We start from the raw sequence: 72,089 nt of genomic DNA on the forward strand, positions 1-72,089 counted from the left end.
CCAGTTGGGGCTAACACAGCAAATGGGTATCATATAATACTACTTATTACCATGCTCCACTGTTGGTTATGAACCAAAACAACAGTCAGGACAGGGGTTTATTCTGTAATACTGTTATTATACCATGACTCTTCCTGTTGGTACCAAAACCATGACAAACAGTTGGCAGGCATGGTTTATCTTGTTGTACTCATATTTACCTGGCTGGCCCCACTGTTGTGACTGAACCTCAGAAAGAAAAGAAACAGGCTGAACATGGTTATCGGTAATTATGGATTTATTATACATGCTCTCTACCGTGTGATACCAATCCGTGACAAACTTAGGGTTATGGTGTTTATCTTTAGTACATTTATATATTATGCTTCCACTGTTATTGAACACCAAACAACAGAAGAAATGGTTATCTGTAAGACTGATTTATACCTTGCTTTTTCCTGTTGTTATACCAAACCATGGACATCAGTTAGGGCCAGGGTTACTCTAGAGTTCCCATATTTACCTATATCCCACTGTGATCGAAACACAACAACAGTCCAGAACTTGGTGTCATCGTGAAAATATGATTATATACCATGCTTTTCCTGTTGTTACAACCATGACAACAGTGGGGGCGCATGCATGGTTATCTATATTTCTACTATTTACCATGCCCTCACACTGTTGTTATGAACCACAAACAACAGTTCAGAACATGGTTCATCTGGTAATACTGATTATATACCATGCTCTACATGTTGTTTACCAACACCATGGACACAGTTGGCGGCACATGGTTATCTATGTATATTACTATTTACCATGCCCCACTGTTGTTTACTGAACCACAACAACAGTCCAGACATGGTCATCTGTAATATACTGATATAGATCTTGCTTACCTGATTGTTACAAAACATGATCATCAGCAGTGCCATGATGGTTATCTATAGTGCACAGAGGACTATTGCTCCCACGGTTATCGAACCCCAATAAGAGTTAGAACTTGGTTATTCTGTATATACGGATTATACCATTCTTTTCCTGTTGTTCTCAATCCATGACAACAGTTGGGGCCTGGAAATTCCATAATACTATATTTTTACCATGGTCCCACTTTTGTTACTGAACCACAACACCAGTCAGTAAAATGGTCATACTGTAATACTGATATATACCAATGCTTATCCTGTTGTTACCAAACCATGGCCATCAGTTGGGGCTTGGTTATCTATAATTTCTAGATTACCCATGCTTCCCACGGTGGTTACGGAACCACAACAACAGTCAGGAACATTGGATCATCTGTAATTACTGATTAGACCATGCTCGTCTGTTGGTACCTAAACCATTGCGATATACAACTGTGGGGGCATGGTTATCTATAATACTACTATTTACATTGCTCCCACTGTTTGTTACTGAAACCACAACAACAGTCAGACCAGTGGGTCAGCTGGTAATTACGGATTTTTTTACCTGGCTTCTAACTGTGGTTACCAAAACCATGCAACAAAACTGTTGGGGCATTGGTTATCTATAGTGCTACTAATGACCATCTCCCCATGTTGTTCCGGAACCTAAAAACAGCCGTAACATGGTTAACTGTATACTGATATTATACCATGCTCTACTGTGTTACCAAAACATGACACAGTTTAGGGGCCTGGGTTATCTAGAGTACTCATATTCGACCAATTATCCAGCAGTTGTTATCGAACCACAACAACAGCCATGGAACCATGGTCCAAATGTGCTACCCATGTTTCGTCTGTTGCTTCTGGTTGCGATTATCTTACCATGCTTCCAGGTGGTTACTTAAACCAAAACAACCGACAACCAAGTCGAAATGGCTTATCTATAGTACCCCATACTCACAGCCCCAGAGCTACGCATTTGTAAGCATTAGTCTATGCCCACATCAAAAAGAAAGCTGTAATGGATAAATATTTCAGCCGGGTTCAAAACCAAGCTCAACTGTCATGGCCGATATTATCCAAAATACTCTATACAGTGACTGTTATGTAGAGGATTGTTGTTGTGGAGTGGTATATTTGATAGTATATTTCTTGTTAGCGGAAATTTTGATGTTGATGTTATATAGAGGGGTTTTTTTTGCTTAAGGGAGAGCCGCTTGTGGTGAGGTTTGTACTGTATATATTATGACAACACCTGGGGCGTGTGAACTATAATATTGGTCTTATACCAAGTTCAAGCTGTTGGTTACCGAATCATTATACAGTTTGGTAATGGACCATAAATTCTTTTTGGTAATTACCATTCTCCAGCCTGGGTTTACGGGGACAACAGTCAGAAACATGGATATATAATATTATAAACCATGCTCCAGTTCGCAAATGGCAACTATTTGGCACAGTATTAATATAGTACATGTACATGTTATTGTGCAGGACTCTAGCTGTTGTAACCTAACCACCGGCAAAGATTCAATGTTGGTTATCTAGATTAACTCCAGGATACCCGTTATACCCCTTGCTCCAGCGGGTATTACAGTGAATGAACTATACTAAATGAAACAAAACCATTGCTACAGTTGGTGATTCACTAAGCTGGGTTCTGATTTTTGCTCTCGAAACAATAGCAACCATTTGGGAAGGAAATTGTTAACTACAATGCATGTACGATATTTGCTGTTGTTTTATACAAATCCAGGCCTAGATGTTGGTGCATGATTATTTTTAAATTAATCATGTTACCATGTTCCAGCGGTTGCTACTGGAGCAGTACAACTGTCATGGTTAACTATAGTTACTCAAATATTACCGCGCTCCCGCTGGTGCGACCGACCACAACGGCTCCTCTCTCTCTTTCTCTAAAAACATGGTTTACAATAGTACTGATTTCCAATGCTCTACCTGTTTTGATTACCAAACCATGACAACAGTTGGGGCTGGTTATTCTATAGATGCTTACTATTTACCCATGTCCCACTGTTGGTTACTGAAACACAAAAACAGCCGACTTGTGGTTACCTTGTAATATGATATTATACCATGCTCCAGCTGTTGTTATCAAACCCTGACAACAGTTGGGGGCACATGAGTTATCTATAGTTATCTCATAATATCCCTAGCTCAAGCTGTTGCTAGCTATCACACTGCAGGGTCATGGTTAACTTTCAGTACTGATATATAACAATGCTCCAGCTGTTGTTACCAAACAATGACAACAGTTGGGCATGTTTATCTATTAGTATTCATTGTACCGTGTTCAGTCCTTGTTTCCGGAAAATGAGGAAGAAGTAAAATATTCAAGTCGTCAATGACGTTTTTGTCTGCCTCAATAGACCACATAATTAAACAGTGATTTAAAAGTCATTCTTCATAGTGAATTCCCTCAATACGATTTCCAGGATGTTGATATTTGAAAACAGGAACACGGGGCCCCCCGGCTAGTTATCTAAAAATAGATTGTTATGTGGGATGGCTATTTTTAGATGGCTATTTTTACACGATATTTGCACATGCGCTTAACCAATACCATGCGCGGCTGTTGTCGTTATCCTCTCCCCTACTTGGGTCTGGAGCATCAGTATAAGGTGCCTCTTCCAAATTTATATAGGAACGTGGGCCCTATTAGGAACCACTATTAGCTATAAGTTAGATTACCTTTCTTCGCCTATTAACAACGAAATGTAACGGGTTTTTTTATCAAACTCGAGTGTAACAATATCGTAAGGTTCTCCTGCTATTTTGTTACAAAATGAGGTATAGGGACAATTTTAGCTAAAAAATATAAACACGTATAATGGACTCTTCTCATGAACCGGCTTCATGAATCTTCATCAAACTTCGCTGTAATTATTTTGTCTTAGGGAATAAACCGAAACACAATTGCAACCCTACGTAACTTTGCGAAAAATTTAAAAGAGAACCATTTTTAAATTGTTAAAGAAAATGCGGTGATTTAGTTGCCCAATTTGAAAATGTTAGAGGAAAGATGAATGTTAGATGAAAAATTCATAAACTTATTCCTTATTACAATTCGCCGACAATCATTTTTAAAGATATTTCTTGTTTATAATTGTTTTAACAGGTCTTCCCATGTTTCCATTGTTATGACAATCGCGTAATAATACTGAAAAACTTAAAAAAAAAAACAAAAAAAACAAATACAACAGAAACGCTAAAAAATACTGTGCCAGTATAACGCCATCGACATCATAACCCTGTATGTCCGTTACTGTGAAAAGCCAAAGACTTTCCTCCTGAAAGTAGATAATTATGGAACATTCAATCTCTAAAGACGAACAAATGACGTCTTTATAGATCTTCAGTATGAGCAATGACCCAGAAATGGCGTGTGGATAAAAGAAAAATATTGAACAATTTTGTAGTAAGACAGACGAATGTACTGAACTGTTAGTATCTGATTTTTTATTTAAGAAATAATAAGTTCCCAAACGTGGTTTTTCGTAGAATAACCCGAGTTTTGAGTTCTTATACGTAAGAATATATTGGCCTAAATGATATATTATTTCACATGCGAACGAAACACTCGGGTTATTCTACGATAAATCACACTTCGGAACTTATTATTACGATTCTGACACGTTATACTAGTATCAGCAGTGTTAGAAAATATGGTAACTACTTTTACGACCGTGCTACGCACCTGAATCGGATGACGGCATTGCTCGCGAGTGGTTTATTGCAGAATAACCCGAGATAGATTTTGCTCTACATGTATGTAGGTTATTTACTGGTCATGTTAGAATTAAACATAATGAGCCACACCGTGAGGAAACCAACAGAGTGGCTTTGTGGTTCGCTAACGGTTTCTCAAATAGACGTCTGGATCCATGCTGGTCGCAAACACACTGTGTTGCCAGTTTTCTCATGACGCGGCTCATATTTTATTGCCTACTGTCGAACATGCTTACTAAACGTTGCTTAAGAAATAATATATTTCATTTAGTGATTTGTCGCTTAATAAATCATTGTTTGGAGTTCAGATGCGAAGGAATTATATCACGAGGGCGCAACCCGAGTGATATTATAATTTAAGTGTGAACGACAAACAATGACTTTATTCTAGAGCAAATCACTAAATGAGATATATCATTTCGATTCTAACACTTTACCAGCGACTTTAAAGTACATCCTTGACGACATTCATTAAGTATTTGCCCGTTTTCAATCGGTTTCTTTTCCAGCGCGTCACTAGGCCGTTTGACGCCATGACGTAATGAGTGTGACGTCAGAACAGTTATTATAATTCACAGTTTTCAGCCTTCTTTGAAAATACTGTTGTATACGGCGATTAACCCAAAACAAACAACGCCATCGTATTGCCAATTAATCATACAGTACAAATATTTCATACATATTTAATTGTCCATAATTATACCAAACGTTTTCAGTTAGACAAAGAGTCTAGAAAAAGTCCCCTTCTTCTACATATGTATTCCGTACTCCTTTAGGGTACATTAAGCCGATGTAAGGTGGCGTCTTTTGCTTCCAAAGTATCTTTTCATAGAACTCATGAACGTTCTTTGAACTTATTTGTATTTAAAAGTATTCTAGCTTAAATAAAACATTTTATTATATTATTTTTTTTAAATATTTTTACGCGTGGTAAACTTTTTTAAAAAGATCTGAATTTTGTTCTTAACACGCGAAGGATTATTTTTAGAACTCCGTGACAAACATGCGCCCCAATGGTTCTTTTATAATAATTCATAATTAAACTGACAAAATGTTAATTTTAGCCCGTCTTAAGAATAAAATAAACTAACCACTTCGTTACTGTTTGCTCGCTAAGTATGAAGAATAATTTAATTAAATCCCCCAAGATTCAAATTATTTTAGCACCTTCAGTTTAAACTCGATTAGGTATATAAAATAAACAGAACTGACGCACGCACCGTTTGGAAACGGGCGAGTTCGTCAACAAAGATTTCAAATCTGTCTGCAAACAAAAATCTAAAATTTTGATATTTAAGGAAAAAAAATCGGCCCCTTCTTTTCAGAATTCGTCGGAAGCGCAAGAGAAATTAAGTCTGAATTGAATATAAATTGATTGTAAGATGGTTACCAGGATCCGGACTTTATTGTTATCTGTTGCTATAGTTCTGTCTGTTGTATCCGGTATGTAATAGTGTTATAATATTTTAAAATTGTAGTTTAGTATATATCCTGTCTGACCCGCATATTTCGTAATTTCCTTGGACGATAATATTGATATTTTACCAGTATTCTAAACATTTCTAGGATTGGTTATATGTATACATTTTGCTTTTAAATTATCAGTAAAAATGTGGGGTATTTTACATTTCAGTCATTACAGTTTTTGTCGGACACCAAAATTTTTTAAAATTGAAAAATTCTCGCGAACTTTAACTCTCAGTCAAATAAATTATTGAATTCAAAATAAATCAATCGATCTCAGTGAGTTTCTTATTTTGCAAAACTCCCAAAAAATGCTCTAAAACATTCTAGCAGTACCAAGGATATAATTTTAACTGTTCCTCTCTAGACTACTTGTTTCAAGATTTTAAATATATCTTAGCAAAAAAATATTGTTTGTGTAGAATAGTTATCTGCCCGAGAGCTTTATTTGTCAAGTTTTAAGGTAAAGAAAACCGTGACGCTGATAAAATATGAGCCACGTCACAAGAAAACCAACATAGTGGCTTTTGCGCATCCGCGCCATCTGGTCAGGATCCATGCTGTTAACTTTCAAAGCCTATTACAATCAAAGAAACCATTAACGAACAGATCCTGATCCAGATGCGCAGTCTGGTCTGGATCCAAGCTGATCGCAAAACCACTATGTTGGTTTTTTCGTGGCGCGGCTCATTTTTTAAAATATAAAATTTTGCTCTATTGTCGTTAGAAGTTAAAACAGATCAGTCTATTTTGTTTTTTTTTCAACATGTTAAGGCCCATCATGACTTTATTTTTTTGGAATATTTTGGAATTTGTTCTTTCTTATTATTTTTTTTTACAAAATGCCTAGTTTATTTTCTTTTGAACTGTCAACGACGTCTTAATATTAACCTTAAGAGGTTAGGAACAGTGTACAAAACATTACAAATTACAGTCGAAACTCGGTATCTCAAACTCGCTTACGTCGAAATTCCGCTTAAGTCGAAGACATTTTCAAGTCCTGTCGAATTTCCTTCTTTATTATATGTAATTCAACTCCGGTTACGTCAAAATTTGACTGACCGAGACACCAGATGTGTCGAAAGGGATTTTCAGTCCCGTCAATACAATTCAAGTGCATTGTAAACTCGGTAAGTCGAAGTTAGAAAATTATGCGATAAAATTTCACACATTTCATTGTGAATGTGGTTGGTTTTTAACACATGTCCATGTTTATTACCTAACCAGTAACACGTGATGCCGACATATCAAAGGCGCGGTGATATTCAAAGTAAGATGATGTCATACTTGTTTGCATGTGCCATAATGATAATTGTATGCTGTAAACATTAGATTTCTTTAATCAGCGGTCATTTGTTTTTGAGACGTTCTGAAAATTGCTTTTGATTTAAACCGATGAATTAAATAGTTTGAAGAGTTGTGACTTTAATAAGGATTAATTAGAAGTAATCGCGATGGGACTGTTTAAAAATAACTTCTTGGGAGAAAGCATCATTCGTTCAAAATGTCAAATCGAATTGCTGTCAATCCTCCGGGAGAGGAAAATGGTACAGAAAGGAAACTTGACTCAAAAACATTTTTATTCTTCGAAAAACTGAAAACTTTGGTAAACACAAATTGTACGGAATCGTGACCGACAGCGCAGAGTATACACGGCATCAAGGAAACAGTTTTTATTTTTTATTAAATCTTTTCGTATTGTGTCGAAACCAGAGATCAATCTTCAGTTGTGGACAAATGTCTCGCTTATCAAAAGATTAATGGACTGAAATCAGTAAAGCTGGTGTTTCTTCCTCCGAATTCACATGTGGATCAAGGTGTTATAAGGAACTTAAAAGTCCATTACAGGAAACAAGTGATTACAAGAAAGATTCGCGCTTTGGATAATGGGACTGATGTGTGTATCAATGTCATATACGTCCCTCCTCATAACTCGAATTTCGGTTATCTCGAAATAAAAAGCATGGTCCCTTGAAATTCGAGATACCGAGTTTTGACTGTACATTGTTTACTGGGTCGAAATTCAGTCCTATTTCCCTCTCAAAATACAAACAAAAAAGTCCCCGAGCTTTTTTTAAAACTTTCAAACCAATACCCTTAAAAGATTGACATGATATTAAAGCATGTCGTTAAAACACGAAATAATATAATTTTAGTTAATTTTCGTTTCTATTGTAACTTATTTATGAAAAATATTGTATCATAACGACAAAATTTTTCCTCTGTTTTGATTTCCCCCATGTAACGGACACCGCCACAATTCGCCCACAACTGAAAAAATAACTATGTTGGTAATATCCGCATTAACATGAAAAAAATATTTGGTGGTCTTGAGTGCAACATTTTTCTCAAAGCGGCGGCAACTTCGCACACTTTTTATTGGTAAGAGGTTATTTTAAGTCCTCTCAAGATACATGGTTTAAAATTACAACTGGTATTGTTTTACTGATATTCTTTCTTTTGTTATACAATTATACAATATCTATTGAAAAGGGGAAAAAAAAAGAAAAAAGGTTTTAGCCTGAAAATTGAAACCGACATGCCTAGTGTCTTATGTTCACAGTGTATAGACTCTCTGTACGCCCAACCGGAAGTCGCCAAAAACTAGGCGTTCAGAAATCAAAACACAAATGTTTGCTGTCGCGGATGGCTTGGATTTTCATTGTTTATTCAGTTAATATCGATTAAAGTAAGCGTATTTTTTAATCTACGTATTGTGTAAGAGCTACTGTTTACGTAGATACCAAATACGCATATTAAAACTCTTAATATACTTAATTTCAAGTCAAATCACGTGTGGCTATTTGTTCGATTTTGTAATGAAACTATCATTTCTTTGAAATACATGTATCTTGAGCTTTTGCAAAGAATTGAAACCTTTGCTACTTCGTAGATAAATATCTTACGCATCGATAAATACTAGCATGGCTCTTTGGTAACGAATGCGTTTTTAGGAAAATGTGTTTTTCTGAGACATATATGCCGATTACACTGTCCCACTAGTCGATACATTACTGGCCCACTAATCGCAATTTCTAAAATCCGGACTGAACGCTTAGTCGAAAAACTGTACGCCTATTCAAAACTTCATTTCATTAATATATTTCAATAACTTGACTTTGTTTTATGATAACCAACAGTTATAAAGTAATAGTTATAATTTCTTTCGTTTTCGTAACAGTCACGGACCAGTTTATATGTTACTGCAGTTTCGAATCCACTTTTCGTAAAGGTTAGTGTTTATTAGTAAGTAATTATCAAATTAATTTAGTCTAGCGCGTTACAGCCCCGCGACTAATTCAATTTGGTAAATGCGTACTAATAAACTCTAACCTGCATAGTGTTTGAAATTATTTTTTGTAATAATGACTAGATTCTTTACACATAAATCACTAACGCTTCATTCACTTAATCGTTACGTGGCACAACTCAGTGTTTGATCCATTTCCGGCATCTCAGAGACTTGTTCGGACTTTACCTCGGGAACTTTATCATCATTCACAGAAGAAACAGCTGCCGTCGGCGCGCTTATTGGTAATTTCTGTTTATTTTAATATCCGTCTCCAAATCACCGCTGATATCAGTCAAAATCAAGCAGATTGAAGCTAATATCCAGTTATTTTTCTTTTGCATTAATAATTATTGCAGTAATCGCTACAAATCAAAATGAAAATGACCTGGCTCCTAATGTTTACATCAGTTGTTCTACATGTATAACTAACCACCGTCTTGGAAGACAGATGAGCGGAGTCGTTTTGGACACTTTGATTGTACAAAGTTTTCATGTAGACAGCGTGTTTGTCTGTTTGCGGAGCTTAAATTCAAAAATTAATTTCAAGTACAACACCTTGAGTGACCTTCGCCTTGGGTATTTGGGTATAATGGGCAGTCCCTGCATAAAAAGGCTTTGTTTGCACAATGTTTATGTGAAGTTACAATTAAGCAAAAGTTAAAAAAAAAAAAAGATGTGACAGAAAAAAGTTTGCCGAAAAACTTAACTTTAACCGAAGCCGGGGCTAGTAGAATAGCACCGCTATTCCCTGAATAATCGAGCTAAAATACAAAGAAAAACAAAAGCAAAACAAAGTGTCCTGTCAAGCTGAGCGGAATAAATATATTAGTGTATATCTAAATCCCCTTGATCAAAATTCCATCCACTGAAAAATGACTGGATGTTACAAAATTCCCTTTGCATATTTGCAGGGGGTATCATAATCCCCTCTGTGATTAACATTATAGATATATAGATATCAGTGCTCTAAATTACATTATGTTTGCTAAAGGCATTGTATTTACGTGCTTTATGCATTATAGACTTTAAAGTTGTATATAGTTGTATTTGAACTTCATGAAATAAGTAAAAATCACAAAAGAGATTATGATACCCCCTGCAAAAGTATGAAGGGGATTTTGTAACACCCTGTCATTTTCAGTGTAGGGGATTTTGATCAAGGGGATTTGGATTGTCTCCCTAAATATATATTTTTCTCGTATGTTAACGGAAACTCATATACAGATTCTATTTCTTTTCCAAGACAAGGACATCGTTGGTGAAACAGACCAATTTCACTGTCGCAAGTAAAATACAATACAAATCTTATATTTATAAATTCAGTAAGTACAGTGTATAGAGCCTACAAGCCCAAAAACTTCGTCATTTCTTTATTGAATAGACGTAGTGTTTTGGCGAATAGTGGGACAGTTTTTTTATAAAGTCTTGCGACTAGGCGGTCAGTGCATACTTCAGATGCATGTTGAATTAAACAATATTTAAACTTTTCATGATTGTAAATTCATATTTGTAGGTATAAACTCATTTGCATGGATTTATAATTTAACATTTAGAAGCGGTTCTGACATGTTCTTCACTCGCAGTTCCTAAATAATGGGCATTTTTAGCCTGAATGCATCGTCTTTTGCTTCGACCTGCTGGGTTTTGGATGAAAATACGTTTTAATTTCATGTGTTAATGTCTATTTAACGGCAGTTTGTTGTAGAGACATTTATCATACATTGAAAAATATACACAACAAGAATATTTATTGCAAATAGCCGCAGTAAAACATAAAAATACTCACTACCGACAGCTTCCAAAAAATTGAAAAACGAAAGTGAACGCCTAGTTATTGGCGACTTCCGTTTGGGCGTACAGAGAGTCTATACACTGTGATGTTCATTCCTTAATGTTTGTCATTCTTTCATTAGACGGATTTACGACAATGTTTACAGGATGTAATGATTTTAATGCGCATGCGCTGTTTACTTGTGGCAAAAGACCGCTCAACAATAATTCTAACATAGAATTACTGTTCTTATCACTTTTCGGGAGTGTTTTAACAGAAGAGAAAACGTGTGTTAACAGAGAGATTCTCGCGCTCACGTGCTGTTATAATATCTTTTTATGCACGTTTCGTAGTAAAGTGTAAACGCGTTACGGCCCCAAAACGGATAAATCAAAAGGAAATGACGTTAACTGAAAAAAACAACAACAGACATTCCCGCGTGTTTCGTGGAAATTTAGTGAGGTTGAGGGATTATTTTAAGAAATAATACATAATATTATCATCCAGTGATTTGTTGTTGAATAAAATCATTATTTGGAGTACAGATGCGAAGGAATTATATCACGAGGGCGCATCTGAACAACAAACAATGATTTTATTCAAGAGCAAATCACTAAATGAGATAAATTATTTCGATTCTAACACACTTCCAAGGATTTTAAGTACACCCTTGACGGCGTCCGTCAAATATTTTCCTGCTTTTTGTTGGTTTCTTTTTCAACGCGCCGTTATGCCGTTTGTCGATGTAATAATTGTGACGTGAGAACAGTAAAGTGTTGTCAAAATTAATAACACACATCTTTCAGCCTTATTTTAAAATGGATCAAGTCGTGTTAGAATCGTTTATTTAAGAAACAATATAAAATCTATCCCAAAGAGTGATTTGTCGTTGAAATAAATCATTTGCAAAGGAATTATATATCACGAGGGCGCAGCCCGTGTAATAGAGTTTGTATAATAAATATATATATTTCAAGATCTACGTCCTCGACGATATCCATCAAATTTTTGCCTGATTTCTGTCGATTTCTTTTCCAGCGCACCGCTATGCTGTCTAACATTATAGAACCTACTACTGACAAAATAAATAATCAAAATATGCTCTTTTTTAATAAAATGTCATTATCTGAGCCAAGAAAACCCGTAGATGATAAGCTTAAAGTCGCCCAGTTTTCGGATGACTAGCTTGGCGGTCAGGCGTACAGTAACCAGAAGACTAGCCACTGTCAGGTATTGCAAGGATTTACAGTGAAATTATAATCTTAATCGGGCAACATAACACATACCAGACTTAGCAGTTATAGCGTCCTTTCATTGATGATTGCGAATGAGTTCTAACCTTGGTCAGTATTTGACCCAAACTTTTATTGGACTAAAGCTTTCTCGAAAGCCGTCCATGCCTATAATCTATGTAATAAAAATTACAAATGTACTGCTGGTTTTAAACAATGTTCCCATTAATTGAGGTTTGAAATCTGGTTAAAGTTTAGTTTAATTGAAGTTTAACTTTATGTAGCATGTCGTATTAGTTAGAAAATGACCGCCTGCTTCTAAGGGTAGAGACCTATTAACCACTGGTCTAAGTGAATATTTAGCTCAGAAGCAAGATTTGAGATTTATTAGTTTTTCGAGAATATATCGTATGTTATGAAAACGGCATGATATTAACAATGGCATGTGATTTTTCCAAATAATTCCATAACAATTTCAAAAAGAGTAGATTTTAAAACGATGAACAAACTTAAGATACACATTTTATTACAATTACCTTTCTATCATATATGGACTCACCGTGGCCGAGTGGAAGGTCACTGACTACAATTCACTCGCACCTCATCTCTTTGAGTTCGAGTCTGTCTAGCCTATGTCGCCGCGCAAGGAAGCTCTGGTTACCGGACACTCCGTGTTTCTAATAAGGCAACATCTGATGAGATATAAATTGCATCAATGTGACTATACATGAAGTTTATATATAAAACTATATGTAAATGACGATATAACTTAAACAGTGGGCTAGTAACTTTGAACGATTGTCGAGACTGTTTTCGGTCTACATCGTTATATATATGCGGACGTTGTCAAACAGGTAATTTCTTCTTCGCCAATGTACCGTTACGCCAAACTGCTGTAACATTAGATATTTTATACACATTATATGTATTAAACATATATCATAAAGTCTAATTAAATTATTATCGGCCATTTACGGATTCACCGTATGTGATTTCGAGCCACGTGCGCGTTCAGTTACATTTACATACGAAGAATACCGAACAGCATAACGCAATCACACGGAAATTGCCGAGTAATATAACGGGGCAATTACTCCTCATGAAATTAACAAACGTGTTTGTAAACATGGATATTTCCAAACTGAAGGGTATCCATTCTAGAAAATAATGACAAAATACAATACATATCGCATATTCGTAGCCCTGACCAATCTATAAACTGGGTCAGTCTATTTAATAAGTACAATAACACTGTTGAACCATTTAAACGAGTACCTTTGCTTAGTCGTATTTGAACATTTGGTAAATTTTGTCTATTTCATGAGTAGCTCGTTGTCATACAAGGTACTAAATATCAGTGCTAGACCTGGCAGTTGTAAGGAATAGGAACGTCGCGAGATCTTTGATCATATTTAGATAATAAAATAAATATTTGTTAAAAGATCCAATTATAAGTTGGTCAATATCAAACAATAATAAACCGTACAAACAAGCTAAAAATCATTCTGAAGTACCACTTCACCATTAAAATCAAGTTGTACACCATAAACTTGGTAATGACTCTAATTAGAAATAACATCAAACAATGTGTAAAGATCATTTTGAAGTGCCACTTAGTTCATGTTTAAATTGAAATTTCTTCAAAGGAAAATATTTGGAGTAAATGATATAAAAAGTAAACTTTTACATAAGTAACCGCGAGATAATTAAGTCAGGAATACCCGCCCAGAGTATTAGGTTTAGATGAGAATAACATCCCGACTTAACCGTTGACGGCCACTTATATCACAGCAGACCGTTAAAAAAGCAAAATATTATTTACAGTATATAAGAAAAGTGGATAAAAATTTAATAGATCTACTAGACTGATATTCGTACACATTTTAGAAAAAGAATATATTCGTATGAAAGAATGGGTTATCTAACTTTGATTCGTTGCATTTATATCTGATTAATTTCTATACAAGCGACGGTCCATAATTGATATACGTCTAACAAGACCCGATTCATGTTCCTATTACACAAAGAAGGCTGAAAATTGTGTGTTATTATACAATAATTTATTTCTCTGACGTCACAATTATTACATCTTAGCGTCAAGCTGAAAAAGAAACCAACAGAAAACAGACACAGTTTAATATTCAATGGATGTTTAAAATCCTTGGTAACATGTTAGAATCGAACAGCAATAGGCCTATCAAATTTAGTGATTTCTTTCTTTTATAAGATAATTGTTTGTCGTTTAATTGTTTGTCGTTTAGATGCGTATATCTAGATCTATGATTATTTATAACTTCATGGATCCATCTAATTCCTTTGCATCTGAACTCCAAACAATGATTTGATCCAGCGACAGATGATCAAATGAGATAGAATCTATATTGTTTTTTAAATATTATATTCTGGTATGTTCTATTTTTCAAGCCCCCGTGTATGGCTACACACTTATCTATATGGCCTTGTAAACACTGTAAACTGAGACATAACGATTAATTATGTATCGTCATTTTTGTTTCTAGTTTAAATGTAAATCTTTTCATGGTATAATTAAGGCCTAAATATTCTAGATATTGAAAAAAATGTGTTTTTCCCCCCTAAAGCGGTCCCGGAGCAAGTATGGCTACGAGATCTAAACTCAGACCTCGAAAGACGCAACCTTGAGTCTGCAGGCTTACCCTCTACTTTGAGATTCGAACTTTTCCGCGGGAACAATGATCCAGGACTCGAACTCAATCTGGAAGAGAATCGCAGGCTCAATGCTAACGCACCAGTGTTTGACGTCGAACCAACCTCCAACGGTAAACAACGACTGGTTAGAAAAGAATCAGCTACTATCAAGGTTTGCATCTTATGAAATAAAGAGATTTTTTTTCATTTGTATGGCTTCTGGTGTTGATATAATATTCTGTACTATACTTTAGGCTATATTTGTGTTTATCACATGTTTGACGTCGCGGGAGTGTAATAAAGCCATTAAATAAAAATGATAATACACTAGTGTAATAAAGCTTTGACGTCGACGTAATTTATAGTGTAGGAAACGTCGGTCAAATTGACTTGTTTATATAGTAAAAGAAAGTAGAATTTTTGATGTTCCGACAGGAAAGGTTAAAATGTGGTAAAAAGAATATTACATTTGTGACTTTCCACATTGAATTTATTAAACGAGTTGAATAAAATAATAAAATGCGAGGCTAAAAAGACACTCATGTAATATCCTCTATATAATGTGTCTCTACTTATATGTGCTGTTCTTTAATATACCTAAATATGTAGCTCTTTAAACTGTACGAGGTGCTTTCCGTCGGTGTATGCGCTGTTTTAATCATTTTGTGCGGTCTTTTCAGGTGTATATGCACTGTTCTAATTTGACTGCGTGGTGTATATAGCACATACATACTGCATGAAGTGCTATATCAACATCAGAAGACTGTTACGGCGTTTCATACATTTGGCTGGCGATATTGTGATTTCAATGTCCGATTTATTCCAGAAAGTTGCTAAGAAATTTGAAAAACTTGCTCTATTTGAATATCATTTTAATAATTGGAAAGGCTTTTGAAGTAGACCCTTATGACAATCGGCATTTCTCGTATGTTATCATATTCTCCGTCTGCGAATTCGGCGTTCCTCGGTTATTACCAAAAATGTTGTACGTGTAACAATCTGATCACCTCGGCCTTTATGCTACTCAATACGGAAATCGTACGGAAATTGTCGATTGTCGTTACGCGTCCACTATACTTAATCAGAAGACCTTCTAGCCGTGTGTCAGGCGTCTAAAAGACAAGATTTCTTCAAAGTTAGAACGCTGAGTTTTTAATGCTAGCTAGTCAGATCTTTTTTTTTCTGATACAGTTGAATTGGAGTATATTGTAAGGAAACTCTGCGTGACTGCGGTTTCTGTTGCAACGGACGACTCAGCAGAATCTAAACTGTTAGTGGTGTTCAGCCTATACGAAAGATACGGCTAGCAGAATATATGATGTTTCTAATTTTCAAACATTGATGTATACGATCCTTATTTTCATTCTGTTATGGTGAAACATTGTATCATTTATTATAAACAAATAGAATAATTTTCCACTTTTACAGACGACAAAGTTTTACCAAGACAAGAAGAATGGTGGCGCTTTCCAGGTCACATGCGAGAATCAACCAGGTGGCGCTTGTCAAAGAAAATTGGTATGTTAGTAGCTATTAAAACTTCGTGTCGAAAGATTATCACTTTTTTCAAGTCATTGTTTTCAAGAATCAAATATTTTCTGAAAAATTAAATAAGATTATAACACCAAATCTGAATAGTGTTTTGGATTTAGATAAATGTTATGATTTAATGTTGCGGTAACGCTAGATTTAAATATTTTCAAATTACCTCGTAACAGTATGGAAATTTCAACATGTCGGGTCGCAGTTACGAGTTAAAACCTGTACCGGATGCACCCAGTGTTCCTTCTCTGCATGGCAAGCGTCGTCAGAACTCCGAGGATGTTCCGCATGTACTGGTTCCCAGCGGAGAGGATGAAGACAGACCCCGCCTCAATCCTTCTGGCGCTAAAGTTGCAGATTTCTTAGAAATTCCAGGTTGGTATTTTTAGTTCTGTCACAATTATTATGTAAAGCATGATCTTATCCAAAAGAATATTTATAAAAGTGAGTAACAGATTTATTTTAGAACAAAAAATACGCGATTTATAAGTTTACGAATGCCATACATGGGACAGCCAGAAATTTTTCTTTACATGTATTTGCAGGCTGAAATATACTGAAAATGGGTTTAATGGAAATAAAGCAGCTGACCTTAAGAGACATATGAGCCGTGCCATGGAAAAACCAACATAGTGGCTTTGCAACCAGCATTGATCCAGACCAGCCTGCGCATCCGCGCAGTCTGGTCAGGCTCCATGCTGTTCGCTTTTAAAGCCTATTGGAATTGGAGAAACTGTTAGCGAACAGCATGGATCCTGACCAGACTGCGCGGATGCGCAGGCTGGTCTGGATCCATGCTGGTCGCAAAGCCACTATGTTGATTTTCCCATGGCACGGCTCATATGGGTTCTGTTCAAAAATGGTTTAAGCGTAGTTTTGTCTGTACCACTGGGTAATTTTATGTGAGCAAGTTCATTTCAAAAGTACTTCTGTTTTGTAGACCGCCATCGGCAACTGCGAAAGGAGTTCCTGGAAGAACTGAAGTCTTTTCTTAGCAAGAAACAGCGAGAAGTTATTGCCAAGGTAACATTATACTTGTAATTTATTTAATGCAAGTTTTAACACGATTTTGTGCGAGCGACAAGCCAAGGTTATGACTTTGCTGGCTAACATATCATGGACGAGTATAAATGCTCTACATGTTCGTGAAAACCTGTCCTTTCCCGCGAATATCTTTAGTAATTGTTTTATATATGGACTGAAAGATAACTTAGGACCCTTGCTAATAGTTATAAATGATACTGATTAACAAAAGTAAAGAGAGGTACGAAATATTTTCTTAAAAAACATATCTTTTTAGACAGAGATCAGTGTAACAATAAATATGCAAACCGTACCACAAACAAATAAAAAAAGCGACAGGATGCCATATGTAATGTTCAGGTTATAGTGCAGTAATTCGGTCAAAAAGAAAGAAGTCCCTAATAAACAGCTCCTAATTTTCCATTTTTCGAGCATTTGCGCGTAAATTGGGGTCCAAATGGGCATTATATTCAATGCATATATTTTCGCATTTGAAAAAAATGTTTACTTTTTTTGTATTATAGTATGAATATTTCGATTTAAATTCACCAGGAAAACATAAACATTACTTTCCTTGAACGCTTTTGGAGAAGTCTGCATAGACCTGTATTACCTTAAAATTTTAACATTTATTATTCAACTGTCTCATTTTCGCAAATTATTTTCTTTTTTCAACGCATGAAGAGGCTCTTTCAGTTTACATTTTTTTTAAATGTTGACGAATCCCTTTAAAACTGGTTTTTATTATATTGAAATTCTATATTCACTCTGCAGAAACTGCGAAGATCTAGCAGACGAAAGAGAGCAAACGAGCTGTATGCCATGGAGATCGTAGTTGCGGCCGATCCAGCTTTGTGGAAAAAGTAGAATATTTCACTTGTTAAAACATGTCAGGAATGATCTTACATTGATTTAAAAAAATTCCAACCATTTTTAAATTCAGGAACGTAACAATCCCCAATGTATATATACCGGCTTTAATTAAATGGGACCTAAGATTAAACGAATTGTAGGACGGCAATGGTGCTTTCAATTAGGAACGGAAAGTAAAAAAAAAAAAAACAAAAAAAATAAAAAATAAAAAAAAAAAAAACTGTAGACCAATTTGGTGGCGTTGAATTCATCATGTGAAGAGGCCAACCAGCTGGCTTACGGAAGGTCGGCTGTTCTACCGTACAGTCTACCCAGGTACCCGCTCGTGCTGAAAAAAATGCACTGAGGGACACCCGGGGTCTTCCTCCGCCATAAAAGCTGAAAAGTCGCCATTTGACCTATAATTGTGTCGGCGATTCGTTAAATCCATCCAAATAAATAGATAAATAAATAAATAAATGAAGTAGACCAGTTTGCTGTTAACAGTTTGAATCGTTAACTGTCAATTCCGTACCAGCTTAACAGATGTTAAATAAACCAGGCTTCAACTATTACTGTAGTGAGATTTACAGATGTAACTCTTATACATATATTATATAGTCTTTGCGCAAACCATGATAAAAAGTATTCCAATTTTAGCAAACTTAAACAAGTATAAAATTAAAGACAAACCAACAAAAGGTTTTTTGAACTATACAATACTATAACTGTATCGTTATGGTAATTATTAAGAACAGTTTTAATTGATTTTATCTATTTTCTAAACTTGAAATCATATTCATTTTCTTTAAAGTTGCTCAACTATAAGGCGAGACTAATTTAAGGGTCAGCAATTTTAGATAAAGTATAAGCAATGCTGCATCTATTCGGCGTGCGGATATTTATCTCTAGTATAAGATGTTACTGGATAGCTTTCCTTGAATATACCTTGTTAGAATATATTATATACTAGCACCACTAAAATGACTAGAGAATTGTCAGCAGTTGACAAATCATCCTTTACGGTTTTGCTATATAACTCTGGTCCCTGTGACAGACTGTAGGGCTTAGTATATGTAGGATGTGGAGAGCACATTAGATAGGCAGCACGTTAACTGCAGAGCGCCTTAGCTACCAGACATAGCTGTAAGATGATGGATGTCTCTCAGTTTTGGCATTTAAGATACTAAATCATATTATTATTAAATTTATTCAATTTTGAAATACTATTTCCGACCTATGGATAAATTAATTTATAAAAGATAGATTATTCACTTTCAGTGAATTGTGCATCTAGATATATGTATATGTATTGATTAATTAAGAAATAATATATCTCATCCCGTGATTTGTCGTTGAATAAATCATTGCTTGGAGTTCAGATGCGAAGGAATTATATCACGAGGGCGTAGCCCGAGTGATATAATAATACGCATCTGAACGACAAGCAATGATTTACTCAAGAGCAAATCATTAAATGAGATATATTATTTCGATTCTAACACGTTATAAAGGATTTTAAAGTACATCCTTGATGACATGCATTAAATATTTGCTCGTTTTCAATCGGTTTCTTTTCCAGCGCGCCGCTATGCCGCTTGACGCCATGACGTTATAATTGTGACGTCAGGACAGTGATTTGTTGTATGATAATTCACTGCTCTCTTCCTTCTTTGTTTAATAGGAAAATGAATCGGATCGTATTAGAATTCAGGATAATTTCGGGCTTTGAATGAACTATGTACCTTATTATATGTTTTATGCACTAAATAAAGTCCACTATACGATCGACTAAAGAACTTGTAAAACGACTGACAGGGGTTCAACTACAGATAGTTGACCGTATTGACAATCGGCAAATTACGTATTCTCCGTAAGCTATATCGGTACTCTTCGGTCTTTACGGAAAGCCCCGTGTACGCGTTGAACTTTATTTACGTCCGAAGAATGCCGAAGTGCCATACGAGAATACGTATTCACACGGAAATTGCCGAGTGTTATTACGGGTTAACAATCCTTAAAGGCTGATCACTACCAAATGGAAAGTAAGCCTCCGCAGGTCTAGCCAAATGGAAAGTAAGCCTCCGCAGGTCTAGTCACAAGTAGTCCAAATATAAATAGTACTAATCTTTATTCCTTTCATAGTGCATTTTCTCGGCAGCAACGTGCTTACTTTTACCCTACCGTGTTTCAATATGTATCACACTGCACTCTATTGCATGTTCCTATCGCATGCTGGGTAAAAATGGCGGCGTAAGAATTTAATGTATCGAAAACAGAAATTGAAAGAAGCGAAAAGGAGTAAATTCAGCGGGTTGTATTTACCGAACTGTAGTTTTCTTATATAAAAGTTAACACCCCCTTTTCTTTTTGTTTTTTTAAATTAGAGATGTAGTTCTTTATGGGAATATAAGTCTCTGAAAATCTGATATGGTAGAAAATGTCGAAAAACTGTTATGAAGTAAGTGGATTTTATATAAAATATAGAAGAGCTGGATTTAGTGGTGTTCAGCCTAAAATTAAATTTCCTAAAATGGGCTCAGTGAAGTATCAATGTAGGAATTTTTATAACTGACAGTGTTATTAGCAACAACTGAAATCTATTTTAAAAATCTATAGATATTACGACACGACATCAGCAAGCGGTGGACTGAACCGGAACGATGCTACTGAACTTCGTCTGAGACAACATTTTGCTCATATCATAAATGGGGTACGTAAATCTCATTATTTTCATTATCGTTATTTACATTATTATTATTATTATTATTGTTGTTGTTGTTGTTGTTGTTGTTATATTATTATTATTATTATTATTATTATTAACAACGCAGCATCTTGACTCAGTTGGTATCAGTAAGCCACATTGCACTTGGGACTTTACTGTATACCTTTCAATTGTATTCTATGAACAGATACTGAAAACATATACCATATCCTGATGTAGAATTGCTAAAAACTAAAAACTAGCTCTTTGAATCATGATCGAGTTAGTATGGCTTTACTATTTTATATCATTTACAGGTTATGGCTGCCTAGTTGTGCAGCATCTAATAGTCTATAAGGTGTTTTTTTTTCAAAATGCATGATCGCTAAAAAATTTTTTTATATTACATTGATTTTGAACAATAGGTTGAGTTTATTCTATTATAATTTTCTAATTGTACATATTTTGTCTCCTCATAGATAAGTCTGCGCTATGAATCCATAGAGGATCCTGGGATGGACATATACGTCACTTTATCGGGATTCATTTTCTACAAGGTGATGTTTATATTCACGTATAGCCCATTTCACGGGAACTTCTGAATCTATCGGAAACTTTCGTAAAGTCATATCACGTGGAGGCTTATCAGCCTCTAAGAAAGTATGGTGAGCGATTTATGCCATGATGCCGTGATGGCGCAATAAAATGACGTCAACATGTCAGAACAAGTTGACAGAAATCAGTCACCATAAGAACAGGTTTTATACAGTCAGACTGCGTATACATCTAATAAATAAAAAATTGTAAATGTCGGTAGAAAAGACGAAAGAAAATACATTATTTATTCTTCGCATACAAGCGTTATCAATCCTCTAATATTATAATTACTATTGATAATGACTTATATATTTCAAAAAGAAAGAAAACGTTTGCTACCCCATAGAGAATAAAAACACTTTATGAGATCAGTTTCTTTTCTGGTTTAAGTGCACAAGTTGCGTCCATGCGCGCTGAATTTCAAAATCGTCAATATCAGCTGAGAAAATATGCAATAGCTGTAGATTTACTAGTTTAAACTAATTTGAATCATTTTATTTTCAGACAATAAATAGCTCCAATCCACTGCCACCGTCGACACAAATTCCTAACGTTAACGATGTAGAATACGCGGACGCTGACGTCTACATCAACAGTTTGACGCCATGGGCAAGCAGTCTTGAGAACCTTCCACATAACGATCACATCGCTGTATTTACTGGGTAAACATTTAACCTTTACCCTGCAGGCAAGAGGTGGCTTTGTCTTTGCGGCGCGCAGGCTAATCATGGTCTTCACTGTTTGCTAATTAGTCAGTAAATATTCAATGAGCACCCCTTTGAATAAGAAGTTTGTTTGTCGTGGGTTTAACGCCACTTTCAACAGTTTTTCGGTTATATAACGACAGACATTAACCTTACCAGTGTTCTTGGACTCTGTACCAGTACAAACCTGTTCTCCACAAGTAGATGCCAACTTCCCCACATAAATCACAGGTGGAAGACAAAATGATTTCAGACATAATGTCTTTTATCAAATCGTTACGGAGACCATACGATCCCGTGATCAGTAGATCTGCGCACTCCCTATTGAGCTAATCGGGCAGGTCCTTTGAATAAGAAGTGGTACTGCCGAAATTGAATGGTGACCAGTCCATTTTAGAAATTTAGCATGGTAAAGGTTAATGACACTCGGCAATGTCCGTATGATTACGTTATCTCGTTGGGAAATTCGGCATATATAGCTCAACCTGCTCGTGACTTTCCGTAAAAGAATGGAAGATGCCGAAATGACATTTGGATGACAGGTAACATTAAAAGCGAGCACTGAGTAAAACAAAATGAAAATGTGTAGATGTTTTTCTTTTCCCATAACTAAAGAATCATTCAGACTGTGCCTAGTTTTGAGTCACATTTGTAGAGGCACTACAACGAGTTCTGTTGATAGGTAAACTGTATAGGATTCTTTTCGGAGCTTTCGGCGCATACAGAGAATGTTTCAAAGAAGTGCGCCAACTGAGGTTACTCCTATTTCAAGTCTTGTGCTAGGTTGATTTTAGCTTTATTAATGAAATTTCGTAATTTTTCGTAATATGTACTCTCCGTTAAGAATGGAAAGGGCTGTATACTAACGTTTAAACAAGTCGTAGACAAAACAAACAAAAAAAAACAAACAATGGGTGACCCTGAAATTTGCATCTAAGGCTTCGGGTAAACTTCACTAATTATATTCCATCTGTGTGCAGTGTATTTACTTGTGTACCAGAGAATATCAGAGTGAAGTTGGATAACGGATACATAATGAAAAATTCTAATACGCTTTACTCTGTTAAAACACTCCTACGCTAGTATGACTTCACGTAAACGTGCTGTGACGTCAATGTTTTTGTTGCTACCAAGAAAGAGCGCTATTATACTTTATCTACTGTTTTAGATTAAGTACATATTAGAATCGAAATAACTTAAACCAAAACCGTATTTTAACACTATTTATACACTTGGGCGGTAACACGTCGTACAAATATTTTCACTCGGACTGCGCCGTCGGGAAATTATTACGCCGACGTATAACCTCCCATCGTGCATGAATAAGTGTTAAACACTCTTTTGCTATAAATTATTTCTAAATTTTAATGCGCCTACAGAGTAACAATTTATAATTCAGGTACGAGTTGTATTCAGGGGGAAGTACCTCTAACGACGGTGTTGCAGGGAAAGCCTGGGTTGGCGGTGTATGTAACAATTACAGAACGTCCATTAACGAAGATGGTTCCTACTTTGTCACTGTTTCTGTAGCTGCGCACGAGATTGGACACAAGTATGTTACACGTGCTTAAATCTATACGTGTCTTTATTTTCTGTTGTGAAGATCTAGGTCACTTATAACAAACGGCAATTCTAGATAGTATTTCCGCTGTTGAGTGAGATAGGTAATTTATCTTGAATATTACTACGGGTACATATGTCGTTTTCAAATAAGGTCCATTAATGTGTCTTTTTACGCTAAAAGGGAAAAAAGTTTCGTAATAGTCCGAGCCCTGCTGACTAGGTGGTCACGTGACGAATCCTCCACCTGGCCTGCCGAAGATAGGTCGCTCTACTGCCATAATTTCCGGAAAGAAACATGAGCCGTGGGAAGTTGGAATGGCTACAAGTGACCAGAATTGCGTCAGTGTGACTTTGATCATGTACAAAATGAACGAAAACAAGAGAAATAATCCAAACAAGGAAAGATAGTGGTAATGACGGACATATTTTTACAGGTAAATGGTACAACTGTTGATTTTTAGACAGTTGTCACACAGTGGTGAAATAAAAATTCTTTTCAATTGTTGTAAAATATATGAATCAGATTTGCAGTCTCGAAATAAAAATGTAACATTTATCAATTGAAAATAGTATGGGTGCCAGCCATGACGGAAGTGGGACGTCAGCAAGTTGTGGTAGCGATGATAAATACCTGATGGCTCCCATGGTAACAAGTTTCTATCCAGGACAAGCTTATACCGTAAACCCATGGAGATTCTCTCAGTGTTCTATAGACGCTTTTAAAAGCTACGTCAGCAGTATGGGCTCGTAAGTAGCAGGGGTCTTGTAATTAAATTATTTTCTAACACTAAAATTATTTTAAGTCCTAGATTTCGTTTACAAAGTTATTAGATTTAAGATTTGCAAAAGTTTTAAGAGGATTTTTTTTTTCACAACTGTAAAATGCTAGTAAAACTGATTTGAAAAGGAAATGAACATCGTAAAACCTTTGTCATTTGTTTTATGATGTTTATAATGTTACAACAATTTCTGAAATTTTCTCAAGCTTGAATTTGATACGTAATTACATGGTTACTGGTGAAAAATGGATGGTCATTGAATTGAATCTTTAAAAATAATGACTGTTTATTAAGACCATTGCGATGTAGATAGCATATTCTTAAGTGATTTGCGATTTCTTATTTCATTTGAGACACTCATTGTTTACAAATTTGTTCTGAAAGCCTGAAAATTTTATTTGGTCCACTTGCTAGAACTGTTCACCGTGCTTGCAATTGTGCCGGAGCTGAAAAAGTTTAGATCTCGAATTACCGGCCGTCAGTCAGAGTATCAGCGCAATATATCTTGCTGCCCTGTTGTGAAATCTTGTATATGATATACATGATGTATTTTATTTCATTCAGCGAGAACTGTTTGTTAGATCATGGCGACTACTACAGTGCTTCCGAGTATAGCAGTCACGTGTCACTGTTGCCTGGGCAACTGCATACCCCGGATGAACAATGTCAGCTTGTGAGAGGAGACAGTTCCAGTCTGTGTTCGGTAGGACCTTTGACTTTTGCTGCAAAACTAGCGGCTAACGTTAATTCTGCACCTATTGGATGTACGCATGCACCGAGTATAATAATAACGTTCGATGTGTAAAAATTAATGCCTCCAGGGTCTCTTTCTTGTCATTCTATCAGGGAAATAAATACAAAAGAAAAATTGAAAGTTAGGAACATAAATAACACCAAAACATATCTGGTATACTAGCTGAGGTATCAGCATTTACAATAAGCTGTTGAAATGTGTCTGTAAAATCACTTATTATCAAGAAATGACGAAAGTCTTATCAAGCCGAGAATTGACACCGTGACATTGACCAGTTTGTTTCATTATATTCATGTCAAATATTTAAGCTATAGTATGTTACTTATAAGAAATAGGTGATTTTTCCTAATGTCAGTCGGAACCTAAAATAAGATGAAGTGCACATATGCAGAAGTGTACGGTAAATATTTCAGCAGTTATGTTTTAACTGGTTAACATGCCTGGCAATCTTATTAAATCCAAACAAAATTTTGCCTTTTTAAGGCAGTGGTCCTGAAATGACAATTACAGTGCAACCTCTGCAGAGCAACACCCTTTGGGAGACGCAGCTATTGACCTCTGTTGAGAGGTTGTTGCTCTATAGAGGTTAAATTGATAGTAAATTTCAGCTACGGGAAATTTCGATGATGCTGTTATGGAGAAGTTTTTGCTTTAGGGAGGGCCGCTCTTTAGAGGTTGCACTGTACGTCATTTCCGTTTTGGTTCTATTACATTTTATCCGTATGTGTTTTCGTAATTTTACGTATGTTTTTGTACGCTTATATATTCGTACAAACAACGTTGGTGTAACGATATCAAGGATGGCCCTTTCCGCGAAATTGCACGTGCAATCTAACTTGAAAACACATTGAGGTCAATAATTGGTGTCAATCAAACAATTCTTTCAAACTTTGACGCAATATTTAAAATATAACAGTACAGTAAATTATAGTTAAAACTATTTTTTCTGACGGTAAAGATCAGACTGAATCTGGATTTAACGATATTTTAGATTAAAAACCTGGAAATGTATTTTAATTTGAAGGCGTGTTCAAACTGAACGTGGGCGGGTATTTTTTACTGTTCTTTCTAGATGACAAAATTATCGATATCACATACTAGTGTAGAAAATGTAAATAAAACCTGAATGCTATTTTTTGTACGTTTATACGGGTATAATATATATTATTATATATATTATTATACAGCGTAAAATTATAGACGACTTTTTAAAAATTTGATTTATTTTTCTTATACTTTGAAGGATGCGGAATCCGAGGACATTTGTACAACAATGTTGTGTAAAGGTGACGACAATAGATGTTGGTATTATGCCGCTGCACGTGGCACACCGTGTGGACCTGTCTCCCACAATAAGGTAATTACCTCCCTTAGTCTTGGTCTTCTTCATTTGTAAAGATTCGAATACAGGTCATACATGATTTCAGATGTGTTATTGAACAGTTTTACAGTTTTTTTGAATGTTAAAGCAAGTACTGAACTCCAGATTTTGGCGTAAAATGATCTTTTCTTTGAAAAGTTTGGTCATATATGTCATATGAACATTAAAACATGATATTTTGTGTTAAAACTATCTTAAAAATAAAAGATTCACTAGTCAGAAATCGCACCTGTACCTCCGCGGCAATAAAAAAAATATAACTGCGGTTTTGTTTTTTGTTGTTACCAATGCACCACGGAGGAGTATTAAGTTAACGGTCGTTCAATATAAAACTTTATAATTGAGGCAGCTTATCCTCTGGTACCCAGTTACAAACCTTTGAAAAGGTTAGTAAAAATAATTCTGTGCTTCCATAACACATAATCTGTCAGTAACTAAGATTCTATGTTTTCCTAGAAATATAGCAATATTTTTCTGATATCTAAAAAAATCTTTTTTTTTTTTCTTGTTTTAGTACGATCTGGATGATTGTGCACATTTAGTTAATGTATAGCTTCATACAGTATTAATTTTGTATACTTCCGTTATAAACTGGGCCTTTAAATGTACAAATATAGATCTTAATGCATGTGCTTCGTTTGAAATTTTAGTGAAAGTTCTTTCATCTGATGAGGACATTCTGCATTTTAAGTAACTATCTAAAAGTTAAATGTATTAGTGAAAGACTGTCACTTGATATATATCCTCAAATTAAATTCCATAATGCTTTAATTTTTTATCTTACAAACAGATGGAACGGCTTCCAAATATATGTTATGCGTATTTACATGGTCAGAAAAGCACTACTTTTATTATTGCTCATGAACTATAATAATGATTATAGTTTAGGCCATAAATGGAGGTAATAAACACGAAAGATTATATAAAACACCCTAGTATATACAGTAATACTGAAGTCTTTGACAAATGTTACAGAAAGTAATTATCACAGACAGGATTTAACAAAGAATTAATGTATTTTATGTTCACAACGGAAAATGTGGCAGCCTCATTAAAAATAAAGGCATTATGAGCCCTTCAAAAGTATCCAACCATTGAAATAAACAATATACCAATAACTAAATATTTATATTCATCCTTCATCTACTATACCCAGTTAAACTATACCCAGTCAAACTATACCCAGTCAAGCTATACCCAGTCAAAGCACACCCAGTCAAGCTATACTCAGTCAAAATGTACCCAGTTAAACTATACCCAGTCAAACTATACCCAGTCAAGCTATACCTAGTCAAAGCATACCCAGTCAAGCTATACTCAGTCAAAATGTACCCAGTCAAACTATACCCAGTCAAAACATTAGCTCAGTGGTTTTCAATCTGAATGTCGTTTTTGGTTCCATTATATTACAGTGGTGCATTGACGGACAGTGTGTAGCCAAGTCGGACAGTCACACTGGTGGAGACTACGGTAAGTGTCATGTAAAATAGGAAGTATCCAATTTATCAACAAACACTTCCTACACATACTGTGAAATCATTAGGTTTTGTGGGCAAAAATTTGGTTCTTTTGACCATTACGGCTATTTCACATGGTTATGAATTTGTGGACTTTTTTTGAGATTTTAATGTAAAATGCAGATAGTACTGGTTCATACTGAGAATTATTTTTGTGGATTCGCTCATAAAAAATCACGAAAATTAGGAAACCACAAATATCAATGATTTTACTGCAGAAGATAGATCAAACCTATAATTATTAAGCAGCCAGTACAAGGAAGTGCAGGCAAAAGTCAGTTGAAATAACTAAAAAGTCAAGTTAGGAAGTCAGCAGACTCAGGTTGCTTATGGTAAGTGGCTGTTTAACGCAGGTGGCCCTATTGCATGTTCGACTGTTTACATATCAATCCCACCTTGCGAATAAAACACGAACAAACGATCCAGATGAAACAGTGTGCGAATAACACCTAAATAAAGCAGTTACTATATGCGTCCAGAAACTGGTCCAGTACGGATACTGTTTGTCAACCATCACTAGATAACATTTTATTATATCAATCTTTTCCTGATACGAGTCCATAATCATAAAGGCTCTATCTTAAATTCAGAAATTCCTATTTTAAATGTTAAAATGTATATATTCTTTTTTGTTCAAATCATGTAGATCTATGGTAACCGTTTTAAATGAAACTTACGACTGATAAAATAAAGGTTACAAATATCAGTAATCTTATTAACCACATTACACATTACATTTTGTAATCACAAATTATAGATTAATAACATGTATTTTACATATAAATCTACCAACTTTTAAGACATACATTATCAGTCTTGTGACAATATTTCGTATTCTAAATGGAAAATGGGCACATTTCTAACATTTGCCTTTTAATTTTAGGCAGTGGTTCCAGCAACACTGGCGGAACCCAGGTCGAGACCGAAACCGAAAATACTGATCAAACCACTAGCGGAAGTACAGGATGTATAGATCGTGGATGGGAGGACTGGAGTTGTCAAATGGTATCGGACTATTTTCTGAGCACGTATGGAGCAACCCCATCACAGTGGTGCATGGATCCAACTTGGAATTATAACTGCTGTGCATACTGCTCAGGTAGGAACTGACCGAAGCTATAGAATTTTGCTGTAGAATTGAGCGAAGCTGTAGAATTGAATGAAACTGTACAGTAGAATTGAGTAAAGCTGTATAGAATTGAGCGAAGCTGTAGAATTGAGTGAAGCTGTAAATTTGAGTGAAGCTGTAGCAGAATTGAGTAAAGATGTAGAACTGAGCGAAGCTGTAGAGCTGAGTGAAGTGTAGAACTGAGTGAATATGCCAGATAGAAATTGCCTTTTTTTTGTTTGTGCTGTAATTTATGAATGGATACGTATTTTTTTTTATTCTACTATACTTATGTAAAAAGTAGTGATGAAAAGAAAAGCATTTGTTTTTAATTTTATTTCTTTTATTAATTGAAGAATACCATGTGAAAGAAAAAGAATCTACCACTATTATTGAAGGTATAGATGGAAATATCTATCTCCCTGGTTACTGTTTTGCGTAACCTCCTAATCATGCAGTTGCCAGATATTTCCATCTGCACTGTTAACCTAAATGAAAGATTATAATCTTTGTTTACTACTTTCTTGGCATTCACTAGGAATACATTCTGACACGGTTTTGATTAGTATGCGGTATTGACCTTTTTATTTCTGTAACAACACATCATCATTGAACATGTTGAAAAAAAGTTTCACTGTTTTAAGGTAGTGGACAGGAAGCTGTCACCACAACAACGACGACAACAACAACAGAAGCCCCTGTCCCGCCCTCTAGTGGTGATGACTGTGTAGATATTGGCTGGAGCTGTGCTAGTGGTACATGGTCGTGTCAGAAGGTTTCCGATTATTTTCTGTCTACGTACAACTACACCCCTTCAAGTTGGTGTCTTGACCCAAACTGGAAGTACCGCTGCTGTCAGTTTTGTGCAGGTAAACATGGTTTCTTGCTAGAATTATGGCTATACTCAACTGATAATTATATAAGCCGCGCCATGAGAAAACCAACATAGTGTGTTTGCAACCAGCATAGATCCAGACCAGCCTGCACATCCACGCAGACTGGTCAGGATCCATGCTGTTCACTTTTAAAGCCTATTGCAAACAAAGCAAACAGCATGCATCCTGACCAGACTGTGCGAATGGGCAGGCTGGTCTGGATCCATCCTGGTTGCAAACGCACTATGTTGGTTTTCTCATGGTGCAGCTCATATACATGTACTAGTCATTTCAGCCTCTTATCCATTGTAAAATTCCCAGTGTTTGCATGTAATTTTTAGCTCCATTGTGGTTTGAATCACATTCTGTCCAGTCTTTAAAATCACAGGGGACAAATTTTCGCAGTTGAGTCAATGCATGAAGAACTTATAAAATTCCCATTCATTTTCTATTCAAATATTCATTTATCCTTATTTATCCGCGATAAATGACCATTTTGACTTAACAAAAATCACCAAATTTCGACCCTACAAAATTTTCTTTTATAGATACGACCTTTTATAGATACGAATAGCTTTCTTTTACACCAAAAACCAAGAAGACGACATTTTCCTAGGAAAAAGTACCCGATTTATTTATGGCTTGTGCCGCAGCGATTAAATCCACAAGAAGATCGCAATTTCTTACTTCTGAACAATATTGTCTTTAAGAATGTATGCCTTTTATTTAAAACTAAATACATCTTAATAAAATGTACAATATATTTATGAAATATTAATTTCAGGTTATGGAATATAAAGTACTTTTGGATTGTCGGCATTGGATTTTGGACACAAACGTTTTGAGCAGGATTCTGTCTATACTGTATTAAAAAGAAAATTTCATACCGAGGAAATATTTTTGAATAACTAAAACTTGCAAGTAAATTTCAACGTTTCACTGTTAAGTCACTGCTGTCAAGTAAAGATAAACAAAATTAGATCTCAATTGTCAATTCAGTTTTTGCCAAATCACAACTATTTTCACTATATCAAAATGTTTGAAATTAGCAATTTGGGAAGATTTTGAACCACGAATATATCTACTTATGAAGTAAGGCTTCTCTTCCTTCTGTATATTCTTCATTTTTTTCTCATTTCGGAAGATTCTGTTCGCTTTTCTTAACTTATCCTTTCTGTGGCTTTGAATAAAAGTCCATAAACTTCCGTGATAAAAAGCAGGACATAGTTTTGTATGAATTATTAAGCATCTAACTGCTTTACCAGAACAGCTTATTTAATGGCCTGATTATTTAGAATTGCAATAGGAAGAGAAACATTTATGCTAAATTGCACTTTTTTTTACATGCTTTAAACTAGTTGAATATCTTCTTTTATTTTCACACTCATGAAGTACCGGTATGTAGTATAACAAGATTACTCCTCACTTCAAATGGCACGCATTTGTGTCTGTATAACTCCAATGAGAAGTGCAAATGATAGTTTGATAGTTTGAATACAGACTTAGAGAATTCCTGTCACTGCTGTATGTAGAATAATTATAGAATAAAGCATTCATCATATCACAGTGTTTACATTTTCTTTCAAGTACAGTATGGCAGTGTTGTATGCAAGCGAGATCTGGGTAATGTGTTACAATGTACCAGGCTCATTTGGCTTTAGCACAATTACTGTATGCCAGACTGTTTTAGGTAAACGACAAAACTACGGTATGGGAGTTTGACTACAATGATCACTGTATGCAAAAGTGATTTTGGATCAACACAATTACTGTATGCAAGCATGATCTGGGTGTAACATAATAACAGTATGTCAGACTGATTTGGGCTTATCACATATTCGGTATAATACCAGATTGATCTAGATAATTGACATAACTACAGCCTGGGAGATCTGGGTTTCAAAAAATCACAGTGACAGACAATTTTGGGTTTAAAACCAGTAACTGTTTCAAAAGCACTGTAGCCAGTTAACCTTCTGAAGTATTCTACAAATAGTGTATCAAATCAAAGCATAAATGAAACCTATTTATGGCTGACAGTGCCAAAATGTTTGATTTTGCCCCTGCTAGAACCTATAACGAATCTTAGGTTTTCAAAAGGAAACCAGATCATATTTTGATTGTGTGTATTGTCCAATTTAATTGACCTGTCAAAATATGTTCCTGGCTTTCATGTTAATCTTCATATAGGCTCGAACAGAATATAATAAAAGCCGGGTCCATTTTTGACAGGTTAAATAAATTGGACAATAAGTGTTGTTTAAATCGAATGTAAATTGTCACTTTTACTGTGTTCACAAGGTAAAAATAAACAAAACTGGCTTTTAGGGGTCAATCTTGGGCCGAAACTCTGGAACCTAAGATAAGATATGACAGATTCATCAAGATCTATGGTTGTTAAAGATATTGTAAAATTAAACAATAAATAAAGTCTCTGTATAGCTGCAAAAGCCATAATAGCAATTTTTGCCACTTTAATAGGCGGAAACTCTGTACCCCATGATGGGTTCTGGCCAGTTTTCGAAAAGAATTGACATATTTTGCCAACAGAAGTTGTGTGAAAGCTAGTTTGATTAAAATCCATTGCAAAATGTGGTCTCTATTATGTTCAGAGTCCAAAATAGCAAATTTTGGACCTTTAAACGGCCACAACTCTGGAAACCATGATGGGATTTAGTTAGTTTTTGGAGGGAGATATATATAAGACTTTATGACAACAAAAGTTGTGTGCAAGTTTTTAATAAAATTGCTTGAAAAATGTTTTCTCCATCTATTTTACAAGAAATTAACAGATGATGGACGGACGAAAGGTGATTACAAAAGCTCACCTATGTGACAAGTGAGCTAAAAAGAGAGAATTTTTCAATGCAATTCTAAACCTGCCTCAGACAATATTTACCATTTTGTTGTTATATTCGTAAGTCAAAATCTTCCATATTGCAAGTGTAACGTATGTATTCATGACACAGCTTTGTCGAAAATTATTGTGAAAGAATGCTCTACAGTTGTCTTCAAATTTCACGCTCACAAAATACTTTTCCCCGTAAGACAAAGATCCATTTTCTAACATTTACGAAACAGTGCTTTTGTTTGGATTTGGGGTAAGTGTCATTTTTCAACAGTATTTCAGTTATGTAATGGCGGGAAGTTAATCTTACCAGTGCTCCTGGATTCTGTACCAGTACAAATCTGTTCTTCGCAAGTAACAGTTACTGTTAACTTCCTAACATGAATCAGAGGTGGAACACGATTAATTTCAGACACAATTTCTTTTATCTTTTTGTCCCTGAAAAGATACGGCCTGCCCAGGATCGAACTTGCGACCCTATGTGTACAATCTGAATATTTGCGCTCTCCTTATTACAACTTTTGTACCGTATAATTTTGCATAAATGCAAAGTTATCCTGAATAGCCTTTATATTTAATATCGAAAAATAATGCTGAAACTGAAAGTTTAAAAAGAAAAAAATGAATTCCTCCAAAAATTTTGAAATTACATTTAAACAAAACAAGGAAATCTCTTGTTAAACGGAAGGTTAACACTTAAGCCCTAGAACCACAAAGTGTTGAACTGTTTAACATCTTTAAACTGCAAAATTCTTCTCCTTAAATGGGGAAAGAAGGAAGCGCATTAAAAATTCAAATATCTGAGAAAAAAAAACTCCTAAAAGTTTCTCTGCATTTAAACAATCTATTTCATCTAGTAACTGGAAACTATTGACATTTATCCTATCCTCATACAAGATATAACACAAAATCGGCCTGCCTAAAAAACTTTGCTTTATCTAGTCAGTGTCAAGATATCACTTTTGCGGGAACTTTTGAAATCACATATTTTATCAAAATTTTGCATTGAAACCGTCACCATTGTATTGGGAATGCTTGAACTTGGGAAATGAGTGGTCAAATTATAGGTTTTTATCCAGAAACAAGAATGTTATTGCTATTTTTCACTTTTACAGCACTTCAGCCGGAATTTTTTGAAAACACCATTTTTTTCTGAATTTTTCATAGAATCCGTTATCATTGTATTGGAAATGTTCTAACAAAAAATAAGTGGTAATACTAGTATCAAGTTTTTATCCAGAAACAAAAAAGTTGCAAACGTCATATATGACGTCAAGTCTGCATGCTGTTGCTCTTTCCAACGACTTTTTCACTATTTTCTGAACAGGTAGGACAAATAGAATATTAGATTACTGTCTGAATTTTTTTTAATTTATTAGGCTTGTCTACGAAAAAATATAAGGCTCGGCACAGCCTCGCCTAATATATTTTCTTCAACTCGCTTAATAAATTTAATTTTATCAGACAGTAACCTAATATTCTCTATTTACCTGGAGTTTTACGGTACTTATGTATGCAAAATGATGAATGATAAAAATTTGCTGGTAATTTAAGAATTTACAAGCTAATTAAACTGTTAGTTGTGTATAGAGGTGTCTTATCAATGTGCACATTTGTCATTCTGAACCTTGACATTAACCCCTACAGTGTTAATTTCTATAATGAACTTGTCCAGCTTCCAATTTGGACAGTACCATAAATGGTTAAAAGGGGTGCATACCAAAACTGAATGGTGAACAGTGCAGATCATGATCAGGCTGCATGGATGTGAAGGCTGATCATGATCTACAATGGTCATAAAGGCAGGATCAATCTTGTCTAGCATAGTAAGGGTTAATATTGCTATCAACCATGGACTCTGTTTCGGTGCTGAAAGATACAAACTTCATTTTTTTTTTCAAAATGAGGCAAACAGAAGAAACTACAATTTTGTCTTAAATTTCAACTATCACATGTTGTTAGACATGTTCTCACACCTTCTTATTATAAATCGTGTCTGTTTAGATTTGTGATACATGATTCATGATGATGGTAATATTACAGAAATCTGTTCCCACATTTACCTATACACATGGCTTTCCCCCTCAAATTTAGAATTATTTGGCTACCTTGGCTTGTGTAATATATAAGAGTCCATATCACTGACCTAAAGAGTCTGTAAAATACAATTATTTTTTAAGCAAATACAGCACCACGTCTTATAGTCAAATCATCTTATAGATGGGTAAATATGGTAGATGGTAAATAAACACTCAGCAAAAAACACCAAAATTACTGATAAGCTTTGATAATGTGGCAGTTGAGTCTATTAAGTCCAGTGGTGTTCAAAGATAATCCGTCATAGATCCATTGTAAAGCAAATATTGGATTTGCCTGTACTGGAAAATAAACAGTGTCGATTGTATTGAGGTCAACTGCCGCATTATCAAAGTTTATTAATACAATAACATTAAATGGAAGGCATATTTAACATATGAATGCCTATTTCATACAGAATGTAACATTTAGATGGTATAATCAGCATCGTGTTTGACAATCAAGGCATTTTCTTCAGTGTGTTCAAGAAGGCTTCAGGCAGCCTCGTTTCATAAACAGAAAATATTCTGGTAAAAGGTGCTGACACATGCTCAGACACGACCATTTTCTTATCCTCTGTGAAATCAGCACTCTTCAGGACAGTCACTTTTTGCAGATATACTTCGAAATGCCAAAGGCAATGAGTTCCATTGATAGTGACAGTGTTTGGAAACGTCTTTGTATTACAGCTGTCGTACAGTCGTTCACCAGGGACATACCCAGTCTTATAGCTGATCTGTTCAGACAGGAATACATACTCGCACAAAACTCTTATCTTCTTATTATCTTCTCCAACAATTAAAAACCTATCATCCGTTTCAACTATATGGCATTCCCTCAACAACTTCTTCTCATCTTTGGTGTTTAACAGCACTTTCACGGTGCTATTTCTTGCTCTCAGCTTAGCTAAATAAACTACAGTAGAAGCGGGACTGATGCAGTCAAATGTAGAATGAATGATCAGCACCTCATCCGTCTTTGAACTGATTTTTATTTGTGTATCTCTAACAGGACCACAGTCTTTGTCATATTCAAAGCCACCAGTAACCGACAACGGTTCTGTTTCAAACACCTTCACAAACTTCATTTTATCATTTAAACGATACCCAATTAAATGGACCCTTTCTTGCTGTTCATTCAAATCTGACGCACTACACGATTCATATTCCAAAAACCTGTTTATCATGTAAAGAGTATCATTATGAACGGTGAAAAAACTGTCCAACAATGATCCCTGCCCTCGAGAATCAACCAATGTCTGTTTTGTTACAGTGGAACCTGACTTTTTCTTATGGTTAAAGAAAAGCAAAGAATGGTCATTGTAACTATAGGTTACAATATCCCCATTGATCAGGCAAAAATCAACAATCTTCTTATCTTCATAAAAGTCACTGGTAAACGCAATACTTTCGACAGGAACTGTACAGTAGTGAAACCAACACTGTGAACTAGGCACATAGACACAAACATCTAACGGTTTATCATCACTGCACCAATCAAAGTCTGAGTTCTCATCATCATCATCATTATCATTTTCATCTCTGATCTTTCCAATAGTTACAAGCGCGATTTTGTTTTGGCTTTTGTCTGCAGGTTCCGTCTTCCGTCTCTTCACTTTACTTGTTGAGGTACTGCCGTCACTTCGATTTTCAATTTCACGCTTTGCCACACTTCCAAAACCTTCAACTAAAGCTCTTTGTAAAGTGTCTACAAAATCAGCTACTTTCCTGTTGTTGTCAGGCTTTAGACCAGCATCTGTTTGGCTTGTAAGCATCTTTTTAAATGATTTTTCTACTTGTTTCTTGGTGAGTGAAGACTTCCCAAAGTCGCTATTACTTACCATAACGGCTTTAAGAACACGACATGCCACAGTAGCATGTTTCTCAGAATGGTGTGTTCCCACCCATTTAGCTATGAAATCCACCAACTGCGAAATTTCACAGAAGTTCAGAAATCCTTTCACTTGAAAATCTTCCAAGTCTTCAGGTGTTACATCTAATGTTTTGTCCATATTGATGAGGTAATTATGAAACCCAGCTTTCACCATCAAGGATGCCATTCCTTCAACATTAGAAAATCCTACTTCTTTTGCACACAAATAGTACTGCAAACATGTATCTCTTGATAACTTATTCATCATATAATCTTTAACTTTCACACGCATATTATTCATCAAAAAGAAAGAAGCGAGTCTAGCAAGATCCGCTAGATTTTGGGCAGTAATTTCAATATTACAGGTATAGATGAAGTTTACGACCTTCTCCAGGTCATCAGCATTTTTCACAGCTGATGTCAAATCAATCTCGCTTTGATTGGAGTCGGAGAACTGGCCATGAAACAGTGTTCTGAAGTACTCACTTTCTGCAGCTAGAACACTTTTATGTGCATGTACAACTTCTCCACTTACAACTAATTTGACATCACACAAGCTTTGTTTCTTTCTCTCCTCATTCATGTACTCCAGGATGTTTCTATGGTGATCATAGAGGGAATTTAAGATTGGCATTGTAGCTCTCCAAGCCTGAAAAACATAAACAGATTATTCACTGTGATGTTTAAACAAGAGCTGTCTGATGACAGCGCACTCGACTATTCGAAGAATTGATTGAAGAATGGGGTCAAAATATTTCCACAGATATTCAGACAAAAGAAATAAATAGATTAGACAAACAATGTTCCTGTATTTCTTTGATTTCGATAACTCTTGCACTAAATGGCAATGTATGAACCAATTTCTAAGTCCAAAAAGGGCCATAATTCAGTCAAAATAGTTATGTACTCTTGCCTACAGATGGAAATCATAATGATAAACATGTGTTCAAAGTTTAAAAGCCATATGTCAAATAGTTTTGACAAAACGTGGACTTGTATGAAAACAGAACCAATTTCAAAGTCCAAAAAGGGCCATAATTCAGCCGAAGTATATGACAGAGTTATGTACTCTTTCCTACAGATAGAGACTATTACTGTGAAATCATTAACATTCGCGGGGGGCTAATTTTCGTGGATTTCGTGATAAAGTCAATCCACGAAATTTAATCCCAATGAACAAGTAAAATTCCCATTCAGTTTATGTTCAAAAGTTGAAATCCACGAATTCATATCCCCACGAAATTGCCATGTTGACCAAAACCACGAAATTCCATGCCCACGAAATTAAATGATTTTACAGTATACTAAACAAGTGATAAAAGTTTCAAAGCCATATGTCAAACACTTTACAAAAAATATGAACTGGTATGGAAAACTTAACCAAGATTTCTAAGTCAAAAGGGGCCATAATTCAGCCAAAATCCTTGATGGAGTTATGTACTCTTGCCTATAACTGGATATGGTGATGGTAAACAGGTGTTGAAAGTTTCAAAGCTTTATCTCAAAAGACTTTGTCAAAATATGAACTGGTACGAAATATTAACCCAGATTTCTAAGTCAAAAGGGGCCATAATTCAGCCAAAACCCCTGATGGAGTTTTGTACTCTTGCCTATAACTGGACATGGTGATGGTAAACAAGTGTTGAAAGTTTAAAAGCTTTGTCTTAAAAGACTTTGTCAAAATATGAACTGGTACGAAAAACTTAACCATGATTTCTAAGTCAAAAGGGGCCATAATTCAGCCAAAATCATTGATGGAGTTATGTGCTCTTGCCTATAACTGGCCATGATGATGGTAAACAAGTGTTGAAAGTTTCAAAGCTTTATCTCAAAAGACTTTGTCAAAATGTGGACTGGTATGAAAAACTTAACCAAGGTGTGACGCCGACACCGTGGTGAGTAGGATAGCTCTACTTATTCTTCGAATAGTCGAGCTAAAAATTTCAGATCTGTCATGTAGTGTACCCCCAAATTTTCAAGTGTATCCCTATTTTGCAAAAGCAGGGGGTACATGTACCCTTAACTTGAAAAATGAGTGGGCATGCTGGGTGGGCAGACACCGAGTGTCCATGTTTTTTTGTATAAACAGCACTATAGTGATGTTTTTCTAACGGCTTTAACTTTAAATTCTTAAAACATAAATGATATCAATGATTTTTTTATCAATGGAAAGGATATAAAACACGCAGTTTATTTATTATTTTTAATTATTATTTTGAAATAAAATGGATTAATTATGAATGCTTAACTTACAGTGTTTTTCTAAAACTCTGAAGCATTGTTATGCCGCTGTTAAAATCATTATATGTCATTTAAAATGGTTTTCCATTTTCAAAAGATATTTAAATAAGATAATCTGAAAATCGTGTTTCAAAATTTTCTGAATTTTTAAAATCCATAAATTAGCGAAAAAGTCATTAAAAATTCCGATCTCATACACAAACGATGTAAAAACATTTGTTTTGCCCACCACCAGATAAACAGGTGTTAAGGTACTTCCACCATCTTGAATATAGAGTGACCTTCATTTGAGGTGTGAAAATATAGTGAATCAAAGCTTTCAAATGCAGCTGTTCCGTAGCACAAAAACAGCTCAGTTTGCAAGACCCGAACTAAAAGTAGCTGTATAAAAAGTGATACTAAAATTTGGAAATAAACAAAGCAGATATTTTACCTGTATTTTTCCAAATTTTTGGTTAGATTTATAAATCCTTTCAAAATACTTTATTAAAAAGTCATGAATGGCAAAAGTTAGTTCAAAGTTTCAATTAGTGCGTAGGAGAATTGTCTTACTAAATAGAACTAAACTTATTACAAAATCTGTTTTCAAATCTGACCACTTCATATATTAAAACGAAAATACATTTGTACATATTGCTATTTTCAACATACATAAAAGTAGTGCAATGTGCGCACAATGATTTTTCTATGTATGGTGTACCAAACTGCCTAAAATTGTAAGAAAAGTCTCCGACTTAATGCGACCAAGATTTGGCAATGATCAAAAATTCGTTTAAAGGATTGTGCAAGTATAAGAAAGGTTTAATTTATTACAGTGGAATTTATGTACTAACACGCTGCTTATCTCAAGGAAAATTTGGAGCAAATGGAATTTTCGAAACTTCCTGCGGTAACTACCGAAATTACTTAACGTAACTTTCTCACACATACGTGATTTTATATTTATTAATTATAACAAGAGGGCCATGATGGCCCTATATCGCTCACCTGTTATCATTGCACTTGAGGACAAGAAGGTCCTCAGAAAAAATATCTAAGTCCAAAGGACAGGAACAACAAAGGAAAGAAAAACCAAAAAGAAAAACAAAAGTCTTACAAGGTACAGATATGTCAAAATACACCTAAAAATTGGAGGTACCATCCATGTTGTACCACAGAAAAGTGGTCTTGGTTTTTCCCTACGGCCAATAATAAAAAAGTTACTAAAAATATGCTATTTATAGTAACGTAAAAGGGAAGTAATTCAAAAGAAAATTATTGTAAGTTAACAAAAGAAGAATCTGCCAAATAAATATGTTGACATAAATGAAATTTCAGATCAGTAGCTTCATTAGTTACGGAGATATACCCATTTTAATTTGAAATAAAGGGAGGTAATTTGACATAAAATCAGTCCATAGTTATCTACCCTGATTGGCTCGGTCCAACTAATGACAATAATGAAATTTCAAATAAGTCATGTAAGTACTTACGGATATAAATCCATTTTGACTACAATTAGGGGAGGTAATCAGATATAAAATAACTCTGGAAACTACGATTGGATCTGATTTGTCATGGAATCCAAGATTTATTGTTGTTGAAGATATTTTGGAAGTTTATATCAAATAAAACCATAAATGAAGTCTCTATATGGCTGCAAAAGCCAAAATAGCCAATTTTGGACATTTAAGGGGCCATAACTCTGGAATCCATGAAGGAATCTGGCCAGTTTAAGAAAGGAACCAAGATCTTGTGGTGATACAAGTTGTGTGCAAGTTTGGTTAAAGTCAAATCATAAATGAAGTTGCTATTGTGCAGACAAGGTCAAAATAGCTAATTTTGGCCCTTTCAGGGGCCATAACTCTGGAACCCATTAGGGGATCTGGCCGGTTCAACAAAGGAACTGAGATCTTATGGCAACACAAGTTTTGTGCAAGTTTGATTAAATTCAAATCATAAATGAAGCTGCTATTGTGCAGACAAGGGCAAAATAGCTAATTCTGGTCCATTCAGGGGCCATAACTCTGGAACCCATAAGGAATCTGGCCAGTTAAAGAAAGGAACCAAGATCTTATGGTGATACAAGTTGTATGTAAGTTTGGTAAAAATTAAATCATAAATAAAGCTGCTATTGTGCAGACAAGGTCAAAATAGCTGATTTTGGCCCTTTCAGGGGCCATAACTCTGGAACACATAATGGGATCTGGCCAGTTCAAGAAAGGAACCGAGATCTTATGGTGATACAAGTTGTGTGCAAGTTTGGTTAAAATAAAATCATAAATGAAACCACTATCATGCAGACAAGAAATTGTTTACGGACGGACGGACGGACGGACGAAGGGTGATCACAAAAGCTCACCTTGTCACTATGTGACAGGTGAGCTAAAAACAATCGAAATATTTGCTTTATCACAATATATGCAAACATTTTAGATAATCTTGAAACGTTTGGCCGCAGTATTTCCGCATACTGGTCCGGGACAAGTTCGATGTGTATAGAGATTCCTTATTAGATGTTTCATGCATCGTAAACTTACCAGTTTTGATCTATCGACTTTTTATACACTATGAGAATTTATCGCATAGTGCGGCAGTTTTCCTTTGATCTTTGCAGTATGTTAAACATGGTAACACACATTAAAGGTCCAATACTAAGGAAAATGAACATTTTAATTTCTTTTAAAAAGCACAGAAACTATTTCATTTTATTGGATAATGAAAGTTGGTATGTAGAAATTCGAAATAAATCGCAGTATATGTACAATTATTTTTCTATGAAGTATGAAGAAAGTTAAAAAGACCTGGGGGGTCATTCTGTCGATTCATTGAAATTTCAACATAATACACATACATTTCTTTGAGTTCCAAAGACCTTCTGTAAATTTTGACCTGCCAATCTTCATTATTTAGTGTCTTGCAGAAGTCTATGCACTGGCTATGAAAAAAAATGCCAACTCACTTTCCCTTAGTAATGGACCTTTAATACTACAAAATCTGTGCTGATATTTTACAAAACTGTTACGATATATATCAACACAGAAATCTCTATAGAGTTTCATTAGAAAAAAAAGTGTTGTGATATATATCAGCACAGTAAAACTGTTCCGATATATATCGCAACACTTTTTCTCTATTGAGGTCCTATCAAGGGAGTATAATTTTTTCCTTTCAAAGAAAAGATGATTTTAGCTCCAATTTACAGTTCACAGAGAAAGAATTATCACAAACACCTACATGTATAAAGTAAAAGAATAAATAAACTAGAATATTTCAAAAACTCAATAGTTATCGCCAAATTCAGAAATACATGAAATATATGAATTTCTGAGATTTCTCAATTTGATTTTTTTTTACAAACAAAACAACAATTTTACAATATGTTAGGCCAATGAAATGCAAAGATTTAAAACCAATGCAGAAATCTGTTGGATACTTTTATCTGGGGAACACATTTTTTTAAAACAGAAGTTTTAGTGTTTTAGTCAGCGAGGTGCAGAAAGGGAATCAAAAGAGTAAAAATAATAATAAACAAATTTAAATGAAAATAATATATAAATTTTAATGATAAAACTATGCGATAAAACAGTTATAATATGTAATGCTCGTGTGTTACGAGGATATATCAGAGCTAGGGGTATATCTCGGTATTTTTCTCTGCACATATCTGTCTCGGCCTACCGGCCTCGACGATATGTGCAGAGAAAAATACCCTCGATGTACCCCTAGCTCTGATATATCCTGGTAACACACTCTCACACATACTATAACTATTACTTATGCAGCATGTTTTTAAAAACGCAGTGAGAATAAATCGCAGACAAAAATATACAGCCAAATATGTTATGAGGTAATACAATTTGTATACAATTGTAGATAGCTACAAAACAAACAAAATGCAATCAGTTGAACTTTTCAGGCGAAAACCTGATGATTAAAATCAGAAATATCTCAAAAGTTACTGTTCTTCGTTAAACAATAATATTTTTTCACACTTTCATAGATATAAACTGATAATAAATGTGTATTGAAATTCCGGCATAGAAATGGACACTGACTTTATATTACTGCGGTGTTGACAGCGGAAGCAGCGGTCCAGTACTAAGACTGTCTACGAAACCAAGGATAATGAGTACAAACATAAGGTACACCTGAAAATAATAGACTTGCTATTTGCCGAGTGCACACTTGTTTTCTATAGTCGTTAATATAAAGTAGACTTTGAAATATGCGCACACATGCATAATCTCATAAGCACTTCTTTAATATATGAACCGCCTCGGTAGCCTAGTGGTATCTAGCGTCCGCTTCGAGAGCGGGAGGTCGTGGGTTCGATCCCCGGCCGCGTCATACCAAAGACGTAAAAAATGGTACTAGTAGCTTCCTCGCTTGGCGCTCAGCATTAAGAGGATAGTGCTAGGACTGGTCAGTCTGGTGTCAGTATAATGGGACTAGGTGGGGTATCATGCCACGTGTCTACGGCATGATATTCCAGTGAGGCAGCACTATAAAGTTGGGCATTGTGCTCACTGCTACAAGTAGACACCGTCGTTTATATGACTGAAAAATTGTTGAAAAAGACGTTAAACCCGATCACACACACACACACACACTCTCTTTAATGTATGTTCTCTGAAATTAATAAATAACTGGCTCAACTGAGACACCATACTTTAAAGTAAATTCAGTTTATTCACCACGAGGTTCAAAATGCACGGGAGTCTCGTGATAGTACATGCCTTTAATTTCACATGGTTAAAGTGTAAACAAATAGTTAAATTTGCTTCGTTTTATTTCTCACGGAAAAGATCTGACGGTTTTTGATATTGGAATAATTTTAGAACATATATGCATTTAAAGTTGAAAGTTGATCGTTTTCTACAGGATGTAAAACTGAAACAAGTAAGCACTTTTACTTTTTCAGCAATGTCCCTCAGGTGAACTTTAAGACTGTTTACAAAGAGAAACCAGTTTTGTGTCATCCTGAAATGCGTTGTTCGGCTGAAACTTATAGTTCCCGGAAAAGTTCTAAAATGGTTTATTTTGGGGATTTTTGTTTTATTTATGTATTCAACACAATGTGCAATATTTCCAGATTTTGAAAATGATTGAAATTGAACTTTATTTTAGAAAAAGTTCCGATCTTTCAATAATATTTTGCCAGCGGATGCTTACAAATTTTAAGTGAAACGCCTTTCTTGTCCAAGACAGGTGTGTAAAGCGAAAAACTATCATTACACATTGCGTTTATTCTTTAAATGTAAAGGATCGGTAACAGATTAAGGAGATCGGACAGGGCAAAACTATACTAAATGGATATCTCTAACCATGAATAAGGAGGCATATATATTTCAGTAAGGAAATCTGAGGTAAAAGAACAATCATATATTTAATTTCTTGAAATAAACATGGCGACGAAATATTTTAGAAAAACTGTGCACGTGTTTTGCGCATTAGAATGTTTAACCTGCATTTTCTTGAAAAAGTAACGCTCGTGTGCACTATTTTGGCATTTCTTTGATTTGAAAATAAATATTTTATAGCAATTTACATACATGTCAAGTTTCCCGGATTGTCCGGGAATCTCACGGATTTTTTGGCCATTTCCCGGACATACGGAAATCAATCATTTCTCTCGGAAATCCAAAATTCCAAGCTAATGCTTTCCTGTATCAAACAAAATCCCTAATTACACACTGTGCCTGACGTAATTTATCACTCTACTGGTATACTGGTTGAGGACCACCAAATCCGGACGACCACCAAACCGGAGTTTCGTAGTTGCTAAAGTTTGCTGTATTTTTAGCAATCTTTTATAAGTCAAACACACATTTGATTTTTTAACAATGATGTGGAATTATATCTGACAAAAATAACTTATTGAGGAGGAAATTTCATTTTTTGATTTCGTCATTCATACTGAAGCATGAAACTATCATGGGGGATTTGGAAATCCGCACTGTATTTCTTACTATCATATAGCAGTTTTCCAAACCAAAAAATCTGAATAAAATTTATATCTTTCAGGCCAATAATGAATACTTTGACTCGTTTTTACATTACATAGCAAAATGTCATCAGTACAGAGGTTCCCATAAGTTGTAAAAAAAACTGTCCAGATATACGGTACTGCGAAGCAGTGAAAGTAAGTAGTTTAGTTGACCCTACATTCGGCCCTGGAAAGGGCATTAATCATTCGTTAGGGGTAAACAAATTAAGTTTGCTTCTTGAGGGTGCACCTAACTATGTTCATGTGAAATTTCACAGTTGTAATGAAGGAAATAAAAGAGAAAATGGCGAAAAACCTCTAAAAGTGTCCGGTTGGTGGCCCCCGACCAGTATTGATAAGAGTTTAACAAGGTCACGCACTGATGACATTCTGCAAACAGGTGTGTACTGTGCTATTTTTAGATTGTGTTAATTGGCGAGTGGTGATACTGACATAATATGATGATAAGACAGGAACTTGTTTATAGAAGATTTAGTGTGAAAAGATACATTTGAATAGATAAAGAGCCAGCCTTTATTGGAATGATGGCAATCATTACCAATGATGGCATAATTGAGAAAACAACTAGAGATAGGTTTTAACATTCTTTTTACACTGCTATCATGGTTTTGTATTTCATTTTGATGAGTAAAAAGCATTTTTCAATGTAGATTAAAAACGGTGAAATAGATTTATTTCCAATCTATTTTAGCTTCTGCTCATTTGCAAAAAATCAAGGAATGTAAAAAAAACAAAAAAACCCTACAGATTATTCACATAAAAGAAGTCGCCAGTATAAAACTTTAAATTTCTCTGCTCAGAGAATACTGTAATAACTAAATAAAGTTACTACAAACCTGTATGGTTTTTTTTTTTTTGTTTACATTGCAGAATTTCTAAAATTTTCGTTTTGGACAGTACCAGTAACCATGGTAACTGTTAAAAGGGGTGCTTACAAAAAAGATACTGGCTGATAAATGGCAAACAGTGCAGATCATGATCAGACTGCATGGACAATTTACATTGGTCGCAAAGGCAGAATCAATTGTATTCACATGATAAAGGTTAAAATGCTTTATAAAGCAACTTGAGCAACTAAAAACATTGCCCAGATCCGACCTTATCTGTTACATAGTACAGTCGAATACCGTTACCTCAATATTCAAGGGACTGTAAAAACTGCATCGACGTATCCGAAGTTCGACGTAACGATATCGACTATCTGGGACTACCTTGTACTTGTGTGGGACGTCTATATTGTCATTATATCCAATGCTTTTTTCAGAGGATTTGAAAGGGGAAAGAAATAATATAAAACGTAAATACAATTTTAATTTTATTGACAAATGAAACATCTTACATACATACATACATACAACCTTTTAATTTTTCAAAATATACGTGTAAACATTAGCATTTTTATTCCTTCCTTAAACAAGTCTGAATGCAGCGGTAATGTTCCCAGCTGAGTAGTCATTTTGACTGTGCTTCGATAACGAAAATTTGCCAGTTAAATACGCATGTTGTTACTCAATTCTAGATGGTAGATTTTTACACCGTCAAACAGAAAAATATTTCATCCAAATTGTTATATTGGAAAACAGCTTGCCCGCTTGCACACTGTTTTATAAGACTAATTATTGGGAATTAAATGCAAACTTCCTGACATTTAAATTGGATTAAAGATTAAATTACAAACAAAACAAACACATAAACTAACTCGATTATGATTAATACATCGCCGGACAACAATAGGTTGATTTTCACACCTTACAAATAACATGGACATTTTTTTGACAAGCTGTGATATCGACGAAACCAGGTGTAAAAACAGTACAGGTAAGTTGACGGGACTGAAAATTCTCATTGAGCTAAACAAAATATCAAGCTAATCATATCGAGGTAATGATAAATAATTACATTAAAATATATAGGGAAAAATCGGGACCGACTAAAACACATCTTGCTAACCGGAGTATCGAGCTAACCGATATCGAGGTAACGATATTCAACTGTATTATATTTGACCAAAAATTTCCTAAGAAACGTTTGTCGAAAAAATCTCCTGGATTTTCATCAAATATCCTGGATTTTGAACTGAAATACCCTGGAAAATTGTCCACGGAACTTGACATGTATGAATTTAGGTTGCATACGATACCAATTTTGCACCAAAAATGTTCACTCATTTTGTTCCAAAGCACTGTGGAGATAGGGTTCAGCGTAGCTTTCATGCTCGCAAGTTTACCTACAGATATATCTTTTCAACATTTATCATATATTTTTTGTGTCCTTGCATTTCGAAAGCTGTTTCGAGGATTCTGATTTTTCACATGAATTTCTAATTTCAATTTGCGGAAGTACCTTAATGCGCCAGTGACATCACCATAATCACCGTGATCTCTTCTATAATATTACTTTCTATAGGCATTCCTGTATTCATGAAATTATCAAATATATACACAGTAGTACCTTAATGCGCCAGTGACATCACCATAATCACGGTGATCTCTTCTATATTACTTTCTATAGGCATTCCTGTATTCATGAAATTATCAAATATATACACAGTAGGAACTTTGGGAACAATAGGTGTAGAAAACCTGTTACACCTGCCTATCCGAAATATAGTTAACTGTCAAGTTACGAACACTTTTAAAACATAGAGATGTACAACGTTAGGTTCTCAAAAAATATCAACACATTCATTCTTACCAAAGTAGTAATCTGCTATATATGTAAGTTACCGTTTAATAACACTGCTTGTTAGACAGTGAAAAAAAATCTGCATGGGCGGTTAGCTCGCGATAAATCCTGTATACGCCGGTATTTTGCCGGTCGGTGTACCCCGGGACACCCAGAGATATCACGGGGCACCCCGGATACCTGTATTTTGCCGGTATGACATCTACCATACCCCCACTTCGTGAAAATGGCTTACTAAAAGCAGATGCAACTATAAAGGCTAATATCTTAAATGATAAATCCAAAAAGCTTCTACTCCAGTAACAACACAGGAAATACAAGACCAAGGTCCTAGTCCTCATCAAAAAATGCCAGCCATAATCATCTCTAGAAAGGAATTTCTAAATTATTCACAAACATAAAGCTTCAAGTCCTGACAATATTACATGCTAAAATTTTGAAAGAATTTCAAGAAATTATATCATCAATTCTCACTATAATTTATTATAATAAGCCTCTTGCTGAAGGTTTACAAAATGTATGTTAACATGGTTAATGGCTAAAGGCAAATAACTTGCCGATTTGCTTAATAAATAAAACTGAAACTGGATATATAAAAAAAACCGTTCTGAATATTTGTTAAACTGATTAATTATTCTGACATGAAATACCCAATATCTATAAACTTGTTACCCTTAAAATATGTTAGCACCCTTGATTAAGTGTTGATTAATCACCGTCCATCAGACTGAGCAACTGTCGGCACGTGTTTAGTTGATTGGATTATCTCATCATAATCCAGTCACGTAATAGTAGCTGCGTATAATGAAACGATTTGATTAAAAATAAGTTCTTCCTTTTTTAATTAGTGATAAAATAAATATGTTATATCGCAGACGTTACCTGTCCTTGTTTAAAGGTCATGTACTTTGAATACATATATATGAGGAAATCGCAAATATTAATTAAATTTATAGGACAGAACAAAACTGCATAATTTATGCAACTATTGGTAAATTAAGATTTTGCCGTCTTTTGAAGGTTGCTCGTAGAATATTAAAGGTAAAAAAGGTAAAGGTCTTGTTTATTATAGTGTCACCCCTGTTGAAAGGGCCGACCAATTTGGCTCATGAGACACCTTTATTGTGCGTACCAATTACCTCCCAACTCCTGCCGCTATACCAGGCACCAGGCGGATAGAAGTCGGTAACCATTCATTTAACTAGCTCGCAGCTCACGAACCGGCCTTTTCGGAAGGAGTCCCATGACAAACATCCTACAGACAAACGCTCCCCATGGGGGGCCCGAAGCTTCGACCCCCCGATCTAGAGGCGGACGCCTTAACCAATGGGCCACGGTGACCGGTAGATATATGCTACATCTGACATAAGATATTTTCCTTTAGTCATACAATAATATGGACATAAGACTCCTGTAACTACCTTTCGAGGTCTCTGACTTTAAACGTAAGTTTATAACTCAATTAAGTAAAATTGTTGAAAAAAAAACTACCAGTTTAAAAGATACACAGAACGAAAATTTTAAGTGTACCAGTATGAAAATGCCGCTAATTAGTAATCTTTTGTTGGGAATAAAGTTGCACGTGTGGCTATACGTCTACAGTGTGTACGAGAAAGCAGTACGATTCTGCTCAAAGAACTTAATATGTGATATATTAAACTATTTTTTTTCTATCAATTTGTGAATCTGTTTGTACACAGTATTTATCTATTTATTAAACTGCTTAAGAAAATAATTATAAGATAGTTTATATGCTTGAAAGTTATATGATAATCGCAGTTGCAAAAATATGCATAGCCGTGAGAAATTGATACTGTCATTCCGATTCATTTGTGAAATCAAAGCCTTGAAATGTCTGAAGGTTGTGGGTTTTTGGTAGATTTATGTTCTGTTTAAATGCCAATCTATGAATATACATGAATGAGAAACAAATACAAATTTAATGTGCCTCACATCTAAGATGAACTCTGTATGACCCAGCTTGTGATGTAACCACGGGCTGGAATACCTTATCATTAATAGATCTTATATAATCTATAAATGGTCAGTGTGAGTGGATACAGGTTAAATAAGAACTCAAGCGGCTTGTTCATTGATAATTCATCTACATCTACATCTACGGGGTTACTCCCAACAATCAATTTCTGATCATAACTGGGAGGTCGGGGCAGTTATTAAAAACATGTTGCTATGTTACATGATACATGATATGCATGTGTTAAGAGAGTAAAAGCAGTAATATGTACAGCTTTGTTAAAAATAAAAACAGGATGATGACATTAGTACATATGCGAGTCTAGGTCAGATGTGAAGCACTGAAGGTTCACACTGTCCTTGATGTTATAAGGCAAGGCGTTCCAGTATCTGATCGTGCGGGGGAAAAAGGAGTTCATATGATATTGTGTTCTTGAAGATGGAATGATAAAGTTTAAATTTCTAGAGGCTGTTAGGTGGTTATGATCTACAGAGACGAGGTTGTGTGATATTTTATACAACATAATTAAAGATGCATGTATTCTTCTCTGTTCTAATGTCTGCCATTTAAGAATTTCAAGCATTGATGTTACGCTGCTTTGGTATGAGTAATCATTCATAACATATCTGGCTGCAGCTCTTTGCACCTTCTCTATCTCATATGCTAAGTTTTTCTGCCATGGATGCCATATGGTGTTACAGTATTCTAATTGTGGGCGGACGTATGTTTTATAGGCAGTTTCTTTGATATTACGGTTATTACATTGTACATTTCTTTTTATGAATCTGAGAGTGTTATTAGCTTTTGAAGATGTAGTTTCAATATGTTTTTTCCAACTAAAGTCATCACTAATAGTAATCCCAAGATATTTAGCATTTTCTGTGGTTTTTAGTTCTTGATTATGTAGTTTATATGGAAAAATGATATTTTTTCTTTTTTTGGAGATTCTTATGATTTCGCATTTATCGGGATTGAATTCCATAGACCATTTACGTTCCCATTCTTCTAGTTTTGTCAAATCATCTTGAAGTTTGTTAGAGTCTACTAATGAGTCGATGGTGAGGTATATGATGGTATCATCAGCAAATAAGCGTATTCTACTTTTAACAGAGTCGGGAAGGTCATTAATGAAACAGAGGAAGAGACAAGGACCCAACACTGAACCTTGGGGAACCCCTGATAGAACTGGTAGAGAATCAGAGTGTGAGCCTTCAACTACTACAGATTGAGAGCGATTACTAAGAAAAGATTGAATCCAAGATAGAGATGTTTTGTTGACACCAAGTTTCATGAGTTTATAGAGAAGAAGTTGATGATCGACCTTGTCGAAAGCTATCGAGAAATCCATTACAATGAGATCTGTTTGTTTTCCAGATTGGAGATTGTCAAAAATTTCTTGTGTAAAGGATAATAGTTGAGTCTCACAGCTATGTTTGGAACGGAAGCCATGTTGGAAAGGTGTGAGAAGATTCATCCGCATTGTTCATGAATGGGACTATTTTGTGTAGCACATGAACATCCTTTGGATGTGATTCGGAATAAAATAAAGATGCTATGATTGCCAGAAATACACTTTAACTTTGATAGCGGGATAAACCCGCAACCAAAAATCAAATAAGTATTACAAAGGCGCTAGAAATATGATCGATCATATCTTACAGAATTCAATCTTTAAAATTATAAATAGATAATTGTCAAATTTAAAGGTATAAGGAAAAAAATAACAAGGATGGCCGTGTTTTTCGACCAATGGAAACTGATGGTGACAACGGGGAAAAATCAGCTATTTTCAAATCGGTATTTACAAGTCATTTGATATCGGATTCTACAAATCTTTACATATTTGTAATCTGCATAATGTCAACTTCCAACAAACATATATTTCATAGCAAAATATTAAGTACTTAGAAACAAGAGGACCATGATGGTCCTGAATCGCTCACCTATCCCCACATGACCCAGTGTTGAACTGAGTATGACGTCGTTATTTCTATTATTTGACATAGTGACCTAGTTTTTGAGCACATGTGACCTAGATATCATCAAGATAAAAAATTCTGATCAATTTTCATGAAGATCCATTGAAAAATATGACCTCTAGAGAGGTCACAAGGTTTTTCTATTATTTGACCTAATGACCTAGTTTAAGAAGGCACGTGACCCACTTCTGAATTTGACCTAGATATCTTCAAGGTGAACATTCTCACCAATTTTCATGAAGATCTCATGAAAAATATGGCCTCTAGAGAGGTCACAAGGTTTTTCTATTTTTCGACCTACTGACCTAGTTTTTGACCGCACATGACCCAGTTACGAATTTGACCTAGATATCATCAAGCTGAACACTCTCACCAATTTTCATGAAGATCCATTGAGAAATATGGCCTACAGAGACGTCACAAGGCTTTTCGATTTTTAGACCTACTGACCTAGTTTTTGACCATATGTGACCCAGTTTCAAACTTGCCCTAGATATCATCAAGGTGAACATTCTGATCAATTTTCATGCAGATCTCTTGAAAAATATGGCCTCTAGAGAGGTCACAAGGTTTTTCTATTTTTAGATCTACTGACCTAGTTATTGACCGCATGTGACCCAGTTTCGAAACAGACCTAGATATCATCAAGGTGAACATTCTGACTAATTTTCATAAAGATCCCATGAAAAATATGGCCTCTAGAGAGGTCACAAAGTTTTTCTATTTTCAGACCTACTGACCTAGTTTTTGACCGCACGTGACCCAGTTTCAAATTTGACCTAGGTATCATCAAGGTGAACATTCTAACCAATTTTCATGAAGATCCATTGAGAAATATGGCCTCTAGAGAGGTCACAAAGTTTTTCTATTTTTAGACCTACTGACCTAGTTTTTGACCCCACGTGACCCAGTTTAGAACCTGACCTAGATATCATCAAGATGAACACTCTGACCAATTTTCATGAAGATCCATTGAGAAATATGGCCTCTAGAGAGGTCACAAGGTTTTTCTATTTTTAGACCTACTGACCTAGTTTTTGATCCCACGTGACCCAGTTTCGAACTTGACCTAGATATCATCAAGGTGAACATTCTGACCTATTTTCATGAAGATCTCATGAAAAATATGGCCTCTAGAGAGGTCACAAGGTTTTTCTATTTTTAGACCTACTGATCTAGTTTTTGACCGCATGTGACCCAGTTTCGAACTTGGCCTAGATATCATCAAGGTGAACATTCTGACCAATTTTCATGAAGATCCATTGAGAAATATGGCCTCTAGAGAGGTCACAAGGTTTTTCTATTTTTAGATCTACTGACCTAGTTTTTGACCGCACGTGACCCAGTTTCGAACTTGACCTAGATATTATCAAGGAGAACATTCTGACCAATTTTCATGAAGATCCATTGAGAAATATGGCCTCTAGAGAGGTCACAAAGTTTTTCTATTTTCAGACCTACTGACCTAGTTTTTGACCGCACGTGACCCAGTTTCGAATTTGACCTAGGTATCATCAAGGTGAACATTCTAACCAATTTTCATGAAGATCCATTGAGAAATATGGCCTCTAGAGAGGTCACAAAGTTTTTCTATTTTTAGACCTACTGACCTAGTTTTTGACCCCACGTGACCCAGTTTAGAACCTGACCTAGATATCATCAAGATGAACACTCTGACCAATTTTCATGAAGATCCATTGAGAAATATGGCCTCTAGAGAGGTCACAAGGTTTTTCTATTTTTAGAACTACTGACCTAGTTTTTGACCGCACGTGGCCCAGTTTCGAACTTGCCCTAGATATCATCAAGTTGAACATTTTGACCAATCTTCATGAAGATCTCATGAAAAATATGGCCTCTAGAGAGGTCACAAGGTTTTTCTATTTTTAGACCTACTGACCTAGTTTTTGACCGCACGTGACCCAGTTTCAAACTTGACCTAGACATCATCAAGATGAACATTCTGACCAATTTTCATAAAGATCCCATGAAAAATGTGACCTCTAGAGTGGTCACAAGCAAAAGTTTACGCACGCACGCACGCACGCACGCACGGACGGACGACGGACGACGGACGCCACGCGATCACAAAAGCTCACCTTGTCACTTTGTGACAGGTGAGCTAAAAATAGGGATGGCTGTATTTTATCACCTTCTGAAATCGATTTAGATCACAGTAAAAAAAAACAAAAACAAAAAAAACACTAAATTTCAAAATAATTTTACAAATTCGTTTAATGTCGGATTATTAAGTTCTTTACATATTCATAAACTGCGTAACGTCAGCTTTACAACGATGTATAAATTATTGTTATATGTAAAGAAATGAAGACATAAAAAGGGACGGCCGCATTTTCCGTCAAAGTCTATCCGGATGGCCGGGTATAGCCGAATTATACACATTCCCAAATCCCACTTGATTGGAAACATGCAAATGCGTGTCCCGTTTTTAAAAAGGGAGATAAATATGACGTCATTAACTACTGACCGATTTCACTAACTTGTATCAGTAATAAAATATTTGAGCATGTTATTTCCAGCGATGTTATGTCTTTTTTCTGGAAAGTAACAACATTTTATTTTATTTGCAACATATGGCTTTACGCTATTGTGAAACTCAGCTCATTTCTTTCATCCAAAACTTTAGTAATATTCATAACAGCAACGTCCAGACGGGTATATTATTATAATGGATTTTACCAAAACATTTGACAAGGTGCCACATAAACATTTACTGTATAAATTAACATATTATGGTGTATCTTGCATTACTCTCAATTGGATTTCTTTGAAGGAGAAATGTCAAAGAAGGTGTCTGTAACCTAGCTTTGGTGTACCCCAGGGCACAGTTCTGGGTCTTATCCCCTTCTTCTGATGTAGATGTGTTTTGTCGACAAATCCATGCCCTGTTTGTAAAGAAATATGTAATATATTGTTAAACAAAAACATCAAAACTGGTTGAAAAATGAAAAAAAAGTTATGACAGTTTTTGTGCTCCAATGCTGCTTTTCATATCTTGCTTTGAACTAAGCATCAAGAATTGTTACAAATGAAAATGTTTAGTAATTGAATATTTTTATTTTAGGAGAAAATAATTCCATACCGATACAGAATGACGTGATTTTCTCAACTGGAAGGGACCTGACCCCATTCCCAAACAAGAGGGCCATGATGGCCCTAGGTCGCTCACCTGAGAAACCCATCATAACTTAACATATTAAACAGTGTAAACATGTTTGACCTAGTGATTTCATGGAAAAAAATATCCTGATCAATTATCATTAAAATTGGAGCAAACATCTTGAGTATAAGTAAGTACTTTCTTTGATCTGACCTAATGACCTAGTTTTTGACCCCAGATGACCCATATTTGAACCTGACTTAGACTTAATTAAGGCTATCATTCTGACCAAATTTCATGAAGACCAATTGAAAAATACAGCCTCTATCGCATACACAAGGTTTTTCTTTGATTTGACCTAGTGACCTACATTTTGACCCAAGATTGTCCATATTCAAACTTGACCTAGATTATATCAAGGGAACCATTCTGACTTAATTTCAGGAAGATCAACTGAAAAATATAGCCTCTATCGCATACACAAAGTTTTTCTTTGATTTGACCTAGTGACCTAATTTTTGAGCCCAGATGACCCATATTCAAACGGAATCTAGATTCCATCAATGCAATCATTCGGACAAAATTTCATGAAGATCAATTGAAAAATACAGCCTTTATCGCGTACACAAGGTTTTTCTTTGATTTGACCCAGTGAACTACTTTTTGAACCAAGATGACCCGTTTTCAAATTCGGCCTAGATTTCATTAAGGTTATCATTTTGACTTAATTTCAGGAAAATCAATTGAAAAAAAGCCTCTATCACATATACAAGCTTTTCCTTCGATTTGACCTAGTGACCTAGTTTTTGACCCCAGATAACACATATTCTAACCTGACCTAGATTTTATCAAGGCAATCATTCTGACCATAATTCATGAAGATCAATTGAAAAATACAATCTCCATTGCATACACAAGGTTTTTCTTTGATTTGACCTAATGACCTAGTTTTTGACCCCAGATGACCCATATTTGAACCTGACTTAGACTTAATTAAGGCTATCATTCTGACCAAATTTCATGAAGACCAATTGAAAAATACAGCCTCTATCGCATACACAAGGTTTTTCTTTGATTTGACCTAGTGACCTACATTTTGACCCAAGATTGCCCATATTCAAACTTGACCTAGATTATATCAAGGAAACCATTCTGACTTAATTTCAGGAAGATCAACTGAAAAATATAGCCTCTATCGCATACACAAAGTTTTTCTTTGATTTGACCTAATGACCTAGTTTTTGATCCAAGACGACCAATATTCAAACTTGACTTAGATATCGTCAAGGTAATCATTCTGGTAAAAACTCATGAAGAGTAATTGAAAAATACAGCTTCTATCGAATACACAAGGTTGTTCTTTTATTTGACCTAGTGACCTAGTTTTTGACCTCAGATGACCCACTTTCAAACTCGGCCTAGATTTTATCAAGGTTTTCATTCTGACCAAAATTTATGAATATTAATGGAAAAATACAGCCTCTATCACATACACAAGGTTATTTTTTTATTTGACCTAGTGACATAGTTTTTGATCCCAGATAACCCATTTTCAAACTCGGCCTAGAATCCATCAAGTTAATCATTCTGACCAAATTTCATGAAGATCAGTTGAAAAATACAGCCTCTATCGCATACACAAGCTAAATGTTGTCAGACGACAGACAGACGACGAACGCCGGACATCGAGCGATCAGAAAAACTCACCAGAGCATTGCTCAGGTGAGCTAAAAACAGCGAAAAAAATATTGCAAACTTCTTATAACTATTAATATTAAAAAGTTCGGATTTAGAAGATTTGTCTTATACAATAACTGGAGGATTAACATTATTATTGATATTTTTTGTACTTAATACATGTTAGAAGATCGAAATTACACGTACTACTGACTACAACAGTATTCAAGTGACTGCGCCCCTCACGATGTCTGCGGCACCATCGAGATGACTGCGGCACTGGACTGAAAAGTCAGCAGAACGAGGGGGTATGCCTTGTCCTCGACATGTATGTATCTCAGTCGAGCAGATATCATGTCTTTATATAATATAGTACAGAAATACATCATTCCTTTTTTTCTGCTGGAGGTGAAATGACTCTGACTATTCAAGTGCTTTTGTAATTAGACTAGACGTCTATCACGTTACTGTATTCGATGAAAAAAACACGCGAAAAATAACAATATTACATATTTCTTCAAAAACTAGACATGGATTTGTCGGCAAGACAACTACACCCCGCTGCATTCCCCGATTTCTAAACAGTTTTTACTGTAAAAACTTTAAAAAGACAATAACCAAAAATGTTCAATTTTTCTCACCATGCTCATTGTTTTTGTAAACATCCTGCGCCGTCAGAAGCACGGTATGGGGCGCCGTTTTACTACATGTATTTTATAGGCATTTTTTGATATCAAAAAATCATTTCTTGATATCAAACATTCGATTTCTTGATATCAAGAATTGCATTTCTTGATATCAGAAAATCATTTCTTGATATAAAAAAATCAGTCACATTTTTTTGATATCAGTAAATCGATTTCTTGAAATCAAAAATTCATTTTCTGATATCAAGAAATCGATTTTCTGATATCAAAAATTTGATTTTTTGATATCAGGAATTCATTTTCTGATATCAAGAAATGCTGTCCATTTTCTGATATCAAAAAATAGAATTTTTGATATCAGGAAATGAATTTTTGATATCAAAAAATCGTGTTATTTCTTGATATCAAGAAATCGAATTCTTGATATCAATAAATGATTTTCTGATATCAAAAAATCGATTTCTTGATATCAAGAAATCGAGCCTATTTTTTTATATAAAAAATTCGGCACTTCACGATCTAATAAAGATGGATTGAACAGGATCATATAGATTGTAACATCCCCGCTATGGAACGCCTAGACTGTCTTAACATGATGATTGTTACTTCATCATGTGCATTTCCCAATATATTCGGTACAAATTATAATCTTTCTTGTAGATAAAACAGTTTGTTATGTACATTTTACTAGTTTGTCTGTTACATTCCTTAGTTTGTGTTGTGCATTCACCAGTTTGTGCTGTACAGTTGATAGTTCTACCCGCTTAGCTGAGTAGGTAAGAGCGTTGGTCTACGGATCGCGGGTCGCGAGTCCGATCCTCGGGCGGGGCGCATGTTCTCTGTGACTATTTGATAAATGACATTGTGTCATATATCATTAGTCCTCCATCTCTGATTTATGTGTGGAAGTTGGCAGTTACTTGCGGAGAACAGGTTAGTACTAGTACAGAATCCAGGAACACTGGTTAGGTTAACTGCCCGACGTTACATGACTGAAATACTGTTGAAAAACGGCGTTAAACTCTAAACAAACATACAAACATCGTCATCTGCATTTTCCAATATATTCGGTACATTAATTATAATTTGTCTTATAGATTAAACGATTATTTATGTACATTTATTAGTTTGTCTGGTAAGTTTCTTAGTTTGTGTCGTGCATTCACTAGTTCGTACTGTCCAACAGATAGTTCGTCATGTGCTTTTCTTAATATGTTCGGTACTAATCATAATTTGTTGTGTAGATAAAACAGTTTGTTATGTACATTAACTAGTTTGTCCAGCACATTTCTTAGTTTGTGTTGTGCATTTACCAATTAATAGTTCGTTATTTGCTTTTCCCAATATATTCGGTACAAATCATAACTTGTCTTGTAGATAAAGCAGTTTGTTATGTTTTAGTAAACAGATATGTATTAATTACCTTTTCAAAAGTTTCCGAAAATAGATACTTACTGAAAAGAACTTATTTAACATAAGTAGTATAGTTGTTGTATGTATGAGAATCCACTTGTAAAGACAAAAATTGTAAGGGTACATACACGTTGTGTAATTTAACATGAAATCGGATATTTTAAGCAATCAATTGGACAGCACAAACTGGCGAATGCACAACAGGACAAACTAGTAAATGTACATAACAAACTGTTTTATCTACATAACAAATTATGATTTCTACCGAACATACATGTATTGGGAAAAACACATAAACTATTAATTGGACAGCATAAACTAATGTATGGACATCACAAACTAATAAATGTACCGGAAAAACTAGTAACTGTACATAACAAACAGTTTTGTCTACAAGACAAATTATAATTTCTACCAAATGTATTGGAAAATGCATAAGACGAACTATTAATTGTACAGCACAAACTAGTGAATGCACAACATAAAACAAAAAATGTACCGGACAAACTAGTAAATCTACATAACAAACTGCTTTATTTACAAGAAAGATTATGATTTGTTCCGAATATATTGGAAAAAGCACATGGCAAACTGATAATCATTAAGTCAAGACAGTCTAGGCATTCCATACCCCACACTGAATGAATTAATTAGGGGTTATCCCTATTGCATGTCTATTTTAAGAATAGCGGGAATTTTTGATATGAAGAAATACTGGCCATTTTTTTGATATCAAGTAATCAAATTTTTGATATCAAGAAATCGAATTCTTGATATCAAAAAATGATTTCTTGATATCAAGAAATCGAATCCTTGATATTAAAAAATAGTCTGTATTTTTAGATATCAAGAATTCGATTTCCTGATATAAAAATTATAACGAATTTTTGATATCAAGAAATGATTTTCTGATATCAAGAAATCGAATTCCTGATATCAAGAAATCAATTTTTTTATATCAAAAATTCATTTCCTGATATCAAAAATCGAATTTTTGATATCAGGAAATAAAAATTATTTCTTGATATCAGAAAATGAATTCCTGATATAAAAAATCGATTTCTTGATATCAGGAATTCGATTTCTTGATATCAGAAAATCAAGAAATTCATTGATATCAAGAATTGATTTCTTGATATCAGAAATTCGTTTTCTTGATATCAGGAATTATTTCTTGGTATCAAAAATGCCTAGAAAATAGTAAAACGCCGCCCCATAGCACGGTGCCTTCGTTTCAGTGCGGCACATTCTGTGCCGCAGGCAACGTTTCATACCCGTGTAAATAGCCTGGTTAAATGAAAATAAAACTTTGATATGTCATTAAACACCGAGCATGAAGAACTTTGAGGGGAGTCTTGATGTCATTGACCATGATATGATGTCATGAAATTCAATAACGCAGTGTAGATTCTGTATTAGATTTAACAACTTGTTGGCTGATTTTTCTTTATGGTTCCTATGCATGCCCGCTTTACTATCATGACTATTTTGAGGAGGTATCTATTTTCACTGAACAGTCAAAATCTTACTCAAAGGCATTTGCAATTTAAACATTTTAACTTAAAATCGTGTATTTTTGAAGAAGAGATGGAATGTGTATCATGGAGAGTCTCACTGACACGCTGAACTAGTGAAAGCGATATGCCATTATTAACTGGTTCCAGCTACCTTGGTTATTCATGTAATATATATTGTGGCTTGGTAAGTTTTCTTTTAGTTACAGTAGTATTTAGATCTAGAAAATGATCATCGGATTCTAAATTGGCACATAATTTTTATGAAACATGCGTCCTAGAGTTTTAATGTTGTCTTTGATCTGGGTGATAATACGGAACAAGTTCTATATTATGCTGCAATCAAATCAACTGAGTTAAAGCCGAGACAGGAGAAATACATAAGGTTATGGCAGAGACACCAAGTAAGCGAATCCATTAAGTAATACCAAAGACAAGCAAGTGAATCCATGGAGGAATCCATTTCTAATAATAACAAGAAAGAGGATCCATTGAGGGATTGAGAACACAACAATACAGATATTGTTAAAAAATTGTAAAGTCCAAAAAGATGGGGTTTGTGTGCATGTCAGCTTCATGATAATAATGTAGACCAAATTTTCATTTATACTGGATGGAAACTAGTAGTTAATTGCAGAAAATAGTATGAGAGGTGGATAGAAACAAGGAGTTGAGTACACAAAATAGTATGAGAGGTGGATGGAAACTAGGAGTTGAGCACACAAAATAGTATAAGAGGCGGATGAAAACTAAGAGTTGAGTACACAAATTAGTATGAGAGGTGGATGGAAACTAGGAGTTGAATACACTAAATAGTATGAGAGGTGGATGGAAACTAAGAGTTGAATACACTAAATAGTATAAGAGGCAGATGGAAACTAAGAGTTGAGTACATAAAATAGTATGAGAGGTGGATGGAAACTAGCAGTTGAATACACTAAATAGTATGAGAGGTGGATGGAAACTAGCAGTTGAGTTCACAAAATAGAATAAGAGGTGGATGGAAACTAGGAGTTGGGTACACAAAATAGAATATGAGGTGGATGGAAACTACGAGTTGAGCTCACAAAATAGAATGAGAGGTGGATGGAAACTAGGAGTTAGGTACACAAAATAGAATACGAGGTTGATTGATGACAATATTTTAGTACCATCTATGGCATAATTAATGAAATTTTGACCAAGCCCTCTTGAGGCCATGCTTTTTTCTCTCTCAAAAATTGGATTAGTTTGAACAATCTTGGAAGAGGTACACCCTAAGAAACATATAAAACCGTTGAATATCTGGTAATTGTTTAATTGTTAACGTTTTTGAGCTGCCATCTTAAGATTTTTTCATTTTTTTTTTTTTGGTTTCTGACAAATCAGAACAGACTAAACTATCGTGGTACAGGGTATCACAATGCATTTTTTTTTGTGTATAGTAAATCACAAGTAAATTAACACTTTTAAATTCAAAACATTTATTTTTTCTAATGGCATAAAAATATAAAGATCATTATCTGAATTTTCAAACACTGAATTTCTGAATATTACATGCACAGGACTGAAACATCTTCATAAACTTTTACCAGTATAAATGTCATAGTAACAAGTATTGGACGGATTTAACAAATAAATAAAATCATAATTTAAGTACATGTATACATCAATTTCTTTATATATTAAATATAATATATATTCTTCTCTGTCAAGATATGCACCACCACACCTCTATCAGCAGCTGCCTATTATGCAAGCAAAATATCCTGAATGTACAAGCAAGGTAACTCTTATACTGGTAACATTATCCTGAATGTACAAGCAAGGTAACTCTTATACTGGTAACATTATCCTGAATATACAAGTCATGTGACATATCCTAAATATACAAGCAATGTTACTTTATGTATTGGTATCATAACCTGAATATACAAGCAATGTAACTTTATGTATTGGTATCATAACCTGAATATACAAGCAATATTACTTTTTTTTACTGGTAACATAAACCTGAATACACAAACAAAATGTTACTCTTATACTGGTAACATATCGTGAATTTACAAGCAATGTAACTCTTATATACTGGTAACATAACCTGAATTTACAAGTCATGTGACATATCCTGAATATACAAGCAATGCAACTCTTATATACTGGTAACATAACCTGAATAAACAAGCAATGCAACTCTTATATACTGGTAACATAACCTGAATAAACAAGCAATGTAACTCTTATATACTGGTAACATAACCTGAATAAACAAGCAATGTAACTCTTATATACTGGTAACATAACCTGAATAAACAAGCAATGTAACTCTTATATACTGGTAACATAACCTGAATAAACAAGCAATATAACTCTTATACTGGTAACATATCCTGAATTTACAAGTCATGTGACATATCCTGAACTTACAAGCAATTTTACTTTTTCTGTACAAGTTACAGATATAAATATATAAGTTATACAAAATGTCAACCCTTATGAACTATTTAGTACTTTATATATTTATATGTAGTAAAGTTACCTTCAAATACCACTAAAGTAAACTGCATATATACAAGTAATGTAACCTTACACCCACTTTCAGATCATACTACTTAAAGTCTTAAAAGTAATACACTATAAAGAAAATAAAATAAAATAAATACTTGCATGGCAAACAGATCTTTTTCAGTTGATCTGTTAGAGGACCAATGTAAATGGGCTAGGCTGCAGTTTAACTATTAAAATCATGAGGTAACTATACATAGCAACATAATTATATAAAAGACACTGTGACAGTAAAAACAAGCACTACACCAAAACATCCATACACTAGTTGCAAAACGAAATTATAATGCTGAAATGATTTTTTGTCCAAGTAGTTGGAATAAATCCTTAAAATACTCCTTTTCTAAAACATTCTCAACTCTGGATACTATATTTTCTACAGGTAAGATAGATTGGTAAGTTACACACAAAACTCCACTAAACTAACACAGTATTGATGACTTTTTTGCCTCTCTTTACAGGAAAAACTGTAATAATAAGAGCTGTCCGTAAGACAGCCAATGCTTGATTATTTCCAATTGTTGTCCCAGAAGCAGGAATATTACCCTAAATGTTAAAATATTTATAGAGTTTCAATCCTGTATGGAAACAGTAACTTGCAAGTTAAACTTTAACCAGAAGTTTTTAGTTCATAAGGGGACATAATTTGGCCATAGCGCAAGTCAGATTTATTGGACTTGATGCTACAACCTAGTTTTATAAACCCAAAGACACATTTGAAGTTTCAATTCAATATCTGCATTTGATATAAGGAGATAGTAACTTGCATGCAAAATTTTAACCAGGATTTTTTAAGTCCAAATGGGGGCATAATTTGGCCAAAGTATATGTCAGAGTTATGGCACTTGACCCAGTGAGGTTGGTAACTGACCTTAAAAAAAGAAAATGGAAGTTTCATAGCTATATGCCTTTAAATGACAGCCATATGTGATAATGATGAATAAACAAGTGTGAAAAGTTTCAAAGCTGTACTTCTTACAGTTTTTGAGAAAAGGCTGATCTAAACAAAAATTTTAACCAAGAAAGTCTTAATTCAGAATGGATCGTAATTCTTACAAAAGATATATAAGAGTTATTGTTCTTGGCGTATTAAGTCATTATTAATGATAAACAAGTATGCAAGGTATCAAATCTGCAGCTCTTTTAGATTTTGTGAAAGGCAGACCTAAAAAAAAATTTAAACCAATGCCACTGCCGACAATCAAGTAACGACAACACCTCGTGGACTTTAAAAAACCCCCCAAAAAAACAGAAGAGCTAACAAAATCACTGTTTGTTATTCACATCTGTATCATAATTCCTTTATATATAAATTTCAAACAAAGATTTTATTCGATGACAATATCGCCTTTTGGGATATATTATTTCTTATGCAACACAAACCTTATGATTTTTTTTCAGGAAAAAAGTACATGTATATGAATAATAATATTAACAATGCTTAAAATATACTGAACACATTCTATTTGCAAAACATATATAGAGGATATCACACAAGTGCTTTTTTCAAATTGAATTAATTAGACAAGTTGAATGATATAAAATGTGAGGCACTGCCGAGCATCTGTTAATTTCATTCGAGGAGTATTTTAACTTCAATTTGGAAAGACACAAACATAATATTCTTTGTATAAACATGTAAACTTTTCCCACTGAACTCTCAAAATTTCTTCATTTTTTACCTCAATAGACAAAGCAACTTAGAACAATGTCTTAAAACAACATCAATGTCATTTGAAGTTTAATGACACTAGTGTACTACCACAGTGTAATACAAAATGCTATGTAATGGTTTTAATCACTCCAATGACGTCAAATATGTGATAACCAAGATTTATCTGAAGACTTACTGAAAACAAGCCTTGTCGATTATTCTAAATTCAATAGAAGTGTAACAACACGCTAGTCTCACAAAATGTAATACATATCGGCATACAGATGCAAAGATACGATGCATATCGCAATACAAATTGTGTACCATAAGGCAACATACGTGTGACAAAATGAAAAAAAAATCAATGTTCCTAACCATAGGAAGTACTTTAAATTTTGCGTTAAAGTTAAAGAAATTGTTGATACATTTGTTCAGTTTAATAGTATTTTTATCAATCACCGATTATATGAAAGTCTTCTTTTGATATTTATACTTTTCACTGTATCATTTCTGTATGATGAAACAGGTCTTCGATACTGAGTAATACGCATGTATCGTGAAACAGTAATTTTCAATACAGCGTTACATGTATCAAGTTACACTATTTGTGATAATTTGCAAAAATAAAGCCGTCACAATGAGTATCTAGTGTATAGTAATTTTAATTAAAACAAAATAAAAAAAAGAGCTGTCATTAATGGTGACAAATGCCCCCGCAGCGCCGTGACATTTAACCTGGTGGCCTTGACCTTTGATCTGGTGACTCCAAAGTCAGTAGGGGTCGTGTACTCAATAAGTACTATCACCATGTAAAGTTTGAAGGTCCTGGATGCAGTGGTTCATGAGTAAAGTGCCTTCATGCAAAAAGTTAACGTTGTGACAAATGAACTAACAAACGTACGGACAGTTAAAAACTAATATGCCTCCCTTTGGGGGCATAAAAAAGAACTAAATGACATCTAAAACCATTCAATATTGGAATAAGAAAAGTTGTACTGTGGTCAAAATGCTTGGCCCAAATACATCAAATACTTCATTTTAATAGAAAGCAAAAAAGACATTTATCAAAGGAAAGACTACAAATGAGTTTACATTTTGTATTACAGGGTTACTAGCAACTAAACACATTGTTAACTGATTTAAAAACAAAAGATTTAATCCCAACTAAACACTTACAAAAAAGTTTTTAACTCAAAGTTTACTTCATCCTGCATCTCACAATATGGCAACTGCATAATATGTATTAAAGTTCCAGTCAAAGAGAGGTAGGTAGGCTCTATTAAAATATCTTCTGAACCTAATTGACTTGAACTCCAACTGCTTCTATCTACAATCTATTAGTAAGTCTGCACTGCTCCTCTTTTACCTTTTTCTATTTAACATTGCACCGACACATGATAGGTATACGGCGACTTTCCAGCTTTAATCAAAACAATGGTGGAGGAAGACCCCAGTAGCCCCTCCGTGCATTATTTCATCACAAGCGGGCACCTGGGTAGAACCATAAACCTTCCGTAAACCAGCTGGATGGCTTCCTCACATGAAGAATTCAATGCCCCGAGTGAGGCTCGAATCCACATCGATGAGGGGCAAGTGATTTGAAGTCAGTGACCATAACCACTCGGCCATGGAGACTCTCTTTAACCGGTTGCAAAAAATTGTCACACATGCATAACCTGTCTAACCCAGTCTATTAAAACAGTTATGCCTTCTAAACAAGATTTTTAACAGGCACCATCTTAAAATACAATTTTAGGAACAGAAAAAAAGTCATATACTTTACATTCTGGTAACTCATCATTTTCTTTAAAATGCTATTTCTACCTCCTTTCTAATAAAAACCATTTAACTCAATAATGAAAACAATTCTTAAAACTCTACTTGAATAATATAGCAACAAACACCAAAATTCAATTATATAACACTACAGGGAAACAAAGCTTGTGCACTGGTCAGGGCTAGCTCAAGTAATTCAAATGGTCCCTAGCAGTCTTCTTTGTATTTTCCAAAATTTAGATTAAAGCTATTTTGTCCACTGTGTCACTGGTGTTTAAACAAATATAATCTATATGGTTTAAAGTATCCTAGTGTATATTGTCATCATGAGCATCTTTTCAAGAGTGCTGTCCTTGCTGCAACCAGAATCTTAAAGGCCTCTTCACTTCCTGGTGCTACATTTTTGTCTGGGTGTAGTAACACGGCAAGTCTTCTATATGCTTTATTCACTTCATCCCTGTAATTGAGTTATGATAGAATTTCAGTGTGCAAATCCTATTACAGGTAAACACATTACTGCAAGATTAATAAAGTGAGTAAAAAGGTTGTAAACCTGTCACATACCCGAATCACTCTAATACTGTAAACCAGTCACAGACTTCAGACCAGTCTCAGAATGTAGACCAGTCACAGACTGCAGACCAGTCTCAGAATGTAGACCAGTCACAGACTGCAGACCAGTCTCAGATTGTAAACCAGTCACAGACTGCAGACCAGTCTCAAAATGTAGACCAGTCACAGACTGCAGACCAGTCTCAGATTGTAAACCAGTCACAGACTGCAGACCAGTCTCAGACTGTAAACCAGTCATCGACTGCAGACCAGTCTCAAAATGTAGACCAGTCACAGACTGCAGACCAGTCTCAGACTGTAAACCAGTCACAGACTGCAGACCAGTCTATTACTGTAAACCAGTCACAGACTGCAGACCAGTCTCAGATTGTGGACCAGTCATAGACTGCAGACCAGTCTCAGAATGTAGACGAGTCACAGACTGCAGACCAGTCTCAGACTGTAAACCAGTCACCGACTGCAGACCAGTCTCAGAATGTAGACCAGTCACAGACTGCAGACCAGTCATTTACTGTAAACCAGTCACCGACTGCAGACCAATCTCAGATTGTGGACCAGTCATAGACTGCAGACCAGTTTCAAAATGTGGACCAGTCACAGACTGCAGACCAGTCTCAGATTTTAAACCAGTCATAGACTGCAGACCAGTCTCAGATTGTAAACCAGTCATAGACTGCAGACCAGTCTCATATTGTAAACCAGTCACAGACTGCAGACCTGTCTCAGATTGTAGACCAGTCACAGACTGCAGACCAGTCTCAGACTGTAGACCAGTCACAGAATGTAAACCAGTCACAGACTGCAGACCAGTCTATTACTGTAAACCAGTCACAGACTGCAGACCAGTCTCAGATTGTAAACCAGTCACAGGCTGCAGACCAATCTCAGATGGTGAACCAGTCACAGACTGCAGACAAGTCTTATATTGTAAACTGCCTCAGCAGTCTAGTGGTAGAGCGTCCGCTTGAAGTGCAGGAGGTCGTGGGTTCGATCCCCGACCGCGTCATACCAAAGACATGAAAAATGGTACCAGTAGCTCCCTTGCTTGGTGCTAAGCATTAAAAGGGAAACTGGCCCCTTCTCTTATACCCTCGTAGCGATGGATTCCACCAGGAATGAGGTGTCGAGAGTAATTAATATAAGTTGTAGAACTTCCTTCACAATCGACCTAAAATAAATTATGTATTAACTAATATTGTAAACTAGTCACAGACTGCAGACCAGTCTCAGAATGTAGATCAGTCACAGACTGGAGACCAATCTCAAATTTCACACAAAATTTATAATCAAATGTAGACCTGTTATGCAGGGTCTTATTGTTTTTTGAAAGTGAACTTATATTATTTCAATTTACTTACATTTTTACTTATTACAGAATTTGACTTGTGAATTCAAAGGAACTTTTTTAGGGAGTCTGAAAGACAGCTAAATCCCCCACCACTGTTATGGATAGTGAAAAGGTAAACCTTTGACCTTGAACTGTGACCTTGACCTTGAACTGACATGGCTGATTCATGAATTCTGCACATTGTCTTGATGTGGTGATCATTTGACAAAAGTTTCATGAAAATCCTTCAAGGGGTTTAGGAGATACAGAGCTCAAACCTTTGACCTTGAGTTGTGATCTTGACCTTGATTTGACATGTCTGACTCGTGAGTTCTTGATGAGGTGATCATTTGACCCAATTTTGATGAAAATTCTTCAAGGGGTTCAGGAGACACAGAGTGGATAAAAAAATGGAAGGCTCAAACCTTTGACCCTAAGTTGTGACCTTGACCTTGAGCAGACAAGCTGACTCACAAGTTCTGCACATCGTCTTGATGAGGTGATCATTTGATCCAAGTTTCATGAAAATCATTCAAGGGGTTTCAGAGATATGGAACGGACACAAAAGTGTTACGGACGGACGGAAGGAGACCATTCCTATAACCCCCACCACTTGTGGTGGGGGATTAATAATAAGACCTATAAATCAGACATATACACTTACTTTGAGGCACCATTCAGCAGACCAAGTCTTTCATAATCTCCCTTGGCATTTTTCAACCTCTGAATAGCCTCTATCTGATCCTTGGTATATCCTAGCTGTGTCTGAAATGGTGCCTTCTTTCCACCGTTTTCTACAGCAGTTACCACCCCTTCAAACAACGCCTGTAACATATGTTCAAACAGGGTAACATTAACAGCTCTCATCCAAGACAATCACAGATGCAAACTAAAATCTACATTCAGAACTTGTGTGAACATACTTAACCCTTAGCCAGCTAAATTTCTAAAATGGACTGGTCCATCATTAAAACTGGGAGATACCATTTAATATTCGAAGGGATGTTTGCTGAAAGCCTAATGACTAAATGATGAGCCTCGGTCTAGCACTGGTTGTAAAGGCAGAATCCTTTGCTGTCAGCAGGCTAAAGGTTAACAATGTGGGCCAGAAATTTTGTAGCTTGGACTAAAATGACCATTTCATGGAGGGAGGGGAGGGGGAGTTTGGGGGAGGGGGCTTAAACCTACTGATTTCATATTTAACGTATACATGATTTTTAAATTCACAGACCAACACAACCTAGAAATTCACATAAATTAGTCCATCATGCATAATAATGACTTGACTTACAGTAAAATTAGAATTATGAAGAAAAATCTAATTGCCTTTTATTTAATTAAGGTAACTCATCATAACACTCTGTTTGATTAGACAATTTGACATTAACTGTAGCTCAACACACATGTGGCTAAATTTCCATAACAACAAGAAAACCCTGAAATCCGATATGGAAATTGTGTTATTTATTTGCCTATTGTTATTACGAGTCCACAACATTAACCCTTACTCTGCTTAATTTCAATAATAACTTTGTCTATCTTTCAATTTGGACAGAACCATTTACTGTTAAAAGGGGTGCAAACCCAAAAAGATACTGGTTGAGTAGCAAACAGTGCAGATCAAGATCAGACTGCACACATGTGGCTAAATTTCCATAACAACAAGAAAACCCTGAAATCCGATATGGAAATTGTGTTATTTATTTGCCTATTGTTATTACGAGTCCACAACATTAACCCTTACTCTGCTTAATTTCAATAATAACCTTGTCTATCTTTCAATTTGGGCAGTACCATTTACTGTTAAAAGGGGTGCAAACCCAAAAAGATACTAGCTGAATAGCGAACAGTGCAGATCAAGATCAGACTGCACAGATGTGCAGCCTGATCATAATCTACACTGGTTGTAATGACAGGACCAATGATGTCCAGCATGTTAAGGATAAAGAAACATTGTAGTATTTGAAAGTAATTTCAAAAAAAAATTAACAGGCAACAGGTAATTCACACATTACTTGAGATATCACAGTGATACAATCTACGGTATGAATATTAAAATTAATTAGGTTGAAATTCTCAAAACAATACTCAAGTTACTAAGCAGTCACTTATAGACCAGTACCTCCAGAGTTACTTCCCCTTGATTTAATCAAAATTGCATACATTGTCTGTTGTTGAACTTAAAAAAGTGAAAACAATGTACTGTAATCCCCTATATATACTGGTATATATATATATATAAATGCTATCCTAATAAACATATCCCTTTCTTACATAAAAGAGACAGAAAAAAAAAAACAATTCAAGAAACATATCATCAACTCTTTCTCCTAAATTGTTCAAAGTTTACCTGAAACATTTCATTAACACCTTCCCCAGTCTGTGCTGAAGTTTCAAAGTACAAGAAGCCTTTACTGTCTGCCCAAAGTCTAGCCTCATGTTCATCAACCTGTCGCTTTCTGTCGCACTGAAAAAATAGGAAATAATATTATCACATACAGTTTATACTGAATAAAAATCTTTCCTTATTCACAATTGGTGCAACCAAGATTTTGTTTTGTTTAGTATGGGTTTAACGCTGTTTTTCAACAGTATTTCAGTTATGTATTGGCGGGCAGTTAACCTAACCAGTGTTCCTGAATTCTGTACCATTACAAACCTGTTCTCCGCAGGTAACTGCCCACTTCCCCATATGAATCAGAGGTGGGGGACGAATGATTTCAGACACAATGTCTTTTATCAAGCCCTCACAGAGAACATGTGCCTCACCCAGGGCTCAAACTCATGACCCCGAGATCCATAGATCTGTGCTCTCCCTATTGAGCTAAGTGGGTGGGCTCGCAACAAAGATAAGTATGTATTACAAATGTATAGATAAGATATATCTGTGCTGGAAGAAATGTTAATTTTTGAATAAAATATCAGTACTTTGTAAATATGTAATCTCTAAATTAACTTGTCTTCCATTAAAAATATGCTTTTAAGACTGGTGAGCTTGATTCAGAACAGCTGAGCTTTATTCCGGGCGGCAGGTTAGCTTGATTCAGGACAGGTGAGCTTTATTCCGGATAGGTGAGCTTGACAAAATGTTTCAGTTAAAAAATAGATTAAAATGCCTTGTTAGCACTGAGAAAACATGACAAAATTATCAGTAATGTCACCCTCTGTCTAATTTTCTTATTAGCAAAAACTTAGGTAACTTTCTGATTTCCCTATCTTGTTACCAACACACAGGCATCATTGTCATGCTCTTTCTGACTTACCACCCTTGTTATCACTAAATGTTAATGCAGATAACATTCCTAAGTTCTTTCTGATAACCCTATCATCTAGGTAACTGCCACATTCCCTATCTGGTTATCATATGACCTAAAATAATTGTTTCTGGTAACATGCTAAAAAAAATTAGGGTAGGTAGGCTGGTACATGTATATTCTTTTGTTTTAGGGGAGGGGCAATTTTTTTTATAAAGTGGGACTTTTGTGTAAAAAAAAATGTATACAAATATGGGGATTATGCCTTAAGAGCAACACTGACCACGCTTAAAGCATAAAAAGTACAGTTTTACAACTTTTTGTTGAAAAGTTGAAAAAAAACCCAACTTTTCCAAGGACACAAAAACATTTATTGTTGGGTGAAAAATTTACTCAAATTTTAGGGTAGGTCGAGATGACGGAATTAAACAATTTTCTTCTACACCTAAA

General features: G+C 35.1%; 3 protein-coding genes across 3 annotated transcripts in view; 1 reads left to right on the forward strand and 2 right to left on the reverse strand.

The window, feature by feature from the left end:
- Positions 1-4,019: 4,019 nt before the first annotated feature.
- LOC123540366 (A disintegrin and metalloproteinase with thrombospondin motifs 16-like) lies at positions 4,020-32,035 on the forward strand. Its single transcript, XM_045325342.2, has 17 exons — positions 4,020-6,089; positions 15,006-15,244; positions 16,501-16,590; positions 16,791-16,989; positions 17,555-17,637; positions 18,412-18,500; positions 21,109-21,202; positions 21,676-21,753; positions 22,298-22,455; positions 23,897-24,049; positions 24,631-24,807; positions 25,404-25,542; positions 26,837-26,950; positions 28,387-28,444; positions 29,375-29,590; positions 30,244-30,468; positions 31,259-32,035. Exons 1-17 carry the CDS (start codon positions 6,029-6,031, stop codon positions 31,270-31,272), a joined length of 2,187 nt encoding a protein of 728 aa, XP_045181277.2. The 5' UTR covers positions 4,020-6,028; the 3' UTR covers positions 31,273-32,035.
- A 731-nt stretch (positions 32,036-32,766) lies between these two features.
- Positions 32,767-48,286, reverse strand: LOC123541062 (uncharacterized). Its single transcript, XM_045326425.2, has 2 exons — positions 48,195-48,286; positions 32,767-37,919 (listed from the first exon to the last, which is right to left on the reverse strand). The coding sequence occupies exon 2, from the start codon at positions 37,902-37,904 to the stop codon at positions 35,859-35,861; it is 2,046 nt and encodes a 681-aa protein (XP_045182360.2). The 5' UTR covers positions 37,905-37,919; positions 48,195-48,286; the 3' UTR covers positions 32,767-35,858.
- Positions 48,287-64,120: 15,834 nt separating this feature from the next.
- The window catches only part of LOC123540077 (dnaJ homolog subfamily C member 27-like), a 23,119-nt gene continuing 15,150 nt past the window's right edge, over positions 64,121-72,089 (reverse strand). Inside the window, exons 5-7 of the mRNA XM_053526150.1 lie at positions 70,736-70,852; positions 69,050-69,210; positions 64,121-66,942 (exon numbers count right to left, since the gene is read on the reverse strand). Coding sequence (XP_053382125.1) covers positions 66,810-66,942; positions 69,050-69,210; positions 70,736-70,852 — 411 coding nt within the window. The 3' untranslated portion in view covers positions 64,121-66,809. The remainder of the gene's footprint in view (positions 66,943-69,049; positions 69,211-70,735; positions 70,853-72,089) is intronic.

Source organism: Mercenaria mercenaria, chromosome 16 (assembly GCF_021730395.1).
Source record: "Mercenaria mercenaria strain notata chromosome 16, MADL_Memer_1, whole genome shotgun sequence".
In the NCBI taxonomy this organism is placed as follows: domain Eukaryota; kingdom Metazoa; phylum Mollusca; class Bivalvia; order Venerida; family Veneridae; genus Mercenaria; species Mercenaria mercenaria.

Excerpts from the sequence above, each read along its gene's own strand:
- LOC123540366 (XM_045325342.2), top strand. The coding sequence starts at position 6,029 with ATGGTTACCAGGATCCGGACTTTATTGTTATCTGTTGCTATAGTTCTG. Across the intron at positions 25,543-26,836 it reads ACAGTTCCAGTCTGTGTTCG|GATGCGGAATCCGAGGACAT; the intron begins GTAGGACCTTTG and ends TATACTTTGAAG. Across the intron at positions 26,951-28,386 it reads GACCTGTCTCCCACAATAAG|TGGTGCATTGACGGACAGTG; the intron begins GTAATTACCTCC and ends ATTATATTACAG.
- LOC123541062 (XM_045326425.2), bottom strand. The coding sequence starts at position 37,904 with ATGCCAATCTTAAATTCCCTCTATGATCACCATAGAAACATCCTGGAG.